This window comes from Athene noctua, chromosome 1 (genome assembly GCF_965140245.1).
Source record: "Athene noctua chromosome 1, bAthNoc1.hap1.1, whole genome shotgun sequence".
Lineage (NCBI taxonomy): Eukaryota > Metazoa > Chordata > Aves > Strigiformes > Strigidae > Athene > Athene noctua.
The window spans coordinates 47,244,952-47,314,870 of record NC_134037.1 but is presented as its reverse complement, the minus strand read 5'-3'; the positions used below and the strand labels follow the sequence as shown (position 1 = coordinate 47,314,870).

Sequence of the window (69,919 nt, the reverse complement as noted above, 5' to 3'; positions counted from 1 at the left end):
GCTGTGGTGCATTTGGTGTTTGGTGATAACCAAATATTTCTGTCCCATCTCCAAAGACTTCAGGGTGGAATAAAGAAGTCGTCATGTTTCCCACTCATATTCAGCACAGAGGGTCATTAAAGGCTGTGATGGTAACACCTGCAGGTCCCTTCAGGACAGGGCTCTCTCACATGAAGCAGCATCCATATGAAGCCTTTGAGGGAAGTGGTGAGACAACAGTTTGTCACTGTGGGCAGACAACACATGCATTTACACATTATCACTTTTATATTATGTGTTAATCACACCATTCTGCAGCTTTCTCAATACTTTGCAGGTAATTGAAAACCAAAGGACATAAATATAAGCAAGATGGAGCTGACAGTGCTAAGAAAAGAAGAGCAGTATGGAGAGCCTGTCTCGTTTGGACCGTCCATCACAGCAGTGCAATGCATCCACTAGGCAACTGGTGGGTTTCTGGAGTCCTCGAGGCTATGAAAAGTCAAACTGTGAGCCACTCAACCACTGCCTTCCAGACTGACCATTGCACACTTTTAAGAAAGAAAATCTTCTCTGTGCTAAGACTCACCATAAGACCAAACCTAGCTTCACACATATAGCTTATTCCTTCACATAAAAATTTTCTGTAATTTTCTAAATAGTGGAACTTTCAGTTAAGAGTATGAAGCTTATAGTGAAAGAGAAAGAACTTGTAGAACTCAGCACTAAAATGATAAGAATAATGCTTAAGTTTCTTGTCTTTTTCCATTAGCTTTCTCTCTTTAAGGTTCTTTACAAAAATATACACACGTACTTAACAAAAATGTCCACAAGTCCTTTAAGATAAACAAATTTTTCTGCCAAGAGGCTGAAGAGAAGCCAGAAGAAAGCAACAGAGAGTCACATCTTTCCAAGAAGAAGAGCTTAAGAAGTCACTGAACAGATAATATGCTTGGTAATATACACAGAGATGTCATAGAAGTGTCCGAATGTTCGATTTATCCAGACTGATCTTCCTGCCCCTGCTTTCACGCATGTAATTTCTCCAGTCAAATGTCTTCTTGTTCTCATAGCAAAGTATGATTACAGCAGGCACGGTAAAGCTTGTTCCACATATTGCAATATGCTATAAATCTTCCTATAGATAATAATTTTTAAAAAATACAAAAATTGATGCATGTTTCTGTGAGATAAGCTGAAATCTGTCTTATCTAAAGTGGGTGGAAAAAACTAAAAACAAATGCTGTATGATTTCCCTTAAACACATAGAAGCCTTCGTCCATAGTATTAGAAGATCACCATGGCACAACACATCTGGCAGTACTCGGTGAAGACAGTTGTCAGCTTTTCTCAAAAAAACATAAAAAATGTAACTCATCTTGGCATAAATACCCTTTAAGTTTGAGCCATTACAATGTGATTGCATCAAAAGCTTCTAAAACATTGCCAGATCTTTACAAGACTGGGCTAGAAGCAATTGGGATTACACTGAATTTTGGAACCAAGTAAATTAAAACGTTGAATTTTTTTCCAATTGAAGTTGAGTAGCATTTTTGCTGTCACAAGTTCAGTCATAGCAAAGCATTGTTTGCTCAAATAATAATCTTTACACATTTATCAAGATAATAAATGTAGTTAATTGGGAAAAAGAAAATTCTGCCAGGTGCTAGATAAATATACATTATCACTAGGAATCAATTACAACTTGTAAAACCTCTGATCATTACAAAGTCCAGTTTCTTAAGCAATAGCTGAATAAAACATGCAGATTGCTGAAAACAAGAGAGATCTTTAATTAGATATGAAGTAGGATTGTTAAAGATTTAGTGATTCTTATTATAATATCTGATATGACAGGCCATTTGCCCATACATGTTGATGAATAGGTTTTTAGCTCTAACCTGAACAAAGGCAATTTCATTAGTTGCAGAAGCAGCAACCCAGTACCATCAGCTGATGTACTTCCAGACCTTACAAATTTGATTCCACATTAAATGCCTTTGCCAAGTACATGTTAGACCCTTGCGCTAACTTTTGTTTCCTCGCTGAAGCCACTTCAGGGATAAAAGGAACTGTCTGAAGCAGGGACTGCTTTTGCAGCGAAACGCAAATGCAGACCCATGGTTATGAGGAATCACCATTCCACCCACATGGATACTGGTTTAACTTTCCGTCTGACGTTAGCTCGTTTTAACTGCCGGAAATACTCAGCTCCAGACTGAGAGACAGACATGGAGGTATCTGCACATGGGTATGTATTTATGCCATGGCTTTCACTGCCATCAGTAGGGGTTTAGGCAAGACAGGGGATACCAAAGTGCGACTCGACTCCCCCAGGACAGACATCTCTGTGTGAGCAGCTTGCCTCTGCTGAAGAAAAGGCTTCACCATGAAGGGGAATGAGGGGGAACATGCAGAAGGCATCATAAAGTTTAGGGAATAAGAGTGAAAGTAAAAATGCTGCAGGGGAATTGAGATCATGGAGATGTTCAAAGAAAGGAAGAGTGTACAAATACATGGGGAACCAGACTCTTACCCGTTGTGCTGCTCACAAAATGTTTCATTCCACCTTTCAGACCACAGTGTTTCAGATGTGGAACAAGATTTAATCTTCTGGGAAAATGCCTTGAAACAGAAGTTCGAAATCTATAAATCCATACCAGTTCAGGACCCAGAAGCAGATGTTCAGTACTACAACATTCAGAATTTATTGTTGCTTATGCAACTGAAATTCCACTTTCTTGCACCTATTCATTTCACTTGTCTGGACAGTCATAACACAAGTCACCTGCACTGACAAAGCACAGACCTATCACTGTCCAGATTGCATACTGTTCAAAAAGCACCCTGCACAGAACAAAGATTATGTATTCCAAAGGGTAATTTTCAGAGCCCAAATCTGGCAAAATTTTCATGAGAACAGCAGAAGAGCCAAGACAAGCTTCAGAATTATTCACTCACTCATGCTCCTAATTAAGAACGTGAGTTATTTAAAATAACACTGCAGCAAGACCTTTTTCTCCTCTTGGCCACCACCTTGAGAATATTTCTGTCAAAACAGAACCAAATCTGTGATAGACGCTGAAGCTTGAAAAATGTCAGTCCATTTCCCTATTTTTTGAAGAAGAACATGGGGCATTCTTGACAGTGATGTTTCTTTCAGCTCTACATATGCTAAATTCTGCAGCCACTTAATCTCATTTGTCATTAGATTCATGACAGGCCGACGGATACAGGTGTCTTTTTTTGTACCAGCCATTCACCGTACCTGTAATATCATGCCATCACAAAAGCGATGATAAAGAGACTGCTGTTTCTGAGCATTCTCACATGATATGGGTCAAGTATATTAAAATGCTATAGGCTATGAAAACGGCTGTTCAGGAACTATCCTACCTGTCATTCAGGTTCAATCACCTGAGGATCTTCCAGCTTGAGACTGTGTATCCAGGCTGCTGTCAAGCACCAGGTCTCGTGCCTCCACAAGATTTACGCCCAGCATTTTCCTTCTGTCCCATTATTATAATTACGGTCTTGGTGCAGTCCATGACTGTATCGTCTACAGCAACCACCTCTTTTCTACATTTTCCATCTCCAGCAACACTCCTCTAGTGCAAACAAAATACAAGGACCAGAAGTATCATCCTCCCCTGTCAATTAACTGACACACTTCTATCAGAAAGGTGGCTGTGGTGTTACACAGAGAGAAAACTTATTCTTTCTGTCCAAAGAACAAAGGTATATTTTATTCTGATTACAAATTCTACTGTGGCTTACAGTTAAAAATTGTAACAACTGAGGCAGCAAGAGTAGTCCTGCATCTTTTTCTGTTAGAATTTTATATATACTTACACAAAAGATGGTAAAGCATCAATTCTCCAGTGGAGCTCAAAGTAACTGGAAAAACAACATGTGTCGCTTTATGTTGTCTGCATGTTTTCTATTGTGTTACTCTTAAAACATAGCAGTTACAGGTAATTAATAATTGCTAGTTTCTATTAACATTAAAAAACAACATCAAGAACAGCTCCTTTTTAACAATGGCACATTTCAACTAGCTTGCCCAGGATTCTTGTTTCTATGGCCTGGGCTTGACAGACTAAGAATACACCCAGCTGGTTTTCAGACCAACACTTTCAATAGTCTGGGGAAGGGCTGTGTGACTTGTCATAAAAACAGCTGCCTCTGTCTCCCCAACCAGCCAGGAATAAGCTGAAGAGAACAAAACCTTGAATGAAAACACCTCGACTTTTCATGTGAGGACAAAAGGTGGTCATTATGCATACCAGGAAGGTTCTTTTATAGCTGGTAATTACATATAAATTGGAGAGTTATAATAAAAAATCATTTCTCTCTTCATTTACCTAAAATGTGATTTCTACAGCCATTATATAATTACTGGTATTTTTCAGTAACATTATTAAGAACAAATGAGCTGTGTTTCTGAAATAATCATAAAGATGCAAATACTGAAAGTTCCTTATTAGAACTGGTTGTTCAGCATGAAGCAAGTGGCAGGAAAAAAATCTTTTCCTGAAAAATGCAAACTGAACTTTTCTCAGTGTTGAAAAAGGATCAATTTCTACCTTTCTACTCTCAAGAAATAAATTATCCCTATTATCTCTGACACATTATTTCAAGCTCTCCATTTTTCTCGGTTTCTTATTTGTTCAGAAAATGTCTACCGACTACTGACCTCCAGCAGCAAGCCTAAAATAAGATGTAGCAAGATCACAAAAATTCCTAAAAGAACAGGAACAGCTCCCTGCTGTTACTATTCTTCCAGAAAATGTCGGTCCACCATGAAATTAATGTTATTCATGACACTTAGTCAAGCACTCATTCACATGTGCAAGTCTCAAATGTTTGAGTGTAAGCAACAGTAAGCAACATCTTAGTGAAAGAATATTAAAATAAAGAATAACCATCTCTTAGGAGATACCTATATCTCCATGAACTACAGCCTGGATAGATTTTAGACAGCTAAGTTAGATGATATACTTCACCACAATGAGCAATTTCAGATGTCTTGGAGGCTGAAAATCCATTATTCATCATTCATAATAATTATTAATACAGAGGAACAAAAGGAGTGATACAGAGAACAAAAAGGAGAGAAAGACTTGTCTATTTCGAGGGAGAAGGAGGATTGGAATCAGATGCATGAATACCATCATGTCATCACCCAGTCCACCAGAAACTTAATTTATCTTAAAGCAGATTATTTTTTGTTACTGGTAGTGTTTCTGTAAACAGATAAAACCAGTCAGAAAGCACAAGAAATGCAGAAGTAAATATTCAGTCCTCCAAGACGTTTTCTGTTGGCAGAAGGTAAAACAACTCTCATCTCTGCAAGAGCCCTGGGGCTTGGTGTTGGCATTTCCAGCAGATTTCTGCTGTGCTGAGCTACCCTGGGCCACAACAGCAGCAGAAGGCTCCAAACAAAAAAATAACATGACTTGAAATGTGGGAGAGCAGACAGAAACCTATTGCATGGGCCCAATGGCAGTCCGTCAGACTCGTGTGTCCCTTCTCCCAGCCCACACTCTGGCTCACCAGATGCTTCTGCCTGCTGAGGGCTCCCTCCCAGGGCTGGAAGTTCTTTCAGCAGGAAGCTGCAAATCAGATCTGAGCTCATGATAAAAAATGAAGGCTTCACTGCTGGGTTGAGGAGGTGAGCAAGATACCTGATTTTCAAGACAAGGTATTTTTTAATTTTTAAAAGAATGCAGCATGTTTTTTCATTATAATAAACGACACATTATAATTCATCTGACTCCTTGAAAGTTTCATATCTCCCACTTACTCCACTGATGATGGGAAAGAGGCTCTGTCCTTAGCTGACAGATTATTGGAGTGGCTTCTTCCTGGCTAATTGTTAAACTTCCTGTTTTAGCATAATTTTGTTACCTTGCTCTTTCTCTTGTGATTATATGATGTAGTGTTTGAATACCTTCTGTGATACTCTTGCTTATTTGTAATGTCACCAGAAAGCTTGGAGTAAAATTTTGTACATCTTAATGATTTATCAGAATATTTTTAATCTCATCTTTTTAAACTCATAGTACCAGCTTAAATTTGTCTGTGACTACATCCCCGGTATTTAGCGTTGTGCACAGAAGTCAGTCTTATGGATTTTCAGTCTGCTAGTAGGAAAAAAATCACAACTTATTGATCAAAATATGATACACATAGTAAATATGTGAGTACCTGGAAAAGTATTCACAGGTTTGTATGGTCCTCACAGGTTCTTCAGTAAGATCCTTTCACTGGCATCACATCAAACACAACATTAATTTACAAATTAATGTCTTTTTCTTTGTTCGATCACAAAATGCACCTTATTTACATGTCTGGTTTTGCATTGACATATTTACTTTAGCAGGTAGTCTTTAGCTGATATAAGCAATACTTACTATTTGACACAAGGCACTTCTCAGTAAGTATAGCCAAGAGAGAGGGGAGAGGGTGGGAAGATTATTGAAAGTGGAGCCTGGATACAATAAATAAGTCACAGAAAAAATGAAACATAAAATATGGCAACTCATAAGCAAAACAATGTGTATGTGAATATGAAGCACGAGGTTATGGCTGTCTTTGAAAAATGATAATGCTTGCTCTTGAGCCTAACTGCCAGACTGCAGTTTTCTGATGAGTGTTCAGTGTACACCTTTTCATGATGACTCCATTTTCTGTTTCAGGTTGTGCCCATTGCCTCTTGCCCTGTTACTGGGTACCACTGCAAAGAGCCTGGCTTTGCCTTCTTTACTCACTCTCATCAGGCACATGTACACATTGATCAGATCCTCCTGAGCCTTTTCTTCTCCAGGCTGAACAATGCAGCTCTTTTAGCCTCTACTCATACATTAGATGCTCCAGTTTCTTAACCATCTTCATAGCCTTTCACTGGACTCACTCCAGTAAGTCTCTGTGTCTCTTGGACTGGGAGGCCCAGACCTGAACCCAGCACACCAAATGTGTTTCACCAGGGCTGAGTAAAGAGGAAGGATCACCTCTCTGCTCGTGATGCTCTGCCTAATCCATCCCAGGAGACTGTTGGCCATCTTTGCTGTGAGGGCACACTGCTGGATCACATACAATTTGTTATCCACTGGGACTCACAAGTAATTTCTTATAAAACTGCTTTCCAGATAGTTGGTCCCCAGCATGTAGTGGTGTATAGAGTTATTCCTTCCCAGTTGCAGGACTTGCCGTTTCATTTTGTTGAACTTTATGAGACTCCTCTCAAACTGTTTTTTGAGCCTGCCAAGGTCCTTTTGAACTGCAGCACAACCATGTGGTCTATAATCGCTCCTCCCAGTTTTGTATCATCTGCAAACTTGCTGAGGGTGCACTCTACCTCATCATCTAGGGCATTAAGGAAGATGATATTGATAAACATTATTGGCCCCAGCATAGACCCCTGGGACTCACCACTAGTCACTGGCCTCCAGCTGGACTTCAAGTTGCTGATCACAACCTTTTGAAACTATCAGTACAGAAAGTTTTCCATTTATCTAGTTCATTCTTCATCAATTTGTCAATGAGAGTGTTGTAGGAGATGTTGTCAGATGTCTTGATAATGTCAAGATAAACAACTACACAAGATGTTCTGTTCTCATTCTTTTAATTATGATCAGCCACAACTCCACTGCATTTACCAAGTGTCCCAAGCCCTGAGCAACCTGGCCTGAAGGACCCTTCACTGACCCTGCTGTGAGCAGGAGATTGGGCTGGATTGCCTCATGAATGATCCTGTGATTCATTATAGCAAAAACAGCTGAATTGCTCCCCACCAGGAACTGGACCCAGGGCTAGACTCTTCCTGTTATGGAAAGGTGCTGGGATGGCACAGCCAGGGAACTGCCATGAAGGATCAACATTGCTTCTCCTGTTGGACAGAGGGACAGAGGAGATAGGGGCAGGGAATGCTGCTGCTGGGAGGGTCATTTCCCACATTCAGCACTGAGCTACTGTACCAGCTCATCTTCCCACAGCCCAGCACGCGTTACACCAAGTCTGGGAGCCCCTCCTGTCAGCCTCAGCAGTCTGCAGCTCTGGGTGAGCCCACCTGATAATTATGAGCTCTGGTTTATAGCGCTCCTTTCTGGCTACTGATGGACAGAGGATTAAAGCTAAAAGAAAAATGGCAGAAAGAGGTGAATAACAAGAAAAGAACAGCTAATCATGCAGACTTAGCAGTGTGCAAAAGGTTATTTTTTTTTTCTAATATTTTTCTATTGTTTGCTCAGACATGCTAGACTTTCAATAGCCTACAGTGCAGTGGGGAAAGAATGCAGTTATTAGATTGTGCTAAAGAAACTCGAAGAATATGAGATCCTAGAAAAAAGATACTTCTAAAAGACATGATTTTTTAAAAAAAATCTCAAACTGGTGATTTCTTTTTATTATTTAACACGCCTGAGATTGTTGAGTCAGACATGCAGTATTGTAATGCCTGTGGCAACATTAACTCAAAATCCATTTATAATAAGGATCAGAAACACAAAATTGAAAAAGTAACTCTTAGATGATTCTCATCTAGATTTCTAAAGGTTGCAGAACCATACTGTAAGTTTTAAAAGGAATATAAATAATGATACGGGGAATTCAAAGGCAAAGGCAAAGAAAAAGTTACCCTGAGGAGTCTTTGTGAAACTAGGTATCTGGTGAACAACTTAAGACAGTATCTGACATTAAGGTGAAAGCCTGTGTAAACATGACTAAGTTATGTTAAACAGACAGATAAAACTGAGATGATGGAGAAGTCAATAAATCACTCCTTACTGTGGTAAGGTAAAATAGAATCTCAAAAAGATAACATCTGTAAGAGTTTTGGGAAATGGAGTGCTTGCTTGCAGGCTGAAAGTATACAAGAAGTTAAATCGTGTTGGTCATTTTAATGTTGTTATTAGGTTGTTAATTTGAGTCATCCCTGTGAGTGCATCCAGGACTAAATCATCCTTCTCCATCCACAGTTTTAGAGGCTCCCAGTCACATCCACACTGCCCCAAACATGTCTCATCTGTCCTGCGAGGTTGGCAGGACACCTTCTCCTGGGCTCTCCATAGTCATTGCTGTACCATGTACATCCTTCACAGCCTTTAAAACAGAGATGTCATTACTTTTTGTTATAAACCAGGGGCTAAGAAAGAGGACCACTGGAAACAGGACAGTTCAGTGGGTTATGAGCCTTTTCTGTGCTCTTCCCATGCTTTGAATTATTATGTGAACATCTGCTCTGTAGGACCGGCTCACGCCGATGCAGGAGGCTCCTGCAGGGATGCGGCACACTGTCACATCTCATGGTGTTCATTTGTCAACTCCCCAGCATGTGTCCTCAAGCCTGAGCTCCCTCTCCTCGGAGAGAGCCTGTAAGCCTGGCTTAGCATCAGCACTGCTCGCTGTTACCCAGGGACATGGCCAAGGCTGGTGGGGAATCAGGGGCCTTCTCTGATTAGTGTATGTTTCGTTGAATCCTGAAGCTAAGGTCCTTCCCCAGGGCACTGATTCAAGAGACAAGACACATGTCAACAAACAAGATGTATTTTATTTTTGCCAGAAACCTCTACTACAGCCTGATACCATAATTCCTACTCGGAGAGATTATGGGCAAAGAGCAGGCCCTCTTAACACCCCCTTAATACCCCATGATTATCTAACTCATTTCATAGAGAGTGATCTGCCTCTCGGTTTCAAACACCCTGAATTTGGATACTTACAGAGTCAGGCTTAATCCACTGAGTTGAGGGCAGGAGACTTGGGGAAAGACAGCAATGTCCAGAGATGTCTCTCAAAGAAAACAGATCCCAAAAAACTCAGATCTCTCCTTCTGAGCCATTAAAACTGAGGACTAATTAACTAGGCAGCCAGGAAAAAAACAAAACAAAACCAAAAACCAAACTGTTAGAACATCCTCAGTCAAGCTGCCCTTTTACATAAAAACCCTGAAAAAATAATTTTCTTCAAACTTTTCCTAAGATCTTTAGGGGTTTTTTTTCTAACTGAATCTACAAAGGAGAATGGGCATCTCTTACAGGGAGGAGCAGGAATGGGCATAAAGCAGAGGAGCTGCCAAAGGGCAAAACTTAAAATTAATCATTCAAGCATAAAAATCTTCATTATTGTGCACACTTAAGACATCTTCCTGAGTAGGCTCATTTTGAAGGCATCTGAAAAAATCAGAATTATAACAAAATAGTGGTAACTGCAGTCATGTTTGCAGTGAATTTTTTGTGGGTGTATAACAATTCTGTAGAAACAGTGTTAAACTTGTTTAAACAATGTTTAGAAAAGCTGGAGAATCCAATGCAGGTCCCTACTCAATCCTATCCAAGGCCAAAGCAAAATGCTCAATGCTGATGTCATCAGACATTCTGGAATGTTTTGCAATATAAAATGTAGAAAGAGATCACCTGGAATGAAAAAAGATGGTTTAAGAAATGGTTTGAAACTAGACAAAAGGGGGAAGTGCATGTTGGTTTTTGTTAAGAAGGTCTATACATGTTTTAGCAATACAAAGGACTCAAATTAATATAGCCTGCTCCCCAGGACTTAAGTGAGGACTACAAACCGGCTTGGCTTCTTTGAAAGAGCTAACTCTGCTGAAGAGCTAACTCACCTTAAACTCTACTAAAGAGCTAAAACTCAGGTTGAACTCTACTAAAAAATTAGCTCAAGTTGAGAGCTCAGAAGAGCTAATTCTGCTAAGGAGCACTGAAGTAAGCTATCAGTGATTTCTGTTTAAGAAATCTTTCACGTATGACATCCAGGGTCTAATCAAATGATGCTGTAACTCCTTATCAATTTCTCCACCAACTAGCTTTAGCTCAGCATCATTACTGCTTACCATTTTTCTTGTAACTTTTGTTTCTTTCTGCTTGATTCAGTTTCTGTGAATCCCCCCTTGGTCTTCCTTGCTCCCAAAGGCCAAGCCCCTAACAAGGACTTGGTCTAGCAGGGGGTAAGATGCATTTTCATTATTAACAATATAATATGGTCTGACATGAGTAGGTTGTACAGTTAAGCATTTTTTTATTTTACCAAGTAGAGAGTCGTTACTTACATATCATACATTCTCAGTATTTGGGCAAGGTCCATACAGAGCACACAGAACTGGCACATTATTCTTGTACGATTTCCTTCTTTTTCCACTTTAATCTTCTCCACTAGGGAAAACAAGATGCTTGTGGTTCCACAAGGCTTTTAACTAGCAACTTGCAAAATTAAAAGAAGAAAAAAAAAATAAGTGCCAGAAAATAAATTGGAGGTGGGGAGTAGGAAAAGGAGTCAGCTTGAGCCAAGCAAGAAATGGGCTAGAAGATGGAAAAAGACAGACAGATGGGAGCTAATTTGCACAAGACCTTGAAGGAAAGAACATGGAGTCTGAACTGTATGTGAAAAGCTAAAATACAAGAGATTTCTCCATAAACATTCACACTGAGGGAATGTTATTTAAAAGCCTTAATAAGATATGAATTTGTGTAACACTTTGTCTTTCTGAGAGAATGACTCAGGTGATCCAAGACTCAGGACTGTTCTTCCTATTGTTTTCCCCATCTGCAGAGTCACTAAATAATGATGTTATTATTGTTATCGAGGCCTCACTTCTGAGGAATTTCAGCAACACCTGGATATACTCACATTTGACTGCAATTCGATGATTAAACTTCCTTCAGTTGCTTTAGTAACCACTTTTCCAACAATTCTGTCACCCCTTTGGAAACCTCACTAGACTCTACTAATCCACTAATTTAGTTCTTCATGCTTACCAGCGCACTGGCCACCAGAAAACAGCACTGATTGCAGGACATGCATTCTGGGGTGATATTTGAGAATGCCTTTGCAAATATAGCCTAGTTTTCCTCAGTGTTTGAACAGAATTTTTTCTTTGTTGAATCAGCACTTGACGAAGGATCCCAAAAGGGTATTTCTCCATTCCAGCAAAAGCCTCTGGAAAGGCTGCGGTGACACTGCTTCTTTCATCCTCTTGGTCTTGGGTAAGGCAAATAAACTCTAGCTTTGCACCTCTCTTGATCTATGCCTTCCTAAAAGAAGTGACTTTCCAGGACTAAGCTAACAGATTCTAACAAAGGTTCTTATCATTAAGGGACAAATCAGCCTATTTTGCAAACTATTCCATCTGGAATTTTCAAAAGAGCCCCAAAAAGTTACACATCAAATGTCCATTGTAGTTCCTCAAGAGTCAGACACTGAGCTCCTTGAGTAATGCTTCAGCCAACAAATTCCGTTATGCTGAGATGCAAGTGATGTGACTAGAGCTGACCATAGTCTAACAATGTCTCATGCTGGATGTGGGCAGGAGAGCACAAGGGCAGGATAACATTAGAAGCCATGTGGCATCCTATGCTCTGATAGTTGTGTATGGTCACTTCCACAGTTCTTTTACCTCTAACAGCTTTAGGTGCCAGGCTGCAAAAAGGCATTTTGGGTAAGCCCAAAGGCCTATTGAGAGGCAGTCTGAGTGCAGGTCTAAATGAGCATCCTTTTGTGGATGCCCAAATAGATCTTTTTTTGTGGAAACACATCATACAGCCAGTGTATGGCAGACAAATTTGTGCCACTCTAGAAAGGACCCTGTCACATGTCAAAAGGGTAGGCAGGATTTGTAGGCAGCTGGAGTCTGGCTTGTCTTTTTAGTAGCATGGCTGTACCTGCAAAGCTAAGTCCAGCAGGGTTGACAGACTTGGATCAGGAAAATTACCATGGTTTTGGGATGCTGTTGACAGAGGCTCTGGTACAAAAGATAAATTAAATTCGTGTAAACTCCTATTACTGACGCTATACATATACTTTAGATAAAAGGTACCTTTTAGAACTTACTGTAATTCTGTCACTCAATTCCTTGTTAGTTTTGGCATCTTTCATAAGCACAATAGATAGAAGCAATTCTCAAAGTCTCAGAAGGGTACAGAGTAGACATCAAGAAAAGCACGCACACCACAGAAGACTGTGCCAAAACAATGACTTTACAAAGATCACTTTGCTATGTAGTCTATTTGAACATTGTACATGCCATGTCTTTCACCATATATTCTTCAGACTATAAATAAATCAAATTGACATATATTCACAATCTAGCACCATCTGCTGCGTAAAAGTGGAAGGCATTTTAAAACAAAAAAGGATCTGTTCCTTTTCCTGCATGATACGTCTTAATCAGTGAAATGTATTCCTGTTTTTACAAATGTGTAGCTTGACTTTAAATATAACAAGCTTTTGAAAAGAACCATTTGAGGAAACCCTTCTAACTACAGATGTCGTTTACTATTAGTTTCTGCACTGCATTAAAATTAATTTATTTGCAAAACACTAAACTGAGAGCAAGAAGCAAGAAGGTCTCATTTGAAGTGTGGTGAATCAGATGTTTGTGGAAGAGATGCATATAATCAGAGATACGGGTCATGGTTTATATATAAATTCTTCTAAATTAAGATAAATATTGGATTTAATAATTGAGACAAATAATTCTCTCATCATATAGTGTTTTAATTTCCTAATTATATTTTTCTAGTGGTTTATATATGCCCTTACAACAGGTCTTTTTTTCATTAGCTATGACAAAAGCATGAGGTATTATTCCCAACAAATTTCATTCAAGAACAAAAGTTATAATTTTTTTTCCTGTTTATTATACAATTAAAATAAATATACATAACCATGACATTCCAAGTGTCTCTATCACTTTTTAAAGTTTTGGAAACATCATGGCAAAGCATAGTGGCATACTCTAAAATTAATACAGCCTGCCTCAAAAAATTAACCTGAAGCAACTTGGCTGCCCAAAATGACACTAAAATTAGCTCATACAGGAACTTAACTCTCCTTTTCTTCAAGAGCTAAGCTGTCTCATTTGACTTTAGCATACAGTCTGTTACAGAACCACTGAAATCATTTCATATAACAAGCTCGTTTACAGTTTCTTAAGTCTCTCACACTAAAGCATCAAAAAATTATTTTAATTCCTCCCTCTGCTTTGTCGAAAATGCATTATTCTTAGCAAGCTGGCTATCAGCAACACAAAACAAAGGAATGTTGGATTACGTTTCTGCAAAAACAGAAAGGAAAAAAAGAAAAATAGCCCACAAAATTTCAGTGTGTTGATGTAGTAAATTCTGGCCTTGCAAAGCTGAAGCACTTGTCCTTATGGGCACTGACCCAAAGACAACTATCACTGTGGATCACTGGGTGCTGTGAGCCCTGACCAGAATCCTACCTGAACACATACCAGAGGCTGAAGATGGTCCCCAGAGTCCTTTGTTTCTGTCAAAAAAAAAAAAAAAATCTATTTTGCTTATTTCTACAAGGAGGGGCTCTCTCAACGATAAAAAGCACAAACTGTAGGCCAACCATCAGTCACATAGCTATTTGAACACAATTTTAAGTTGCTGCTTAGCTGCAAATGTGCATTATTATCAGGATGCTTTAGCCCTGCGCTGTGGCTAGCAGGACCTTCAGTGAAATACCTCTGAAAACCCCAGAGTACCCAGCCTCTTTGATTTTTCAATAAATATACTAAAAAGTATACACTGCTTGCTTTTCTGACCATTTCTTTTGGTGAGCTGCTTCATAGATGATAGTACTGGAAAGTGGAAAAGTGGAAGTTCTACACAGATAAATAGGACTCAGAGCTGAAATGTATTTTTAGTACTTCAATTTTCTGAATAGAGCTAAAAAAAAAAAAATTGCTCATGCTATAAGAACCAGTCATATGCTCCAAAGTTAAAGACAGGCTCCAGCTGCTCTGACTCACCAGCAGGTTTTACAAACTACAAAGGAGTATAAAGGCTTCACCTCTGCCCATTCTTCCTAATGTTTTCCCCAAGTAACTGCTTATTCATCTGCAATGAGGCTGAAGTGATGCAAACAGAAAAAAAAAAAAAAAAAAAAAAGTTATGAATTATTCCTTAGCACTCTGAACCTTAGTTTACTGATGTTGTCTTCCTAAATCACATTTTCTCCATATCAGATCAGGACTTCAAAATACTTGGTGCCAAATCACTGTCCTCAGAAGCAAGCAGTCTACAATTTCTACAGAAAAGCCTTGTGAACTTTGCTCATGGTTTCCATAATATTTCAGAATATCAATTCTAAACATAGCTGAATATTTGCCTCAGATGTAGTGATCTATTTCTTCAACTATGTTTTTTCAGTTGATAAGAAACTTCCTTCTCCTGTTTCTTGTAAAATACAAATTTATAACATCCCACATGCTGTCATCATTCCTCATTGGATTGACTTTGAATATACCTGAAAGCATTTCATTGCTTCTAGATTTTATCTGCTATGGTCCAATGAACTCCAGTGAGCTTGAACCCGACCTTGACATATTGCTCTTTACCTTCAGGTGATAATTCAGAAAGTAACCACTCACAGTCAAGTTTAAAATCATTCTTTTCAGTCAGTTTTGGGGAAAACAAAAAGATCAAAAACAAACCTTGACCTTCAGTGTTCTCTGACCTGAAGCCAAGTGCAGTCAGATTTTCTCCCATCCTCATGGCTCCCTGTCATATATGAAGTCTGAATCTAAGGCTTGCTGCTCACTTCATCAGGTGCAGGTCTGGAGATTCTTTTTTGTATTGAAAATACAGCTTACAAATACGGCAACTATTTCAAAATGTACTTCCAAGCACATAACTTCTAGTCAAAATAGGAAAACTGTTCCCTGAATAGATTTTCGGCATGAATGCAGCCAAATGAATTCATAGGCTTTTCTGAATCAATAAATAATTTCTTTTCCACATCAGAGTTGCGGCCAGAGAAAGGGAGCCTTAAGAACATGCACATTTTCATACCTGTAGCAGAGCCTTCTGATCAAATCACATCTGTGCATGTGTGAATTTAAAATATGAGCTTAATACAAAAAGCTTTGAAACTATATCCTTTTAAGTATATAGAGCCATTGCCTTGCTCAGAAGTGATCAAGTCCTCCCTGAGTATTATGCTAGCAATCAGCCCAAAACCTGAACTCATTTGCATTACAGCACACTACATCTATCTCACCTATACGCCAATGCTAAATCAGTCCCACTGGCTTCACTGGGATGAGCAGGTATCCAACACACTTGCAAAATCAGGTAATTTGATGGATTGTTTAAAGCTGTAAACTCAAGTCTTGTGTTTAAACCCATTCAGCAAGGTCAGAGGAGTAAGACCTCAATCCTTGGTCTGTAAATCCCTGTACTACAGCTTGGTCATTCACAGTGACACTGATGTCCCATGTGCATCCTCGGACCATGGACATAACAGTAATTGCAGCATTAACTAGTAAGATGTATGGCAGACTTTCACACTGAAATCAAGATCAGTTGGAAACCAGAATTACTCCCAAGATCCTTACAACCCGCTTCATGGCAATGCTTTGCACCTCCTGCCAGATACAACCAGACTTCTTGATGCTGTTTCTATGAACAGGCTAACAGGGCAAGTCAAAAATCACCAAAACTGTTTCTCAAATTTAAAAAATGGGAGTTTATTCAAATCAATTCTTTTTACAAGAATACCTGAGTCTGAGCAGGAATTTTTGGAAACTGAAAGACCAGTTTCCAAAATGTTTAGACTAGTTTCTAATAATGTCTAAAAGCCATCCCGGTGCATGTATTCTTCTTTGCTCTTGACTTCCATCAAGCAAATCATGTTCTATTCTTCACTCACAAAATGCAGCTTTTCATTATTCTCCATTCAACTTTACTCAGAAAATCTGAGTTCTCCCATAGAAAATAAAATAGGGAAATCTTGTCATTTAATCTCTATGGCCCTTGAGCAAACAAGCCTCTCAATGAGTAATATTTAAAGGAGATAATTTTTCTTCAGCCTCACCACCATCCTTTCTGTCTATGCTTTCCACTTCACACGATCAAACCGGTACGTTTTTCTCATCTAGGAAGCTCTTTGTTGCTGTAAATGCGGTTAGTTATTTTCTCTATATTATAAAATGCAGAGGACATACTTGCTTTACTGCAGCTATCAATAATTACAAAATCAGAAACTAAAACCAGTTGTTGCTTTTTTTTTTTTTTTTTTACTTAGTTGCAAAAGGCAGCCACCGTGGCAGCCAGCCAGCAGCACTGGTAGGCCCAGCCAGGGATGCTCAGAAGGCAGAACCCAGCCCATACCGCGCCCAGCCTGCGTCTGCGCTCAGCTCCGCGCGTCACCGCCGACCTGCGGGGGCTTCACCTCCCTTCGCTCCCGGATTTCCCTCCAGGGAAGCGCAAGGCCGCAGGACCCGCCACGGCTGGCTCAGACTGCGCCACCCCGCTCCCCACTTGCGGCGGCCCCGCCGGCCGCAGCCAAACCGGCCCCGCCCCCGGCCCCGCCCTCACCCGCATGGCCAATGGGAGCGCGCGCCGCGGGAGAGCTCAGCCAATCAGCGCCCGGGGCGGTGCTGGGGGCGGCCGCGAGGGCGCCCGGCGGCGGCCGGCGGCGACTGGGACCCGCCGCTCCGGGGCCGCCGCCCGGCCGGGGCCCGCGGCCGGGCCAAGGGCGAGCCACGCGGGGCGAGGGGCGTGCCGGAGCGCGGGGCTGCCGCCGCGGATCCGCGCCTGCTTTTCCCCCCAGCTGCTTCTTTCCCGGGCCCTGGGTGCAGCCCGGGCTTCCGAAGCTGCCCAGATCCCTGGGGTGCCGGGTGAGCATTGTCACCTCGTCCCTGGCCCGAACGGGGCAGTAGAACAGAATAGAATAGAATAGAATAGAATAGAATAGAATAGAATAGAATAGAATAGAATAGAATTAAAATAAAATAAAATAAAATAAAATAAAATAAAATAAAATAAAATAAAATAAAATAAAATAAAATAAAATAAAATAAAATAAAATAAAATAAAAAAACCAGCTCTCCCCAGCGAAGGCTGTCACAGTGCACCGCACAGTTGACGGATTGGAAGCCGCACCCGAGCGCGGTGGACCCGTGCGGGGCAGAGGGCGGCGCCGGCGGGATTACACCGCGGGGCTTGCGCAGCGGCGGCGGTGCGCATCCCGGACGGACACCCGCGCTCGCCCCCTGTCCCCTCCCGGGGACCCGGTGGACCCGGTGCTGGAGTGAGCATCTCCGCGAGGGACGTCGCAGGGATGGGGCCCTAAATATGAAATGAGGCAGAAGTGCTGCCTGTTGTCACCTCCTGCGTTTTGTATTTCGTTTTAGCTGCTGCATAGCAATTTAAAAAAAAAGAGGCAAAACAAGTTTTGTTCTTTTTTTTTTTTTTTTCTCCACTTCGGTCCTTTGCGGCTGTTTATATTCGGTTCGGCTCGTGTTTTGTTTCTTAACTCAAAAACTACGTTAATTTTTAGATATATAGACCATTAACTCACACAAATCGACTGTCCAGAGTGAGTTTTTTGGTAAAGGTAGCCTAAGTATTATAATTTGATGGGACGCTTCTATTAAAACACAAATTCCACTGATAACGTAAACAATTTCCGGATCACAGTTTTATTATACTACCCTTTCCACAACCTCATAATGTACATGACGCATCTCTCCCCGGCAGCAGCTCCATGGCAGGTGCCATCCTTTGGGAAGACAACAGATAAATATTGAAATGAAGAACTGGCCGGCTAAATTCCGGGTCCCGCTGCCGGTGCTAGAAATGACAACAGGATTTTCGACTCCACCGACAGACGAACAAAATCCCTCTCTCCGCAGGAGAGACCTTTTCCATTTACTTTCATGACAGAAAGGCAACTTGCATCCTGGGATAAAAGCGAATCGAGTAGGTGGGTACTTAGCACTAGCCCAGGAAAAAAAAAAAATAAAAAAAATAAAAAATCTAAATCCTGCAGCTTTTGATTCTAAGTCAAACCTTTAAAGGAAATATAAGCGTGGCATTTGAATTCTCTTTTCCTCTTACTGTCAAGCACGTTTAGCCTTCAGTAAGCAAACGGAGGATCAGTTTTGTATCTGAGATTCTTTCAGATGCTGGAAGTAATTTGTTTGTATTTTACATTGCGTCACCTACACCCTGGACTGGAATGGGGCCTGATCCTGGAAACTCACAGCAGCCTTCAATCTCTCCGTATCAATCGAAGAGATTTACCATCTGCTTCAGAGTTGTGAACTACGCAAAATCAAAAAGCGGGGCTCCCTCCCGTCTTCTCTGCCTGATCGAGTGCAAAGTGACACCCAAGGCACCAGCTCGGCCGCAGTGACAGGGAGACCTGCACAGCCGGCCGGTCACTATCGGCAGCGTTGCATGGCTTCCCGCGGTGACCTGGAGGATTTTCCAGGGGTAGCAGGTATTTTTCTGACAGTTTATTAAGTTGAACGCGTTTGAGGTTTTTCATGCCAACGGTATAAGGAGATTTTTCCCTCGGATAAAAGTAACAACGATTCTAAAGAAGAGCGTTTGCAAAAGGGGCACGTGTGACAGAACACAAACAGATAAAGCAGACTAATAATGTTCAGCTTTTAACATCTCTGTGCTGGCCCTGTGGGGGGAGGAAAAAAAAATATTTCCAAAAGTCGTAGGCATAGGAAAGAATGGATTTGGGGTTTGTTGGTTTGTTTTACTGAGCGAGAGAAGGAAAACACCCAGACGAAATATTCAGGGGCAAATCCTTTAGAACTTGGTCCAAAGACGCTGCATACAGCAGGATCTCCCGATCGCAGATGCTATCAGCACTATATGCTATAGCAGTGCTCGGAGAAACATGAGATCCTGCTGACAGCACTTCAGTGAACAACTAGACAGTGAACAACTAGACAAACAGTAGTTTGTCAGTAACTTTATTTTTTTTAAAAAAAATGGCATGACAAACTGGAACCAAGACCAAAATACTGTATCCACTGTACATCATTCATTAGAAAACAAACATACACCACATTTGTATTCTACCAAACAGAGAGCGTATTTCCTTTAAAATTATATAGTGCGTGCTTTTAGATTCATGCTTTTCAATATTTATTTTACATTTGTTACTCAAATATTATCTGTTATAAATAATTGCAACTTGATCAAATGGTGCACCTGTTAGCATATGCGACCCTCTTCAGCGCTGTGTGTCTTTTTGTTGCCTTTTTTTTTTTTTCTTCTTCTTTCCAAAAAGCTGTTGGTATTGCTTTATTAGGCCCCGAGAAAGCACGTCTGAGGTGTCAAATAAAGTGTACAGATGCTAGAGGCGTTTGCAGAGCCGGGACTGCTGCTGAGCCCCACGGCCGGGGCCGCTGGGACAAGTGACGGGAGAGCACATAGAAAAAAATCGTTTCCAAAAGGCACAAGTTCCTCGACACATAGGTACAATAAAAATACATGGCCACTGAAATCCAGGCTCCTGTGCGGAAGCGGTGCCTCTCCGGTGGGATCCCGGGCCCGCCAGGGTTTCGCCCCTCCCCGCCCCGCCCCGGCCCTCTCCCGGCACCTCGGTGGCACCGCGCACTCCTGCCCGCCCCGCCGGTAGCGGGGCCCCGCCAGCCCGCGCCCCGCCGAGACACGGCCTCCCGTGGGACCGCCCCGGGAGCTCAGAGTAAGCGGAGGAGGGGGGGGAGGGGGGCTGCGGGGCGGCCCCCCCGTCCCCTCCCCGCCCCGCCCCGCCCCGGCCGCCCCCCGCATCACTGCTCGCGGTTCCTGCTGCCGCTCTCCGGGTCGCTCTGGTCGTCGGTGAAGCAGACATCCACGTCGCTCTCGTTGTCAGTCTTTTGCTCCTGCTCGGGGTGCGCGTAGCCAGAGTCACTCTTGTCCTCGGCCGCCTTGCCGAGGCTCTGCCCCGGGTGCCGGGACTTGACGTGCCGCTCGAGGTCGCGGCGCCGCACCAGCACCTTGCCGCAGTACTCGCAGCGGTAGGGCGTGTTGCCCTCGGCGTGCAGGCGGATGTGCTTGTTGAGGTTGCTGGGGTCCCCGAAGGGCCGCAGGCAGACCTTGCACTTGAGCGGCTTGTAGCCGGTGTGAGTCCGCATGTGGATTTTCAGCCCGTACTTGCGGGAGTACAGCTTCCCGCAGTAGAGGCACAGGTGCCCGGTTTTGGGCTTCCCGCCGGCCGGCCCCGCCGCCCCCGCCGGCAGCGCCTCCAGCCGCCCGCGGCCCTTCTCGGCCGCCAGCTCGGAGAGCTGCTGGGTGTGCATGGCGATCTCCCGGTCGATGCTGGCCAGCGAGCCCAGCTCGGCGGCGTGCAGCCCCGCCGCCGGCCCCCCGAAGTACGACACGGACTCGGGGTACTTGAGGAGCCCGCCGAGGTGCAGCTTCAGCGGGTAGTAGGGCGCGGCCCCGTAGAGCAGCTCCCCGTTGTAGACGGTGAGAGGCATCACCGGCAGCCCGCACTCCCCCGCGTACGCCTTCAGCCCCTCGAAGGGCGGCAGCGCGAACCGTTCCAGCGCGCCGCCGGGCAGCGGCGGGTAGCGGGCGGGCGGCAGCGCGGCGGCCGGCGGGCCCCGTTCCACCTGCCGGAAGGCCGAGGCCTCCTCCAGCGGCGAGAGCAGCGGGAAGGCGCGCAGCCCGCCGCCGCACGCCAGCCCCGCCGCCGCCGCCGCCGCCGCCGCCGCCGCCGCCGCGGCCGCCGCCGCCGGAGGGGCGGCCTCGCCCGGCAGAGCCCCGCACTTGGGAGGCGCCTCGGCGGCGGCGCGTCCCGCCTTCAGCCCCCCCAGCAGCTTGGAGAAGCCGAGGCCCCTCGCCTCCTCCCGCAGCGGCCCGGCGGGGCGGAAGGCCGAGCGCGCCCCGGGGCAGAGCGCCAGCCCGTTGCCGCCCGCCGGCCCCAGCAGCGGCCCCGGCCCGCGGGCGGCCCCCACGCTCATGTCCAGGGCGCGCTCCTGCTCCTCCTTGCCCCCCGCCGCCCGCTTGGGCAGCCCTGGCTTGGCGAGCGGCGGGGAGGCGGCGGCTGCCTCCCTCTTGACGGCCTCCCGCGGGCCGCAGCCGGGGGGCGGGTGGCCGCGCAGTGCGGTGGCCGGCGGCTCTTTGGCGGGGAGCCCGAAGGCGGCGGGCCTGCCGTGGTCGTGGTGGAGGAAGGGCCGGCCGTGGCTCAGGGCGCAGTGGAAGTGGACGTGGGCCTTGAGGCTGTTGGGGTACTTGAAGGTCCTCCAGCAGTACCAGCAGATGTACCGCTCCTCCCCTGCGGAGGCAAGCGGAGGGGCCCGTCAGCAGCGGCCGCGCATTCCCGTGCCTCCCCGCACCTCGCCTCTCCGCGCCCCGGCCCGCCCTCGCCGTGCCGCCGTGCCGTGCCGTGCGGGAGCTCCGCGGTCGGGCCTGCGCTCCCGCGGACGGGGCGCCGGGGGGGAGCAGCTGCTGCCGCGAGTCGTCTGTCGGGGAGCCCATCTGTTGGCGTTTGCAGAGGAGGTAGCGTATGTCAGGGAGTCGGCTGCACCGAACAAAGGCCAATCTAATGATCGTGAGCCCCTCATTACGAGGCGAGACAATATCCGATATGTATGGGCCATATGTAATCGTTCCCTTTCAGAGGACAATGCCCTTTGTGCCCCGTCCCCTAAACATTTCGGCTTCTCTCAAGCGGAACAGACCTCGGTGGCCGCGGCCGTGGTGACTGCCCGGCACCGCGGAGACACGGGCTTCGTTTTCCTCCTCCCGGCCCGGCTTGCCAGCAGTGTCCTCCCGCGGAGGAGCATCTCCCCAGACCCGACCGTGAAACGCGGCCTCTGCGGGCAACCTGTCTGTCTGGGTTTCTTTCTTTCCTTCTTTCTTTCTTTCTTTCTTTCTTTCTTTCTTTCTTTCTTTCTTTCTTTCTTTCTTTCTTTCTTTCTTTCCTTCTTTTCTTTCTTTTCTTTCTTCTTTCTTTCTTTCTTTCTTTCTTTCTTTCTTTCTTTCTCTTTCTCTCTTTCTCTCTCTCTCTTTCTCTCTCTTTCTCTCTTTCTTTCTCTTTCTTTCCCTCTTTCTTTCATTCTCACTTTCTCTCTCTTTCTCTCTCTTTCTCTCTCTTTCTTTCTATCTCTCTTTCTTCTCTTTATTCATTTTTTCTCTCTCTCTTTCTCTCTTTCCTTTCTTCCTTCTCTCATTCCTTCCTTCTTTCTTCTTCTCTGTGTGTCTCTTTCTCTTTCTCTTTCTCTTTCTCTTTCTCTTTCTCTTTCTCTTTCTCTCTTTCTCTTTTCCTTCCTTCCTTCCTTCCTTCCTTCCTTCCTTCCTTCCTTCCTTCCTTCCTTCCTTCCCTCCTTTCTCTTTCTAACTCTGTCTCCCCCTCCCTCCCTCCCTCTCCTCTCCTCTCCTCTCCTCTCCTCTCCTCTCCTCTCCTCTCCTCTCCTCTCCTCTCCTCTCCTCTCCTCTTTTTCTGTCTGTATGTATCCACCTCTCTCTCATGTCCCTCCCCGTCACTACAGCATACCGACAGGACGTTTCAGAAGCCCCCGGATCTCCCTCGCACACTGCCCACCCTGCCCGCCCCCCGCTCCTCTGCACTCCTGAGCTGATGCACCCAAACGCCGAAGGCCGGGCCAAGCGCCACACAGGAACGAGAGGCCGCTCCGGGCCTGGGGCCAGCTCCTCACCTTTCGGGGGGTCCCTTGGGGGGCGATGAGGGGGTGAGGTGGAGCACAAGTGACCGGGGATGCCGGGGGCCTCGGCTCAGCCCTGCGCTGCGCTCCGCGACAGCCGGGGGGCACCCGGGGGGGCGGCGGGTGACCCAGGTGGGCACGCTGGCCGCGACCAGCCTCCCGAGAGGGCTTTTACTGCAGCGTTTGGGCCGGGGATCAGCCGGTGGCCACTGCGGGTGAAACACCCGTCTTTGCTCTCCGCGGGAAGCTCGGGCGCGAACTCGCGTGAAAGGATCCAGCGCTGTGGCGTGTCTCGTCGCCCGTGTCCTTGCCGTGGTGTGCAGCCCTTCCCCGCTTGCCGTGGAGCGGCGGTCCGCGGGCTGTGCAGCGATATGCCTGTCGGCGGACGTGGGCTTTTCGCCCCATCGAAGGAAGGAGGGAGGCGGGAGCGTGTCTGCCCGGGCCTGGGTGAGGCAGCGGCCGCGGGAGGCGAAACAGTGGCCTCAGTCCCACAGCCCTGCATTGTAAAACGCGTTAGGGAGCGGAACGGACCGAGAGGCCACGGACCTCCGCGGGCTCCCTCCCACTGCCTGCGTTTGCCTTCGCGGGTCTCTCGCTCGGCGCGGTTTGGCCCCGGTGGTTCTGAGCAAAAGCGTGACGGGACCGGCTGCCTCCCGAGCGCCACCGAGCCCGGCCCGGCGCGTTCCCGGGCTCAGCTCCAGTCCAGCAACCATTGATCGAGTTAAAAAATAAAAGGAGGGAGGGAGAAAAAAAAAAAAAAAAAAAAAACAAAAAACGAAAAACACCCCTTTGTTGTCATGGTAAACCCAAATGTATGGGGTCAAACAGAGATGATTTCCAAAGTTTTGTTTTCGGTTAAAAAAAAAAAAAAAAAACACACACAAAAAACCTCTCTTAATTTCTTCTGCCCTGGGTTGGTTTTGGTTTTTTTTCAGCGTACTATCCTTAAAAGAAGAGCGATTCAGCATTTTGATATACCTATTCTGAGTCCATATTAATTAGTCTAGAAACTGTGGGGCCGGAGACACAGCAGATCCGCGGGGTGAGTTTGCAACTAAGCCTCGCTTCGAAGGGACGAGGCAGATGCCACATGCTGGGTGCCTCTGGCAGAGCTGAGCTTTCTTTCCTTTATTTCCTTCGAGCAGCGCTGGTACCCATCCGCGGGCAGGGCTGCTGGGTGAGGGGAGAGGGGTGCAGAACCCAGCACCGTGTCTTCCTGCCTGCAGCCCAAAATTTCGCCAGAGGCCAGGCTCTTCGAGGAGGTGACCGTCCCCAGACCCTCACTGCCCTTGGTGGGGAGGATAGAGACGTGACCGAGAGTTTCTTTTCCGGGTACAAGTTTAGTAGGAGGAATTTGAGGGTTTGCACATCGCACGAGCCGGAGGGGACGTGAGCAGCCGGCGTCCGGCTTCTGGGCAGTCACCCCTCCAGGCCGGACCCTGATGACCCTGCGGAGCGGCCAACCTTGGGGGTCGCTTCGGGGGGCTCAACCCCTCGCCGGATCGTGCCCTCGCTCCCTTCTCAGGGGCACCGTCAGGATGAAGGATCTTCTGAGTAGGGCCGGAGCAGGGGCGTCCCCGGTCGCCAGCTGAGTTTAGGTTTAGCCCGAGGTGAGCGAGCGCCCGCCGGTCGCGCCGAGCCCCCGCCGCCTCTGGGAGCGGCCGGACCACCGGGATTAGCGGGAGGGTGCGCCCGCCGCCAGAGCGGACCGACTGGTGAACGCTGCGGGGTGTCGTTTTCTTTTTCCCATTTTAATGTGTTGCCACCTCATCGTTTTTGTTAACGTCGGTGTATTTCCAGATAAGAATCAGCTTGCAGACTGAAACAAGCGGCCCCCGGCGGGCGTCGTCCCCTTCCCGATATCCTCGGGTATCCTTATCTGAATGTCATCAGACGCCGACTTAATTTTTTTACCTAATGCATCCTACTTTACAGGGACTACCCAGTACCGTTTTGACTTGACTACATGAATCTGCCCCCAGAATAACCTGAAAGGAGGGTCTGAAGCTCTGACCGAGGAACGTGCAAGGTGAAAGGGATGTTTTTAGAAACTACCAAGCCAAATTGCTGTCTCGCATAACAACACCAGCGCTGTTTCATAGAAATCCCATTTGCCTATCAAAAGATCATTAAATTGTGCCGATGACGGAACGGCTCGAGGCATGGGGGGCTTTCCATACGCCACTGAGTTAATAGATCACCCTTTAAACATAAGCAGATGGAGTCTTAGTTTAAAGGGTGGCAGGTTAAAAGTCACTGCAGCTGTGCTGGCATTAATTTTTCTGAGGGCGCGGATTTGAAGGGCCCACGTTTGCCTACCCCAGTTCGAGCTCCCGTCAAAGGTGTCAGTTAAAGAGTGTTTGTTTTGTTTCATTTAATTTGGTTGCTCTGAAACGAATTGCCCGCATCTGTACCTTTCTCGTCGTGCGTCGGGGTGGCCGTGACGGGGATGTCAAACCACTGCGCCAGGGGGTTGGAGTACCAGACGGTGAGCTCCTCTCCCGGCTGGACATCTCGCAGCGCCCGGTAGAAAATCTGGGAGGGGAAGAAAGGAAACTTCTTCAGGAGGCTTGAGAGGGGAGGCAGGTGGCGGAGAGCGGCGGCAGGCCGGCCCGGAGCCGCGTGTGGGGTACCTGTCCTCCTGGCAGATCCGCAACAGCCTCCAGTGTCTGCTCTTGGGAGTTTCGGGCAGCCCGGATTAACCCTATCCACTCCAAAGCGGAGCTCCCGGCTTCATCCACTAATTCCCCTCTCACCATCCGCACCTGGAAGACAGGCGGCACCGCTGTCACTTCCACGCGAGACGAAACAGAAAGAAAGCGAAAAGCTTACCCGTCCCCCTGCCTGCCTGCCTGTCTGCCCGCTCTGCCTTGCCCGGCGAGCCTGCTTTCCCACGCCGGGCAGGCGTCTGGGCATCGCAGCTCGGGAGCAGCGGCAAGAGCATCCTTGACCCTTCCATCCTCGCCCACCCTCGGGGTGGACCTTCTTCGCCTCGCAGGTGCCTTGGGAGAGCCGCGGCTGGCCTGGAGGGGGTGAGGGGGTTGCTGCTCTGCGGGGGTAGGGATGGAAGAGCCCGGAACCGGCAGCATTGCGAGGAGAAACGAGATTTTTCCCTTGGGTCGCACTGGCCCAAAAGCACCTTGTTCAGTCGCAGCTGCTGATTTTAGCTTAAAGCTATAGTAAATGCCTAGGTAAGACTTTTTTTTTTTAAAAAAAAAAAAAAAAAAGGGTTTGTGCGGTGTCTGAGTTCGCGCAAAACAATTGCGACCTACAAGATACAAGACTTGTTAGGATACGGGGAAAGGGGAGAGGATTCTGCTTAGCTACAAAGTCTCTGTAGCCCCATACTTCATAATCTGCTTGCCCATACAAAGAGAAAATGAAGTGCCCGTTCCCTGAATGACCGTGCAATAAAAGTCATCGGAACAAAGCCGTCTAAAGCGAGAAACCAAGGGAGCCAGATGAGAAATAAATTTGAGTGGGCTGGCAGAGCGTTTAAAAACAATTAAAGGACATTAAAAATCCGAGCGGAACGCGTGAGCCACGGCTGCCCGGGGGGTGGAAAGAGGGCTCTGATCCGCAGCCCCCCGAATAGCGTGCTGGACGGGGCGAGTACCCTCCACCGCCTCCTCCTCGCTCCTTCCCAGCTCGGACATCGACTGAGCCCGGCGCCGGTAGCCGGGCGGCCGTCACCCCCTCCCGCCCCGGCTGCGCGGGTCGTTTTCGGCTCCGGGAGTAGGAGCCGGCCCCCGGCTTTGCGAGGAGGCCAGGCTGTGCTCTGCCGGGCGCGGGGCTGCCCCGGCACCGGCGACTCGCACCCCGCCGCCGCCCCCGGGGGAGCCTCGGCCCGCTCGTCTCGCGCTCCCCTCCGGCCCCAGCCAAAGGATTGGCGGCCGGGGAGAGGGACTGGGGAGGGGTGGGGGACACAAGCCCGAGCCAAACGCAGAAATAAATCGGTGCGTCTGCCTCTCTCCCTGCTCCTTCCCCGGACGAAAACCGGGGGCTGCGAATGCCGCACGCCCCCGTCTCGCCGAGGCTCCGGGGTCGAGGAGCCAGCCGAGGCGCGCCCGGGCCCTGCCCGGGAAGGGGCAATGCCCCAGTGAGCGAAGCCCCGCGGGGCGGGGGCCGGGCGGCGGAACCGGCACCCTCCGGCACCGGGCACCGGGCACAGGGCACCGGGCTGCGGCGGCGGTTTCAGCACGTCTATGTCCAAGGCGGGGGCGCGTCCGCTCCTCCGGGAGAGCCCCCCCGGTGCCCCGGCTTCGCCGCGGAGGCCGGCGGGGCTAGCGGGGCCCCGGCGCTGGGGAGGAGGGAGAGAGAGCACGGGCGGGCGGGCTTTCCTGGCAAAGACGCGAGGAGACATCTCGGGACGCTCTGGAAACGCTCCCCTTTCCTTTCCTGGCTCGCTCTGGGAAGGGAGGATCGAAGAGAGCGGGGGCGAAGAGCAGCCTCTTCTCCCAAGCTGGCTTCCCCCGAGTCAGCGAAAGAGCGAGGTCCAGCGGTGCAGGAGAGAGCGTAGGAAAATACCTTTTTCTTGGGTCCTGGCTCCCTGCGGTCTGACAGGTACTTGCCCAGTTTGAAGATGCCCGGGACAGGACCCAGGCGCAGCCCGGCCGGGATGCAGCTCTCGGCGCTCACGCTGATGGCCGGAGCCCTGCTGGTTTGCATCGCTGCCTCTGGGTGGGAGCGCTCGGGAACCCCAACTACTTAAGGGGGCCGGAGTGACAGCGGCGAGCGGCGGGGAGGATGAGCACAGGCGTATCTCCGCCCGCAGAGTGACGCGGCGGTGTGCGGCCGCCGGCTTTTCAACGGGAGCAGGAGGGGTACCCCTTGGCAGGGGGATGCTCTGGGGCGCAGAGTTTGGTGAGAGAGTTTGGCTCCTCGAGCAGCTGCGGAGTCCCATCCAAGAGGGTCACATGGAGCCTTTCCCTAACCCTCCTGCATAATCAGGCGGAGTGAATGGCTGGCAGACAATGGGCCAGGCGACCTTCCCATTCCTAAAAATCCAATTTGTCAAGGGCAAAGAAAAGGCGCTGGTGAATCAAAGGTCTGGAGGGACCATTAATCCTCAGCATGGGGTATTGTCCCCGAGACAGTTACGATATTTTAAGTGACAAATCCACTGTATAATTTCTCCATAAATTTTACTTCCTTTTATTGTTCCTCGACAAACCAGTTTTGGAAAATAAGTGACTATTTTAAGTCTACTTGGCTGAGCCTTTTGAGGTTTAATATACTTCAAAGATTTTTAATTCTCTTCCCTCGGCTTTATTGTAAAAGAGATTAAACAAAGAGATGGGGAATGTTTTGAGGACTTGTTAACTTCTATTGATTCCCGGCGTGTGCCATACAGAAATTGGGCAGGTACTTGATGGGAAAACACCAGAAAATACCTACACATTTTTTTTCTTTTTTTTAAAAGAACGACCATATTACCATTTCAGTGGGTTGGTTTCAGGCCAGTAATCTGTTCAGAAGAACTTTGATCCTTAAGGAGGATGAATAGCACAAAATATGAGCCGCCGTAGCCCTTGTAAAACACAAACCGCTGCATCTGCGAGCGCTGGGGAAGCTGTGCCTATAGCTCGTGCGATTAAGAAATAGAGACAGGAGGAAATAGAGACATACAACCACCATGAAACTGAGGGGCACGGCCAGCAGATAATACAGATGTCTAGCGAACAGTCTGCAGCTGGATTCCTCGTTTAATACATCCACAGGTTCCTCTCCCACACGCAAAACCGCTTGCACCGAGACTGCTGTCGGAGGTGGAACCTGCAAAAAGCCACAGTCAATAAAGCCAGAACGAAGAGACTCGAACTGAGTGCGTCAGCGTCCCTCCTTTGCGCATAAATATTTTAATTAAGACACGAAGCGCTAGGATTAAGTCGGTTTATAATTCAGGCTAGATAAATGTCCCAAGAATTTTCCAAGAACTGAAAAGGCAAAGTCTGTGCCTTTTTTCTTACGGACATGCAACAGTCCAGATGTGCCCGCCAGACCAAAGTGTGCAGCAACAAATTCCACTTTCAACTTCCGCTTTTATAGTCCTGCCTAATTCCCGCTAACAGGTTTTCTCTGCTCCATGCCTCATAAGTCACCAAAAATAAGATTTCTGAACTTTTCTCCTGCGCAGAAGTTGCACACGAAGATTTTACCCATTGCTTTCAGAAGCAATGCCAGACATGGAGCTTCACACACACACACCCACCCCCCACCCTTTCTAATAGTGAGACCTAATCAATTTCAGAATTAAAACCAAAAAGCTAAGCTTAGAGCTGTATCTGCCGATAGGTGCCAGGTAACTGAGGAGGCTCTTCTCAAGTAACCCCGCTTTCTGCAAGCTACACCTTGGCACGTCGCTTTCGATGTGACCGTGAGCGTGGGCTTTACTCCGGATTTGTTTGCCGCCGTCAGGAGCGGCCCCGTGGCAGCAAGGGCCACCCAGGTGGGCGCGGGGGACGGCACCGATTTTGAACGGGCGCGTTTCACCAGTTGGCGGCCGCAAAGATGCTCTTTCTCCTCTCCCACCGCGCCGGGAGAGCAACTGAAAGCTCAGCCTGGCGAGTTGCCGCTGCGATGACATTTGCCCGGGCCGGTCGCCGCTCGCCCGGGCCCCACCGCGTCAGCGCGCTGCCAGCCCGCCCGCGGACACCGGCCCCCGCTCACGGAGCCGGGCCGACCCCTGAAATGTCACCACCCCTGACGAGGCCGGCGGGCAGGCAAGGGTCCCCCGAGACGCCCGGGACGCCCCCGGCCCTGCCCGCGGGCGGCAGGAGGGAGAGCGGGGCTCCTCCGGCCTGGCGGGACCGGGAGGGGACGGGACGGGACGGGACGGGACGGGACGGGTGCTGCCGCCGCCTGCTCCGGGGGCTGCTGGCCGGCACTGAGTCGGTGTATTTTTTGTAATGATACGTACTGGCGCGCACGCGAGATAAACGTCGCGCCTGCCCCCCCGCAGCACCGATGACCATCGATCACATCTCTCCGGGGTGCGATGGCAGGGACCGACCCGGGAGCGCGGAGGGGGGGGGTTCCTTTTCACTTCGGCAGGGACGGGAATGGAGGGGGGGGAGAGGATGTGGGGAACTGAAGATGACCCCTTTGATCAGCGGCCTGAATGGGGAAAAAAGGATAAACAAGAAGTTGAGGGCAATAAATTTAAGCCATGAACATGTCCCTGTAACCTCTGGCCCGGCCGCTTGAGGATGAGACCGGGTTGAAATTCCGAGAGCCACAGAGGTGGAGAGAGGGCTTTTAAGGCGACCAAGGTACCCTACTGCTCCGCCTCGGGAGCCGCTCCCTCCCAGGCCTTAATGAGTCAAAAAGCGTGAACGACACGCGAACAATTTTATCAATAGGACCATGTAAAGGCCGACTGTGAGGAAAGTTATTTATTAATATAGCCGATTGTGGCTGGTTCCCATCCACTCAGAAAAGAAAAGCCCTTGCTCTGGAAGCATTCACACCAGTTCTCCAATTTTTATTCTGTCCTGTGGCTCAAAGTTGAAGTTCCCCAAGTGAAATAAATTGTCCACAAAAGAGGAAAGGAACCACATTTTCTTTTATTTTTCCTTGCCTAAAAAGGAAGGGTGAAACCGATCTAATGTGCCCACTGGAGCAAGATGCAGCATGAAAGGCCGGGTGTTAAAAGTAAAAGCAGCCTTTGGAGCAAATGGGATGGAAAATTAAATGAAATTAAATAGCTTGAACGACCGTATTGTCCCTTATTAAAAAGACACATTAATTACATGGTTTCAGCTTTATTCAAAGACAATGTTTAGACTCAATCAAAACATTCCACTATCGCTCTTTATATACTTAAACCGGGCTACTAGAGGCACCATTAAAGAGAGATCACTTTTGCCCAGAGATGCGATGAAAGTTATTTTCCTCGGCGGCCCTTATTTATGCCCAGTGCTGAACTGCCGGTGCCCCTGAGTAACACTTTGGCACACTGTTCTCCCTGATTTAACAGGTTGCCCCATAATGAGGCATGAATGTTAAGGAACAACAGTCATCCAAAGAGGCACAGTTGCAGAGAGCAATGTCCCACCAGGGAGCTCCATTCAAACCATCAAACCGCTCCGGCACAGAGAAGGTTCAACACCACATTCAGACCAGCATGAATGCCTGTATACAGGGCCCGGCTCATTATGCCGCCGAGCACCGCGGCGAAGGCTGGAACAAAATGCTGCAAGTTCATTCAGCAGGCCATACTCTGGCGGGACAGCCCAGCCGGCGGCTCCCGGAGTGACCTTTTTCCCAAATGGGAAGGCCTTTCCCCGGCCTGCGGACTGGGCCGGGCCCGTGTCCCCGTCCGGCCCGAGACGGACCCGGGGCTCCGGGCCGGGGCTCCGCCGCCAGAGCCGCGCCGCAAGGGGATGGAGATGGAAAGAAGCGGGCGGGGGAGGGAGGTTGCTGAGACCCTGAAACACGGAAATCCCCTTTAAACCAGCCGAAGAGATCAACACGGTCTGAACGTCTCTTTTCTTTTCTTTTCTTTTCTTTTCTTTTCTTTTCTTTTCTTTTCTTTTCTTTTCTTTTCTTTTCTTTTCTTTTCTTTTCTTTTCTTTTCTTTTCTTTTCTTTTCTTTTCTTTTCTTTTCTTTTCTTTTCTTTTCTTTTCTTTTCTTTTCTTTTCTTTTCTTTTCTTTTCTTTTCTTCTCTTCTCTTCTCTTCTCTTCTCTTCTCTTCTCTTCTCTTCTCTTCTCTTCTCTTCTCTTCTCTTCTCTTCTCTTCTCTTCTCTTCTCTTCTCTTCTCTTCTCTTCTCTTCTCTTCTCTTCTCTTCTCTTCCCTTCCCTTCCCTTCCCTTCCCTTCCCTTCCCTTCCCTTCCCTTCCCTTCCCTTCCCTCCCCTCTCCCTCTCCCTCTCCCTCTCCCTCTCCTCTCTCCATTCCCTTCTTCCCTGCTTTCCCTCCCGCCTTCCCCTGTCTTTTCGCAATTTCTTTACAACTCTTCCTCGACGTCTCTGACTTTCGCTCTTTCAGCCGCTCTCTCTCAACCTCCCTTCCCTTCGCCGCCCTTTCCTCCTTTTTTTTTCCTCCCCACCACATCCATTGCTCCCCCGTGACGCCGCCCGCCCCGCCGCCTCCCCACAGCGGCGCTGCCGATGCCCGGTGCCCGGTCCTGCGGGCGGGTGGGGCCGATCGGCGGGGCCGGGCGGTCGCGGCCCGGCCCGGCGGCCCCCAACCAGCTGTGCGGTGCAGACGAGATGCGGGTGGGATATTAAAGCAGCTTTTGAATAGTAATTCAGGTTCTATGGGAACCCGGGCAGATGACAGGAGCTCGATTTGGTATTCGTATTGTTAATCGCGAGCGTCAACCCAGATCGGATTCAAACACGTTCTGTGCTCGTTAAAAATTCCAGTGTAGGGGCTGAGGTTTTTTTTCTTTGAGCTCAGCTTCAATTGGAGGCGAAACTTGCCGCATAAAGTATTCAAAGTCTGTCTAAAGTTGCCTTTTAACCGGATTCTCCCCCTCCCGCAGCCCCCACCGTATCTCTTGGTTCTTTCGGTTGACATGGTGCAAATAAAAGTCAGTAAACTTGTTGCTGAATTGCAATGTTTCGGTGTACCTTATAAATTCATACCTTTTCTCCCTCTATCGCCTCAGAATGAGCCCCTGCCTCAATTCGATTTTCCTTGCTGTTGGGCACATTTAGGAGAGAGTCTATTTGTGAAGTTCATTTCTAGGCAAATGTATTCAAGAGCTGATTGGGATGAATAGGACCGTGTGTCAACCGCCCCTAATTGGGATTAAAGCACTTCGGACCATATGCAAAGAGTGACAGAAATTCTCAGGTTTCATTGTGCTCAGACTTCCACCCGCCTGGACACTCCCCCTGGAAAAGGGGGGATTTATAAAGATTTCAGGGATAAACTGAGGAAATAAAGGAGACGCCGAAAATGACCGGGCTAATGTCCCTCTGCGGGGCTGCCAGCGTGGCGACTGCCGGGGACAACGACGGGCAGCGGCGGGACCCGGCGAGGCGGCGGGGCCGGGGCCAGGCGGGGCCGGGAGTGGACCTGGAGACGGGTTTCCCTTAGGAGGGAGGGGAAGCAAACCGAGGTTTGTATTCGGGCTTGGAAACGTACTGCAAAAACATAACCCCGGGTTTGGAAGTTACATGGGATGGGAATTAAATACCCCATGGGGAAACTTTCCCCGCGAGTTTCTAGCCTAAGGAGAATGCTCCCAGGGGAAGAGGCAGGGAAGAGGGAGAGGAGGGAGGGAGGGAGGGAGGGAGGGAGGGAGGGAGGGAGGGGGGGGAGATGTGAGACGCTGCTCCCTGCCCAGTCCAGCCCCGGTATCAGGGAAATGAAGTTTTTGGAAAGGCGAGCCTGCTGCCGCGGGGGCTGACGGGGGTTGCACTCCCTGCGCCGGGCCTGCCTGACCTAGCGGAAGATGCCCCCGGCAGAGGCTTGGTCTAGATGATCTTTAAAGGCCCTTTCCAACTCAAACCACTCTGTGAGTCTATGAAGTTTTTAACCCAAAGCGGCTCCCAGTCCATATCCCCACCCCCCTGCCTCTGTCCGTCTGTCCATCTGCGCGCCAGCTGTGCACAGACGGCGCTGGGGGGGCGAAACACCCTGCGGCTGCCAGGGAGAAGCGCCCCGCCGCTGTAGGCTCTGCCCGCGCTGAGCTGTAGCGAGAGGCACATCCAAAGCTCAGGCCTGGCCTTCACACTGTGGCTAATCCGGGTGTCAGGTCGTCTGGATGGGGCAACGCAAAACGTGGTGAGAAAAATATCGAAGTTAGTGATTTTCAACCTCTGTGGTCGGTTCTCGGAAAGCCGATGTTTAATCCCACCATCATCAGCCGGAGAAGAGCCTGCGCCGCTATCAGGGCCTTTGCCGAGGCTACCGTGTCCCAGCGAAGCGACCGAGAGCTGGTGATGGTCTGCGGCTTCTGCCCTCCCTACGCTCCTCTGCAAAGCACCCATCGCCCCGACGGGGCGGGTTAGTGCCGGTGTCCCCGGCAAGCCCCTGTGGCGCTGGAGGCACAGCCCGTCTCCAGGGACGGGACGCCGTTCCCGGGCCGCTCCCCGCTGCCGTCCCCGCGGGATCGGGGACCCTCAGCCCCGGAGGGGCCTCCGGGAGGGCTCGGCAACCCCGAGGCGGTACGGACACAGCTCTCCTCGTCGACGCAGAGCCGTGTGTCCCCTCCGCACGGGAAATCCCCTGGCAGTGCCTGCAGGCGGGCCCGCAGCCGTAGGGAGCGTCCTGCCCGCGCCCCACGATTAGGCAGTAACCCGGGTGGGGAGAGGAAACGGGGCTGACCCAAGGCGAAGCGCGCCCGGTGTCCTGAGTACATCCCGCGCTCAACTAGCCTCGGGATGAGACATTGCAAAGTCCGACGGGCCCGGGAAGAAGAAGCAGTGTGACTCTTATCAGGCAAATGCTGCTGAAGTCTCAGATCAAGGACTGAAGCCCGTTCCCTGGGGTGGGTTTGCCCCTGCAACCCGTCCCGGGTGAGTGGAAGGTCTGGTCTGGAGGAGACTGGCAGGGGGTAAGCGGAGCCCTGCGCGTCCCCTCCCGCAACGCCGGGCAGGCGGCACTGCCGGTGGCATCTCCGCGGGACCCGACCCTCATCTTTCTGCAAGACAAAGAGCGGGAGGGAGCGGCGGCGAGAGGAGCGGCGGGCACGGTCGCCCGTGGCCGTGTGCGGGGCTCGGGGAGCGGCGGGCGCGCCGGGTGGCCGCCGCTGAGCCTGGGAGAAGCCCCTGACACAATTTCGCCTCAAGCGCGCTGGCTACGGGCCGGGGGAAACGCGCAGCCCTGACATGCCCCCGCCCCCAGACGGCTGCGATATTTAAATAAGAAAGGGAAGAGCATCCCCGCGCCAGTCGGCAGCGTTGGCCGAGCTTTCAGGGGAGGCGGGGGGGAACGCGGAGGGCTTGCCAGCGCAGCCCAAGCCCAGCCGGGGCCACCCGTGTTTGCTACCGCCCCACCCACCGGGGAGCCAAACTTCTGTCCCCGGCCCAGCCCGAGGAGGGAAGCGCGGCCCCGGGTCAGGGCGAGGGAACAGGTGCCCGGGGTGCCCGCGAAGGGATGCCCGGGACTCCTCGCTGCCCCTTCAGCTACAGCATCCATACGTTATTACGCGTATATCCACCGGCACCTCGGAGGCAGGAGGGATGGGGGTTAGTCTGTGTGCCCGTACGTATGCACCCGTGTACACAACATACAGAATTATTTTTAAGTCGGTATGCTGGAGTCACCGCGATCTTTTTTTTAAACACGCGTTTCGCGACAGAAGCGCAGGGAGGAAGGCCCTTTCTCTCCCTCCCGGCCGTCCCTGAGAGACAGGTCTGTGATTTATGGAGAAGCATACTGTACATACAGCGCCAGAGGTTACCGAACATTGACCGACCGACGCGCTAGGAAGCATCTGCAAAGGTCTGCGTGGCGCTGGGGAACCGAGTTGTTCTTGTGCTACAGCGAGCAGCGGGGTAAAGTAGCAGAGGGTGCTCCCCCCCCTCGTCTTCCATCATCAAAAATATCCCCGGGAATGCAATTCATAGGGTTGTATTCTGATCTGAGCTCCCCCTGAGTCGGGCTTTGTAAAGACAGTGGTTGTACCACTTAAATCACATGGTCCTTCCACCTCTAGGCAGGCAAGCTATCACTGACTTTTTACCTCAGCCTGGGCTTTAATTGTTCGGTTTTTTTTTTTTAAATACAGTGGGAGTCCCCTTCCCTGAGCATTTACACAGACTGTCTCTCTCTGTCCTGACAGCTTGATAGACCCGAGTCCGACCCTGAATCTCTTCCAGAGATGAAATTGTGCAGCGACAGAGGAAGCCAAAGCAGGCGGGCAGAGCGCGCATCCTCCGGAGCTCCCCTGATCCTCCTCCTCGGACCCCTCTGTCGTGCTCAGCTCGGCTAAGGAGAAAAAAATTCTTTATACACAGCGTAAATTTTTTGGTTTTTTTTCCTCAAGAGCTTACAGGGGAGCTCACCTCTTAAAATCAGTTCTATGTTTCAGAAAAAGTTGCATCTGTAAAACGAGACACTTAATGTAAATCTCCCCGAGGAGGCAGCGTTACAATACAGTAAGAGCAACGACATAGCCGGAGCTTCTGGAGGGGTGATTCGTAGGTAGATGCCAAGCACCTCGGGACTTAGGACCAGCTTAAGTGCCATCAGTGCCGGGACAGGAGTGGGGAGCCGGGGGCAGGGCGGAGGGAAGGCGCCAACCCGTTCTGGCTGCACCTGCCCTCAGTTCAGGAGCCGGGAGGTGAAAACGATGGTGATTTCCCTTGTTAGGCTCCCACTGAATCCAGCACTTGATCTGAGGAGAGGCAGGGATATAAATCATTGGCACGGAAGAGAGAAAGGGATGCAAAAATGGTAGCTGCTGGAAGGAAGAGCTCTCTCTGCAGTGGCACCAGAGAGCAGGGCAGAGCTTTCTGCCTGGCTGGTAATAGTGTAAATGGAGAAAGAGATAGGTTTTGCCAGCAAGGAGAAAGGGCTGTAAGAGAGATGACTTCCTAATGAGCGCATATAATGTTGTAAAGGGTTTCAGCATTTTATGCTTTTCAAGATACGACTATCAGCAAGAAGGAAAAACAGAACTTCAGCAAAAACGCGGCCATCAGAAACTGTTCGTTACACTCTGATAAACATCCCCTCACGGTGAAATTGTTGGTGGGGGCGGAAGGCAGGGCAAGAAAACGCATCTTCTTCTAGTATGTGCAGCTCTCTAATTAATTAATTTGACAAACTGAAAGGTCTTCGTCTGGTTCTTGTGACTTGACTTTTTAAATTTTTTTTTTTTTTTCCCTCTTAACCCAGTAAAGGTATTCGAAATAAGAAGGTATTTGTTTTAGATATTCAGAATAATGGAGGTTAAACCCATGTTATCTAGGACTTATCTTAAAGTACACCACGAAGTACATCCCTTTTCCTTCTCTTTATTTAGGCATCGCCTATTTTGATTGTGAAATATGCATCATTTTTGACAGCTTCGGAGTTACGAAACCAAAGAAACTTGTAGGTGTCATCTGTTGGAAATCATTTTTCGTTACAGCCTGTAGATTTAATGTCATTCTTTCTATTCATTGTTTGTGCTATTAAAATAAAATCTAAATAAAATTATTCAATATTTTTGCCCGATTGCCTGTGGACCGCTGCCCTCAGCTTCCCCAGTGTCATCATCTTTCAGCCTAAATATTCAAATATGCATTTAGAAGAATAAGACAGATTAATCTCAAAGTTTCTGTTTCACTCTGTGTGTCTCATACGGACAAATAAGGGCACACTTCAGGCACACACATACATCAGGGTTAGCTCTTCCAAAACCAGCAGGAAAAATCTTGTTTATCTTTGAATATTTCCATCACAGCTTGGTATTTGGTGGGGGCGTCTTTTTAAAATTATTTGTGGAATGAAACCTTCTTAAAATCGGGGTTGAATTAAGCCGCGCTCAGAATATGTGTCAAACTAACTCCCGCTTTTGACTTATTGGTTTTAAAGTCAAATTATGATGCCCACCGTATAGGTATTTCTGCCTGAGAAGGGTGACATTGTGTTTAAACCCGTGTCCCGAGGTATTTGAAGAAAAAATTGAGTGTGCACATTCAGCTACCGCTGAGAAGAGGTTTTCAAAAGCCCGCGTTAGCCACAGCAGTCCCCCGGGCTTTAGGAGGGGCTCACCCCCAGATACAGAAACTGCTCTCGGGTGGGTACAGGACCCTTTGCAAACGCAACCCCATACGAAGGGAATACTTGAGTTTCAGCCATCTTTTGTGAGCCTTCCAGGCAACTTTTCCTCGGGAATTTGAGACCCTGGCCAGTCCCCGAGTGCCCGCACCCCCAGGTACCGGGCGCCCAACGCTGCACCAAGTCGTCCGCACCTTCCCCCCAGGGCTTGCGGCTGAGCGCCCGCTCCCTAGGAAAAAACCGCAACCTTGAACGGCCTTTTTTTGAGAAATAGCGGCCCCGTCCTACAGCCTGGGTGTCCTGTAGCGGCTGCGCTGGGATTTTCCACTAGTGCTTTACCTTGAAAAGAAAAAAAACAATTTTTTTTTTTTTTTTTTAAATTCCGGAACAGCAAAAATACGCCATCCCTTGGGGTGAGTTTCCAGGAGGGGAAATACCTGGATTTTCATCACAGCACACCTGAAACTGTCACCACCACCACCACCACCCCGCTGTGCCAGTGGTCACAGCGAGCCCCGCTCTCCGTGTCCCTCAATTCCTGTTAAATATCAACCTAACAGGCGCCCCCCCCCCCGCTTTGTCCGGCCCAGACCGGCGGGGTTCGCAGCGCGGCCGCGCAGGCTTGCGCGGAGCGGCTGAGGGGTGCTGTCGGGGGGCGGGCTGCGGCACCCCCGCCCCGCTGCTCCGCCGAGCCGGCCCCAGGGGCGAGTTGCATTGGAGGCGGTTGAAACCCGGGGCGGGAAGACGGCAGTTTCCCAAACTCCCGTGAGGACTCCGCAAAACTGGGAGGAAAAGATGTGCATACACATAAAACCTGTCCAGGGGAATGCAGACACGGAAATATATAACGCGGCAGTGATATGGTTTCTCTCCTCGGTTATATAGCTTTTCCTCACTTACATTTCTTACATAGAAACCCCCTCTGAGCTTCTGGCTTGGAGAGAAACCGTTCACTACCAGATAGAGCGAGACAGTGAAGCCTCCCCTTGGAAAAGCGTCTCTCAAGCGTGATCCGGCGAAGATTCAACTAATTAATTCGTTTCTCTATTTTCCGCTCATTTCTTTCCGGTAATGTCGGGGGCTTGTCAGGGAAGGAGGTGTGTGTGCGGGGGGGTTTTCCTCGGGCCAGGCTCCGCCGTGCGTGCCGTGGAACAGCAGCCATGGCAGCCAGCCATCCCCCCAACCCCGCCTGCCGGGTTGCTTCACGGTTACCCGACACCTTCGGGAAATCGTGCAGAAAACCCGGCTCCCGGGCTCCGACGGGACGGGTCAAGCAAGAAACTACTTGTTCCTAATTTTATCCGAGTTAATAAAAGCGACACAACAGGTTTGCAAACGCGGGAGGCTCGGGCTGAAGGTGGAGGAGCTGCTCCCCGGGGGGGGGTGGGGGGGTGGTGTGCGAGGGAAACGCAGGTTTTTGAGTGAAAACCTGGAGGAGTAGCGACAAGGGAAGGAGAGGTCCTGAGGAGGTGGGGACAGCCCCTGTGCAAGCCAAGGGTGGCACCGAAGCATCCCCGACGTCCTGCGGGGGGGCCCGCGGGCCGTTTCCATTTTATGGCAGCCCCCTTTCCTCCGCAGAGGCCAAGGTCTCAGCTCAAAAACCTACACCCTCAGGGCAGACTCGCTTTCTCCAGAAGGTGTTTAAGGTGCGGAGGGTTTGCCCGAGGCACCCAGGAGTGCGGGTGCTGGTAGAGGGCTCCTGTCCTGGGGTGGGCGGCAGCCTTGGGCAGCCTCCTGACTTCTCAGGACGCCTTTCACACAATGGCCTAACGCTTGTTTAACTGAACGTTTGCGAAGAGGTAAGGGAGAAGTAAACTCTCCCTGCGAGGTGCAGGCCACCTTAGGGACCTTCAGCCCTCTCCTCGTGTCCTCGCAAAGGTCCCCAGCGGAGCCACCCCATATGCAGCACCATCACAAGGAAAGGAGAAGCCGTGACTCTGCTCAGCACTGGGATTTGTGAGGGAAGAAGGGGGGGCAATCCGCAAGATACCGTTTCAGGAGGGCTGCATTTCACGCTGGGAACTTGGTCTTCCCAGGAGGGAAAGCCCTCCCTGCTGGGACGCACGGCCCTTGTGAGTGAGGGGCTGCCCGGTGTCGGGGCTGCAGGGGGACCGACACGGCTCCCACGGCTGGAAGGACAGTTTAACCCTCGACTCAGCCTGGACAGGGTGTGCTGCTCAGGTTCCGGCCCCACACACCGGGGAACCCCTGAGACACCAGGGCGGAGGGTGCATTTCCAGGTGACCAGAGAAAAAAACCCCAAAACCTCAAACCAACATGATACTGATTTGATATTCTGTCCTGTATATGTTCCTGCTGTGTATGTTTTACTGAGAGAAGGTGGGGTTAAATGCCACAATGGCTGTGACCCAGAAAGGAAAACCCTTTGATATAACAGGCTACTGTGTGGGAATGTTGGAGATTTAAAAAAATTATTTAAAGTGCAGGTTGGTAGGAGGTGGCTGAGAGCATCTTTCTGAACCAGCTACCCCCATCAAGGGGTTCTCACAACAGAGCTGATGGTTTTAATAACGTTCTCATCTCTTGTAATTTATCCTCATGCTGTACACTGGACACTCATTATACTAAAGTCTTTTCCTCATCTAATGGAAATTATCCTGAATGTCTTCTACATAACGTATTAAATGGTTGCCTTTGCAAGAGTCTTTTTGTATGTGTGTGCATTGCGGGTGCGTGTTGTGAGGGTGCTTCAAACAAAAAATTCTCCAACATAAATCCTTTGCCCCTGAAATTGTCAATCAAGAACAACAGGATCCTTATGTTCAGATATGTGCCTTACTGAGCAGCTGAAGTTTTATTTCATACGTATAAACATTATTTGTGGATACTTCCTACTGGTTTGACATGGGGTCACATCCAGAGTCACCACTGCTCCAATCCACCTTCCTCGTTGCAAAATACAGCCTAAAAGACCTCCATTATTGGAAAAAATATCAGACAACTGTCACATTACCTAACTTAGTGAAATCATAACAAAGGCTTCCATTAGATGTGACATAACATGAGCTGGAAGGGGTTTTCAATTCCACTTACACTTCTTTTCCCCGTTCCTTCCCTGAAATGTCTCACATTCTCGGCATGTTTTGTGGAAGCTTGATTAAAGTCAGGAAATCTGGTTTTGTACCACTCATTCATTTCCTGAGGGGATATTAAACAGAAGAGGGCAAACAGGAATGCTTATTGTCAGATCTGTGAGAAGATTGTATTGTCTTCAGTTAATAGTTGAATATGTAAACATGTAAAAATCCTGAGAGTATTAGTAGAGATTATTTTTTGTGCACATCTAAGGGAAAGGGCTAAAGGAAATATTGGATTTGGAATTGTGGAGGAGGAGCCATGAATAAAAAACTGAATGTGCATCATCCTTACATGATCTAAAATGCTATTTATAATACGTGGATTGGAAGAATTTTGTGAGAAAAAAAAAGAGATTCTATCCAACTCTCCTGTGTATATTTATATCTAGCAATGGACTACTAAGTATATTCAATGTGTTTGTGACGGGTTTTATTAGGGGGGCAGAGGGGGAAGAGATCAGCGAGAGCTGACAGATAATTTCATCTCACAAATACGACAAAGTATAATTTTACCTGCAGGTTCTTGGCTGCAATTTTTTCTTCCTATATCTGGATGTCCCTCAGAGCAGCAGACAGGTCCAAGGCTGAGCAGGAGACATCGGCACACACAGCAGCACTGCACATCTGTTTCATGAAATATACGTTTGCCTGTTTTGACAGAAACACACAGAGAGGGCATGGTAAATAAAGCGATCTCTGCACAGCTCCTAGAAAAGAAAGGCTGCAAAGCAATGTCAAGAGGAAAAAGCTCTGCCCCGTCTGTCCCCTGCCATGCCCCTACCCAGGGAAGCACCTCCCAGCTGGGCCTCCAGGGAGATGGAGCCGCAGCGTGTCCACATCCTCCAAGAAACATGGGAAAGCACACGTGGCCATCAATCCGCCCTGCGCTGTGTATGGGGGCCCCATGGCTCCACACCAGCCGCAGGACTCCTGGCCTGGCAATGGGCATCCCCAGCACGCCCCCACCAGGAGAAGCCTTTGTCCCTATGCTCAAGGGATGCTGGGAAGGACCCCCAAAGCACTGTGAGCCCCCAGGTGCCACGCTGCAGGGAGGATCTCCAGCATGGCAGGACATCCCTTTGTAGGACCCTAGGAGGGTGGCTGAGCAGAGCAATATGTGTCCCAGAGGGTCTCTGTCTCTGTCCCTGGGTCTGTGGGGCAGGGAGGGCTTGTTCTTCCATAGCTCTGGTAGTGGTGTGGTCTGCGGCTGTGCTGTGAAATGGGGTCATGCAATATGAGGCCTGTCCTGCCAGGAAAAGGACAGTCTGGGAGCGGGGCTGGCAAGCCCCTGCAGTGCCAAGTGCTTCCATTCCAGCAGCATTAGACAGCCCCTGCAGTGCCAGGTGCAAGGCAAGCAGAGCTGTGCCCCATGCCCAGTGTGCAGCAGAACAACGGTATTTATCATGGCTATGGTAAATCTCCTGCCCAAACCCTACTAATTATTCCCTGCCACACTGCAGCATGCAGAAGACCAAATTGCCAGCATGAGGTAACAAAATTCAGGTACCAAAGCAGAACAAGAAAAAGACAAGAGGACAGGTAGGGAAGAATGGTGAAACAGAGATGCCTGCTTAATGTGATAAGCAGCAGCATGAGGTCTGCTGATTTTTGATTGCTCTAGTATGTTCAGTGAGGCAATGACAGGCTTCTGTTGTACAGCAGCTTCTCTCTCTGCTGGCTCCTGGGTGCTGTGCTAGGCTGGGTGTGATGCAGTTGTGGGTGGCTGTGATCCAGAGGCATATGCTGGCAATCTCGTTCCTCTCTTTGTAGCTGTGACATCGAAATAGTGGAATAAGGACTTTCTCCTTTGAGTTTTCACATGCTCATCAAGTTCTGCAAGGTCTGGATGGCTTTTTGGAGAAAGGTATCAGGTCAGAGGGCCTCCACAGAAATCCCACAGAATTCAACCTGTGGTCTCCATCATGTCTCCTTGCATTGAAAAGGGAGAAGTAAAGGAAACCACAGCCAAGGTATGCAAATTCTTTCTTCCCTACCTTGCCCCTCACATTCCTACTTATACACACACAGTCTGAAACCTAGACCTTCTCTGACATGTCAGGAAAGGTTTCTCACTCCACCAGCAAAGCCATTTAGAAACACCACTGCCTCCATCTTACCCCGTGCATCTTTCCTCTCCATTTCATAGTTCCTCATGCATGTTCAGCATCTTAGCTACACCATCAGCAATGGATCACTGCAGAGTCCTGTGGGACTGGATCTCCAATGCCTTTCAAGGGTACTTGGTCAATCTAAGGACAACCATTGGGTGCTTCTCACTCCTCCTGCCACCCAGAAATTCTTGGTTTATTGCTTTCAGTCCCCAGTCCCTGCCAGTTTCAAGGCAAAGTCCAAACAAAGCACCACTTGTATGCTGCAGGAACAGGGAGGGACATTCACAGATCATCTCTGTCATGACAAAATCAAGATAGCATTCAGGTTCATCTACACAAACACATATATGTATATGCATATGTATGCACACCTGCATACCTCTAGACTCATCTTCGCCTAACACAAAGTCAAATATATTCATATCTGAATATCCCAAAGGATACCCAGAACTACATTAATTATATTCTCAATTATTTGATCATTGAATATGTATAAAGTTCTTATGTTAATTTCTGCTGAATGGAGACGTTTCTTTGTTTATTGGTGACAGTGGTGCTGGCTGCCTTGCAGGATATTTACTTCTGGCTCTGCAGCCAGCCTCTTAGTTTAGGCTGATGAAGCTGAGGGAGATGTTTGAAGTGGTGGATATAGATAGAGTTTGCCCACTGTGAGGAGAACCCCTAGGGAACAAGCAGGCTGTTCTTTGCACAGTACACTGCATGCAGGCAGACAAGGCATACTTCAGTTTCAGAACAAATAGGTTTTGTCAGACCATGCAGAAAATAGTCCTCATGTACTTGCAGGTCTTGCCAACCATTAGTAACAAGCACAACCTTCCCAGTAGGATAAACCAGGAGTTACTTCACCTTGCTGAGGATCTGCCCTGTGGGAGCGCTTCTTGCTGCCACCATGATTGCTGACAGAAACTCTGCTGACTTTTGTGGGTGCAGGGATGTGTTTCAATCCCATCCTGGGTTCATGGTGGAATGGGGAGGCTGTGAGGGCTGCAGCTTTCCTATAGCTGCTGCCAGCTGCTGTCTGTCTGTCTTGTGTGCATGCAGCCTTCCCCTTCCTGCCCACATTCAGCATTGACAACTGGGCTTGCAGGAGGGATGAGTATGCACATTCATCTGGGTATAAGACCACACATGTATGTCTCTACACTGGGTAGGGAAGAAAATAACCCCCTGGTCTAGGTACTGCCACAGTAGAGTCCAGATTAGAAGTAACCAGTTCAGATTTTGCAGTAGAAAGTGTGGAAATGGGCAGTGAACCCCGGACCAACTTACTGAATCCACTAATTTTATATACAGTTCACGTGGAGGACAGGGGAGAGAAAGAGGTGAATGTAACTTCTGGCACCAGTGAACATGGGTAGAGCATGCCTCCAAGACCCCAAGAGTTTCCTCTGTTTTAACATTATTAATTAGCAGATTAGGAAACTGTTCTGAAAAGCTGAGGAAGCAAAGTGCAAAATGTAATGGTTTAGATAGCAGTTTTAGCACAAACATGTTTGGATGGCATATTAAATCTCACAAAACAAAGAGGACCCTTTTACTGCATCCATGCTAGCACACCACACACCAGCACCACGTGTCAGGGCTCTGAGGGTACCCACAGCCCTGGCTGTCCCTGCCCACTCCCTGGGGCTCCCCCCATGCTGTCCACAGCTGAGGACCTCATCTCAGCCCCCTGGGGCCATCAGGTACTGCTACATACTGCCAAATGGCATTAACGACCCCCTTCCCCAAACGTGGAGTGGGGTTTTAGCAGCATGTGATAGGAGTGTGGATACTTGGCCTCTAACTGCATCAGTCCCAGCAGCCTTGCTCAGGGTCCCTTGTTGGTGGCCATGCACACCTAGCCCTGCCAAATGCCAGGCAGGCTTACCTTGTTTGGGAGGTGATGGCTAGTATTCAGCTAGACTCACTCAGACTTTTAAAATACATCCTTTTTTACTGATCTTGCTGCAAAACTCAGGAGTACTTCCCCTAGCAACAGTGTTGCTTGAAGAAACCAAGGCACCATCCCTCCCTCCCTCCCTGCTCACCCTGATGGGAGCGCTGCATCCCTGTGACTGTGCAGCTACAGGCACCACAGCTCCGGCCTTGATCCACCCTTCCCAGCAGTACGTGGGTTATAATACATCTCAGATCCCACTCAGAAGTTGAGAGCTGTGAGTTTCATGTGCCACCACAGGAAAGTTTCAGAGGACTTAGGCCTAGGATCTTCCAGTTAAACTTAAAAGAATATTGCCTCCAGAGTCTCTCTGCAACGAGGAAAAGTCCAGCATGGAGCACGCTGAGCCCTGAAACCTTGGGAATTTAGGTGAGGTGAAGACAGTGCAAGACAAGTGGTCTTACAGTTGAGACCTTATTGGGAGCAGACTGCTACTAAATTTGGACAGTAGTGGTTCTACACTGAAAGAGGGCAGGTTTAGATTGGACTTAAGGTAGAAATTTTTTACAGCGAGGGTGGTGAGGCACTGGGACAGGTTGCCCAGAGAATCCGTAGATGCCACATCACTGGCAGTGTTCAAGGCCAGGTTGGACGGGGCTTTGAGCAACCTGGTCCAGTAGAAAGTGTCCCTGCTCATGGCAGGGGGGGTTGAAGGTCCAGGCTGAACGTTGAAGGGGGTCTTTGAAGGTCCAAGCCCAAACCTCTCTGTGTCTCTAAGCAGAGAGCACCACGCAGGGAAGCCTGGAAAAGCCGGCGGGATCTCACAGGGCTCCTGCCACTCGCGGCAGCCAGCGCTTGCTGTGCGTACGCGGGGCCGCGGCCCCTCAGCCCCACCGTGGCGGGCTGCGCTCCGGCAGCAGCGCCAGGCCCTCGGGCGGCTGATGGCTGCCGCCAGCCTGGCCTGCCGGAGCCCTGCGGGGCCTGCCGGGGGCTGCCGGGCCTGCCGAGGCCCTGTGGGCCCTGCGGGGGGCACCCGGGGACGGGCGGAACCCGGGCGCAGCGGAACGGTTCCCAGTGCCGCGTGTTGCCGGCCGGCGGCGGCGGCGGCGGCGGCGGGCGCGGGGCGGGGGCGGCGGCCGCCTCCTTCCTGCTGCCGGCGCGGGGGCGGCGGCGCTGGCGCGGCGGGGCCGGGACGTCGCGGGCCCGGGCGCCTCCTCCCCTCTCCTCTCCTCTCCTCCCCATGGCCGGGAACTTCTGGCAGAGCTCGCACTAGTGGGTGCCGCGGCCGCGGGGCGGGGGGCGAAGGGGCTGCGGGCCGCTGCCGTGCTTTGTCCATTCATTGCCGGGGCGGCGGGGCCGGGCCGGGCCGGGGGCGCGGGGCACGGCTCTGTCGGGAGGCCCGGCGGGGGCGACGGGAGTGCCGGGGCGCTGGGCCGCGTCTCCCGGCGGCGGCGGGGCCTGCTCGCCGCGGAGCCCTGGCGGGAACCGGGCTGGAGTGCGAGAGCAGCCGGAGCCGCCCTGGCTCCCGCCGCCACCGCCACGCCAGCCGGCCTCGCCTCGCCGTGACTTTCAAAGTGTTGGGGCTCTCCGGGCCGGGAGCCCCGTCCCGGTGACAGAGCCCGCGCTGCCGTGGTCTCAAGGGGCCGAGTGCGGGCAGTTGCGATCCCTGGGGTGCGATATATTTATCCCCAGCGGTAGGGCAGCCAGTGCTGAGCTGCCTTCAAATACCTCGTGCGTCGAGGTTTAAATGTGTGCCCGTGATGTGCTAAATATAACGCAAAACTTGCCAGGCACTGACAGTGGGTGCGAGCTGCACAGCCAGTTCAGTTTGCTATAGGAAAAGGCCGATCTTAGTCCCTGCTATAATAGTTAGGCTTTTTTTCAGAGGTCTAACTTTGAAGACTAGTGAACATTTGCTTGGTAAGATTGTGTGTGGTTTGATTAAAGGTCGTTAGTCCTCTAGCCCTGACCTGCAACCTGTAGTCTGTACAGGAGTCACTCGGCATGATGTTGACAAAGAGATGCTGAAGTAATTTTCCCTTCCTTTAGTTTACAATGGATTTTGGATAAACAAGATCTGTTGAAGGAACGCCAGAAAGACTTGAAATTTCTGACTGAAGAAGAATATTGGAAGCTACAGATATTTTTTACTAATGGTAAAACTGTTTTATTTTTATTTCTGCCATAAAATATGTACAGTATCTGCCGTGTCTAAATGCAAGTATGAATTGCTTAGAAAATGTAATGTTTTCATTGTGATACTACATATACTTTCACAGCCTGTTTTAACAAAGAACTGGAGTATCAGTAACATTGTTGTTTGTTAGTTATATTAACAATTTTAGGAGAACTTACAGGCAAATTAGCTCCATATATACCTGTGATGGGATGAAACGGTATGTTTTCTTATTTTCAAGAGGTTCTTATCAAAAACAAAAGGAGGAAAAGCAAGCAGAAACTGTTGAGCTAGCATATTAAAGGCTCAGTGTCAAGCATTAGTATTCAGACTGGGCGTCTGATGGGCTTTTAGGCTGTGGTAAGTATTTTAGCTGATCTGTGCAGTCCAGTTAAACTGCAAAGCTTGGAAATTTGTTATTTGTGTTCAGTTAACGTTCTTTGAAACCTGCACAACAGCCTGTGTCTTGCCTTGTGACTGGTTCCCCAGCACCCGGTGGCTCTCAAAATGTCCACAAGTTTCTGAGAGCTGCTGGCAGACAACCTGTTCTCCCAAAGGGTATGGGGCTTGTCTATGAAGTTATCTGAGACTTACTTGATTCTGCAAAGCATTTAACCATATGAATGGCTGCACTGGAGCACATGAGGTTACGCAAGCATTTAAACTCTTTTCTGTGCAGTTGTTCAGCATTTAAAAAAACTCCCTAAGCAAAGGATGTTGCTAAGTAGTACTTTGTTTGCAGACAGCTCTTTAAATATTTTTCACAGCAGTCCTTTAAAGCACAGAATGTTTATTTTTTCAGCTATCTGGCCAGACTTGAGACAGAGACGTTAAGTGACTTTCCCAAAGCCACTGGAAGATCTTATGTCAGTGCTGGAGTGATACCTGTGAAAGCTACTTATCCCAGCTTCTCTCTTAGCCTAGCTATTTTTATAATAATTGCATATGCTGCAGATCTGATTGCTGTGGATACATCTGTGTTATCGCTTAGACGGCACCAGGAAATCAAGCTAGCAATGATTTACCTATTTGATCAGATCTCAAATTCCTTGAGATTAAAACAAAGTGTCATAGCTTCATAATTCAAACAGGAAAAAATGGAGTACTGATACACCTAAAACTGGATTTCTGTGCTCGTTTTTGCTCGTATTAATTTGAATTTTTTAAATGTTTTAAATGTTTCACTTAAGTATTTTTCTTGAGTTAACAAAAGATTTACCAAGTAGGCAAGGTGGTTTCAGTTTGTGGTTTTCAGGGTCCTTTTCCTTGGCACTCCCTGCCTCCTCTGAAGGTACAGTGTGTGACCCGCGGCAGCTGGAGAACAGCTCTGCCAGCATCTCCCTCCCTCATGGGCTACAAACACAGCCTAGCCTGGAGGAGGGAGTGGCGCTGGGCTTTCACCCCTTCTGTGGCAAAGAGAGACACCTTCATGGGGAGGACAGTCAGGCACTGCTCAGGCAGAGCTCCAAGCCCATGATATGTGTTGTATCATCACCTGCCTCTGAATAGGGACCCTGCTTTGGGTTTTAGAGCGTCCCCCTCTTCTCTCCCATCTCCTGCATTACCGGGGTGGGGATATGAGTCTTGGCTGTGGCTTGTCACATTCAGCATGTGTCTGTTGGAAAACAACTGCAGTAGATCAACTAATTGTATGGCTATGTGCAACTATGCAGAATGTTAATACTGTAGAGAAAGAAAAATGGCATCTTTTACAACAGTTTGAAAAAGGAAATGGATGTTGATTTTTCTCTTTGGATCACCAAGTCTTAATAGAGTTTTTGGTTGAAAAGTGCATGAATTGATTTCCCTTTCTGGTTTAGGGCAGAAGCTGTAATGTTTATGTTACAGGCTACTCAAGATATTCAGGTTTAAAACAATTTTAATTTAAAAAAAACTACTGAAACCACTTATTTTGTAAACAAAAGGGAATAAATAATCCAATAGCTTATTTTAAAATATTTAAAAAATTAATTACAAGTACTGGATGTTTTCCCAGCATATACAAGCTTCCATTTCATTAAGTCTCTCTAGGCTCTTGTCCATTTTTTTCTCTAAACCACACTTGAATTTTCTCTGACAGCAGATGGCCTAACTGTTCCTGAAAATCCCATGGGAGTGAGAAACATATTTGGAGAATTCTGTTTAGCTTAATATTTGAATTTTTTTGATGTCCTAGTAGTAGGACAGCTTTGTAGCCCCATGATCAAATCAGAGGGAAAAATCTTGTCAAACCTCCCAAGATATGCTGATAAATATTTTAATATTTGTACAGACTGGGCTTAACCTTCTTTGTGGCAGTATTGCTTGTCCTACTGTCACTGTCAAGCTAGTCTCAGTTTGGCATTCTTCTCTTTAGGAAAAGAGTGGTATGACATGGACAGGGACTTCATGTTGCTTTGGGTAAACATAATAGGTAACAAATTAGTTACCCTTTCCTGTGGCGGAAAAAAAATGTTGCCAAGCATCAGTGCTGTGCAGTATAGTTTTCTCCTTTTCTCCTATGTTCTGCCCTTTTCTTGCCAACAGTGTCCTTGATATTTGTGTTTTATAATCCTGTGATGCTCATTAAAAGTGAGAGTAGGGTGTACCCTGGCTACTCCCAAGGGATACAGGTTAAGACCATGGGGGGGAAAAAAAGATATGCACTTCTGTGCTTAAGTAGAGACTAAGAATTTAGTGATGACTGATAACGGAATTGTTTGCTTTTTCCATCAGCAGTCGCTGTCTTGACCTTACTGTACATATTTTAAATATATACCTAAGTTTATTTTAAATTACGGTTTTGGACATTTCTGGTGAGGGAGGAAAAAAAGAAGAAGGAGTCTTAACACAGCCAAGCCTTGCTCAGAATAATGGCTGTGAAGAAGTATGGGAAAAATAACAAGTAACAACCTTATGTTTCACTGTGCCATTCTCTATATCCAACCCCTGCTCTTAATCCCAGCTCGATGCATCTAATTTGCTTGGCACCTTTCCTTTGCCTGGGAGGCCAAACAAGAGCTACCTGCACAGATGACACCAGGGTTGTTTCTTGGCCAACTGGCAGAGGACCACAGTGATGGAGCAGCTGACTGCATCCTCTGGTCTCCCACCCCTTCTCCCTAGACTAAATATGTCATTTTTTTTAACACCTGCTGCCTCTGCCAAATTTAATGACCATGTTTGTGTTGGCAGCTTTAGCTGTTTGAAAAAAAAAAAAACATTTTGCATGGCACTGAAAAGCCATAGACTTATATTTTAAGTGTTTGAATTTGTTCTGCTCTAAAACGGAATACCCAAGGTTTACCCTTCTGAGATTTGTGTTGTCATCTTCTTAAAGGTCATACTCACATTGTACACAGTGAAGTCAAGTTTCCTTTCCCTTTTTGAAGGTGTCCACAAGCTTCAGGATGCAGTGCTTCTTCACGTGCAGGTCTGTAGGTTTACAGCAACATGTTGTCTCACCAGAACAACGTATCTGAACTGAGAGAGAAGACAGTGCTGCTGCTCCTTAGAATCCCCAGCACTAGTCATGTTTTGAGATCCTTTGCTATTTGGTGTCAAATTGTTGTAAAAACTCAACTCAAGCTTTTGTTCATTTTTTTTAAGTTATCCAGGCTTTAGGTGAACATCTTAAATTAAGACAACAAGTTATTGCCACTGCTACAGTCTACTTCAAGAGATTCTATGCCAGGTAGGACTGTTTACTATGATGGTACAAGAATAAAACATTTGCTAGGCACATTTTGGTAGCCCTTTTAAAATGCAGTTCTGTATTAAAAACAGTGCCACTTTTGTTTTCTGGATGGTGTAAAGCTTTTATGCTAATAAAGTTAACTTAAGCTTTGCTTTTTCAAAAGGAAGTGTGGTGCTCTTAATAGATTAATCGTTCTACGTGTATGAAACAACATATTATAATTTTGTTATAACATTTCAGATATTCCCTAAAAAGTATAGATCCAGTATTAATGGCTCCTACGTGTGTGTTTTTGGCATCCAAAGTAGAGGTATGAAGTATTACAATTTTTTAATGTAAAATTATGTGATGTATGAGAGAGAGAAAACGTTTAGGACTTTTAAATTTTTTGTCATTCTTCATGCTTTGGGGGTTGAAACCTTCTCTTTTTTGTATAGATTTCTGTAGCACTTAAGAAAAGGAGATGGAGAACGCCTTCAAACATGTTATTTAGTATTTGATCTTTCTCAATGTTACTAACCCTGAAGGGCCTCTGAAAATTGGAAAGAGTATTTTAAATGGCTGTCTCACTGTGAAACAGTGTTTACATATTTACATACACTATATCTTAAATTGTGCAGCGTCTCCTTTCTGGTGTGTTTTTCCTTATTCATGTTTACTCAAACTTTAAAGCATAATTTGAAATTTTTTCCTAATTATCCTTTTCCCTTTCATATAGTGAGGGATTCTCAGAGTTTACCACACTTTCATTACTTGAATTAAAAGTATGTTGTAGCTCATACTCTGTCTTTGAGAAATTATCATAAGGAATTGACTCATTAGGGATAGTGGTGAGAAGGCTCCATGCCTCCATTAGTAGTCTACTTTGAATGTGGCCAAGAGTTAGCATCAGCTGGGCACTGCTCTTAGTCCTCTGTAATGCAAGAAGTTTTTTGGCTGTTTGAGAAGTGTCTGTGTAATGGAAAAAAAAAAAACAAACAAATTGGCCAATTTGTGATATGTCAGCACTAATGAATTTTACAGGAGGAACTCAAATACCTAGCGGATGGTAGAAACAGTCCTATTAATCCAGTGTCTACATGTAATACTGTTGTCTGTACAAATAGTGTGATACCTTTCAGTGTTTGGAAGAGATGAAAGAAAGGAGAAAGATGCAGAGTATTGGAAAGAGTATTTTTTTATCAGCCTGTTAATTAAGCCTTTAAGAAAGTACAGACATAGAGTGTATATATAAACAGCTGTACCTTGCATTTTAGAACAAATACTAGAAGTCTGTGCAGCCTTCCTTAACAGTAAAGCTTCTGCAACTTTAGAGGGCAGCTATAGCAGTAATGAATCAACTGTGCACTTCTCTGAAAGAACGCTGTATACAGAAAAAGTTCAGCATGCTGACTGTCTCAGCAGAGGAGCTAAGGCTTCATGGAAACAAAAAAGGTAGTGAATGACAGGTTTCTAAAGGCAGTTTTCTCTCCAAGTGGGTTAAGAAAAACCAACATACCTTCTTGAAGCCCTCTTGTCTATTTTATATGTAGAGTGTTAGCCAACTGAGCTTTTGTGGCTTTAGTACCTTTCATAAATGTTTACTTGTTCCTCACAACTCAAACAACAAAGTAATTAATGAAAAAACTCTTCACCTAAGAGTTTACCCTGTTTACCTAAAAAAAAAAAAGAAAAAAGGGGTGGGGGATAAGAAAGAAATACTGCATAAAGAAGCCCAGTTTAGTAAGAAGCTGTTATTTTAGTTTGATAACACTATGAGTATATGGTATTTCAGGTAGTTCACCTCATTTACCATTCTTTTTCTTCAGGAATTTGGTGTTGTTTCAAATACAAGGTTGATTTCTGCTGCTACTTCTGTATGTAAGTATCGGTGATTTTCATTATACTGTAGTTTGCTATCTCTATAGGGAGATCAAACATTTTCTTTGTGGGTTTTGTTATTTGCTTGGTTTTAAAAGGTAGCTTTTTATCAATTCATGGAGGGGTTTGCATGTTGACTGCCAGGAGCCAGTTAAAGCCATTTAGAATAAATAATTTCCATTTCTAAATACAGAAACAGAAGGGTCCTTTCTGTATTATTTTTTGTTGATTCTGGTTGGAATTTATGCCAAGTATAAATAAAAACAAGTTAATAAAATTAAACTATCAAGGTTTATAAGCAGTATCGAGTAGTAAATTAACTTCTGAACTCCTCAAAGATGGAATTGGAAACGTAGGGCTTTATGTGTCTGTTTTATAAAAGGTATGGCTCCACAGAAGTGCCTGTTTTCAGAACTTTTGGTAGGCTGTATATCTTCTATTTTTTTCCCCCATCATAAAATTAGTCTTTACACAATATTTATTTCTGAAAATACATTTTATAACCTAGTCACAAATAAATGCAATAAAATCACACTGTAGTTACTTAATTCTCTATCTGTCCCACTTGCCTTGTATTTCCCAGTTCCTGTAACTTGCATCTCATCCTCCAAGTGATGGCTTCCTTAACTGAATGCTGGACCCAGAAGGTCCAGCTGCTCTCAATAGGCAGTTGCTGGCTATGCTCTTCAAAATGTAGGTCATTGCTTTCAAAATCCCTCTTGGCTGTTGAGGGAACAGGTGACTGGCTGCATCTGTACCCTCCACATGCAGTCAGTATATCAGTCCACAGGGCTGGCTGTGTGTGACAGTTCCACCACCAAGAACTGAAATACATCTTGAGCATCAGCATGACCAAGACCAGTACTGGATTTAGCAATAAGAGTTGCTCTTTTTACAGCAGTAGCATCGCAAAGCACAGGTCTATGTGACAGTTTTGATGCATCAGTAAGTTAGATGGATTTTGGTAAATACGCAGTAGCTGATTTTACTTAGACTTCTAGTCCTGAGCTGTGCCATTTCTGAAAATCTCAAGTCTCAGAATCCTGCAGATGATTTCCTCCACAGTTCTCCCTTCAGACCTAGAACCCCTGCCTGCCCTGATAAGCGCTCTGTATTCCATGGAAGTGGGAACAAAAAGCAACAGGCTTTTTGTTAATGTTAATGTCTTTTATTCCACCTGGTCTTCTTTTACCAGAGTTGCTTCAGTAGCACACAGCAGGTTTTTTGGAGGCCGTCATATCAAAGGAGAAAAAAGATGAATTCAGACAAGTGAAAGAAAGATAACAAAAGGCATGACTGCTGTAATGTTGGCTGAAAAGGTTTGTTTGCTTTTTGTTAGGTAGAAACATGAAGTTATTAACACATGCTTCCTTTGTAAGGAAGATAATCTCAGCCTGGTTTCTGGCAACTTCAAAAGCTTTTCTCTCCATTTCCACAGCTCACTGAAAGGACGGTTGCATATGGTTGTGTCTGCAGCTTGCTTTGTGGGAAAAAAGTTTTGTTCCCCTATCTTCCTCCTCAAAATGATTTATTTTTTTTACTATGGATCTCTTCAGTTTGCATGCTTCTTGAGAAACCTGCTTTATTCATTCTTTTCTTTCTTGAAGTAATTAAAATTTCCAACCAGTAGCCTAGTCTTACTGTCCTACAGCAAATTTTCTAGCAAAGTCCACTGTAGGTCTAAGTGTTGAATTCTTTAGTCCACAAGACTGACCCTATCTTTTCATCAAAGTGAATGGCATACTGAGTTTCTGGAAGTAGTATCATTTCATACTATACCGTCTGTGATTAATATAAGGAATATTGTTCACTTCTAGGATGTTAAATGTTACCTGTTTTCCTTGGAGACCAGCGACTTAAAATAGATTTTTAAATGTTTCACTTGCAGAAATCTCAAATCCACATCCTTAAGTTTTTCTTTGCTCAGCATTCTAATACAAGATCACTCTGGTTTTGGAACTTAACAGAATTTTTAACAGTGCGCTATTTGTCCCTGTTCTTGCATTAGGATAATTAAGTATCTAAATCGGGGATCATCATAAGCTAGAAAACAGGTTATATTTGAACATTCTCGTGGAGACAAGTGTCTTGAATCCTGTCATATGCCTAAGCAGATGTTCAGGTGTCTCTCTCTTGGAGAGAAACAGCCTTGAAATGTTTGATAATGCAATGTGGTGAATTAACTTCTTGCTTTGAATTTGAGCCTGTTTTTCACATGTCCAAAATCTTTACATCATGGAAATACAGTATCTGTTGGCTGAGCTCCCTCACCCTGCCTTTGGTCTTGTTTTTCTAAGACTCCATTACGTGCTTTAAAATCTTGCATGACGAAGGATCAAGCCTGTGTAAAAAATCCCATGTAAAAATTCCATTTGGATTTAGTGTTGGAACTGAGATCTTGAAGAGATCATCAGATTTGGAGCGACATCAGTAGGTAGATAGCTCTGTGACTGATAACTTGTGGAAAGTCAGGTGCCAAAAGCTGGTTGGTGGTTAACCGGAAGATTTAATAGTGTCCAAAGCAGCAGACAAGTATCTGGCTGAGTATCTCTGCAAATCTGGATTTCAGCTGTATTTCTCTTTCCCTTTCAGGATCTTAAATCTCATAACTTTTCTCTTTCAAATACAAACCTTCTGGACTGCAAGCAGTTGTGCTGCCAAATGGATTTGAAGGCCTATATACAGATTAATTAATAGAAAGTAAAAGAAGTAAAAGTATTAATTACAGAATTTTTAACATACTGATTTCTCTTTACTGTAGTGAAAACTAGGTTTTCGTATGCCTTTCCGAAGGAGTTTCCTTATAGGATGAATCATGTAAGTATGCTGTTTGAAATACAACTTGAGCAAATAATTTTTTGCAAGAAATTCTGTCTTTTAAATTCTGAGAAATATTTTTATACTCATATGTCAGGTTGCTCATAACTAGTTTTGGATAGATTATTGGGAAAGTTAACTTTCAAAAGTAATAAATCTTGAATAACCTCCTTTCTTTAAATTGTTGACAGGAATGCTATAAAGAGAAGTGATGTGAGTGGGGACTGAAATAGTAATTTTTATGTAGTATGAGAAAAAGGATTAGCTTTTTTTGAATGTTCTTGTTTACAAATATGTTGCTCCAGGGAAGGTAAATAGCCCTTGCACCTGGGATGCTTCAAAGCTTGTACACAGGAGCAGTTGGCTTACAGAAAGCAGTTTTATTTTTGCCTGTAAAATGTAATGGCTTTTGAAAAATAATTTTAATTTATTATTTAAAATATGGATTTACCAGTGGTTTTTCAAGGCATTCTCAGTCACAATGCTGAGATACTTTGTAGTTTTTATTGAAACCAGTTTTGACCTGTGCTGTACTATTTTGAAAGTTAAACATTATTTTTAGATTGACTGTGACAAATACTACTTTTTTGTTGGTTTGCTTTTCACCCAATCTAGAAAGCCAAATGATACATCAGAATATAAAATATCTAAGACCTTGCATAAAATGGCACTGCTATTTTACAGATAAAAGCAAATGGAAACTTATTTTGGGGTACTGCTTTCCTATAGCCAAAGAGTCTGGTCTTTTCCTTGATATCACTAATACATCACTGTCTCTATGGAACATGAGAACTGACTTAATTGCTACAATTGGACAGAATATTTCACATGAAATTAAATCTGAAAATGCTTTAAAAGGCCATTTGGCATGTTAGTGGCCTGATGAAGAGGCTCTAATTCTACAAAAGGACTTATTTATTCCAATGTATAAATACCGTGGAAACAGTTTGCTGCTGCCAGGTGTTGAAACAAATCAGACAAGTACTGCCAATGAAGTAGTTTTACATAGTAAACTTGATCCAAGATGTTTAAATGCGTTGTTTGCGTTTAATAATGTTTAATTTTTGCTTGGTTTTGTAGTTTCAGATTAAATGCTTTTAAGACTGTTGCAAGTATGGGTTGAAAATTCCTGTGCATTCATGGATGCCAGTTAATTCTTTCTGCTGTCTGAAACATGCTGCTGTTTAACTGTGATTTTACTTCTTTGCAGATACTAGAATGTGAATTCTATCTCTTAGAATTAATGGTAGGTGGGGTTTTTTGGTGGTTTGCTTTTTTTTTTTTTCCCTCCACTCCAATTTTTGAATGATGTCCATGCAGGTCTAACATTAACATTTTCAGCAGAATGTCATAATTAATGTGCTGTCATCTAGGCTGAGTGAGGGCATTCTCACCTCCTTGTGTGGAAGCTGGACTTCTCAACAGAAAGGGCAGATTGTGGGAGTGGTGGGGACAGGAGGAGTGTGTATGGCTCTGCATCCTAGTGGTTATAGCACTTTTGGGATGGGTAAAACCTAAGTTCTGTTTCCAGAACTGCTTCTGTTTTTAAAAGAAAGGTAACTGTATATAAGTCCTGATGCAGAGACTAGGACGTCAGTATTCCAATTTCCCCAGCTGAATGGCCAGTCAAGAGCATAAAGAGTTGTCTTCTTTCTATGCCCTCTTCTTCTTTCCTGGAAGAATCTGGAGCTATGTATACATTCTAGCTTCAGCAGAAGGTGTGGGTAGTATCCCACTCATGCTAGTCTATAACCTGATAATGAGAGTATCTTCTAGGAAGTGAGATGTGAGTTTGAATCCTGTGACAAAGAAGCTGAAATCAGGGCCTCCCATTTTCTAAGATGGTGCTGTAACTGTTAGGCTGGTGGATGAAGGGAGCACAACGTGATGTTTTCTTCCAGGCACATTGAAAGAAAGGAGCTGTTCCTGCTTTTTGTAAAAGCTGCTATCCCATTGCTGTGTTCTCTAGGGCAGCTGAAAGGATGCAGCCCAGGCTTCTTAGGGGGCTTTGGGAAAGTGGTGCCTAATTTCTGCATATTGTTTGGACTTGGATGGGTTAGACACTGGGCTCGCTGTACTCGGGTAGTTCTGCTCAAGCACGGAGAAGAGAGAGAAACCAAGGAGGAGCCTAGTGAGTTAGGCAGCAACTGAGAAAGGATGTTTTGGGAACAGGACACAGAGGAGATCAAAGTTTTTGTTTGTGCCTACAGTTGTTATAACTCCTTTCTAGATAACCTGTTTAGATTTAGTCATTGATACCTCTGCTATCCATGGCAGTAATTCCTGGGGTTTGTATACAGGAGTTTTATCACAAATAATTGCATTTACAAGAAGTTCCATTTTAGGGATTAACTTACTTTTCTAGTACGCTATGCAGTATATAGTACGCATAATAACCGTGGCTCACTTCAGTGTTCAGAGCATGTAACTTAATGCAGCTTTTCTATGTAGTATCCTTACAGTTGGCTGCTTTCAGCGAGGTTATTCCTTCTTGTTTACACCAACCTGGGCCTGATAAAAGGGGATTTGAGAGCAGTGGATTTTTTTCTTTTTCTTTGTTTCTTTCCAAACCAGTGTCAATTATTTTGGCATGTTTCCATGTATGGTATTTAGTGACAGACTGTTTTCTGGCAGCGTTCTGTATTTCCAAGTGGGAATTACGGGTTTGTAAGCAAATGAGGTTTCAGTGTGCTGCAGATGTGGCTTTCTATGTCTCTTAAGGGAAGGACATTGGCAGACTGGCAACCATGCTATGTAATGGTATTCTAGAGAGAGCACTGCCCTCGTTAGAGTAGGGTTAGGTGTCAGAATGCTACTTCAAAAAAATAGTCAGTCATTGACTTGTAAACCAAATGTTTTTAATATGAACTGACAACACATTCTGCATTGTAATCTAACTTTTATCCCGTTGACACTTTTCCTAGGACTGCTGTTTGATAGTATATCATCCTTACAGACCTTTGCTCCAATATGTGCAAGATATGGGCCAAGAAGACATGCTGCTACCTCTCGCATGGTAATGAAGACAATGATTAGCAATAGTGCCTCCTTTCAACAAGAAAGCATTTAACGGTTATGCTTCAAAGGTGCTTAATCAAAAGCAGGCTTAGCCATATTTGAATACAAAGGGTGCCCTAGTTAACCTGTGCAGGTATATATTCTAACTCAGATAATTCTGTCTTTAATCCTGTAATGATTTTATTTAGCAATGATCTAATTTTTATTTTTAGACTAGCTCTAATAGCAGTTTTTTCACTACTGAATGGTGACTGTCAGTAGCGGTTATGTTTTTCTGTCAACGTTGGCTTTCTGCTGTATCTTGTCATAGGAGGTAGAAGCAGTATATAGAGGTTTTTAGCTGTGTAAGCAGAACTTCTGTTCTTGAACTGTTTCTCAAGTACAGAAAGACAGTAAAAATGCTACTTGTATGCTTGCCCTTACTTACTTGTGAAACAGGGATAATTATTATATTGTGTACATCAACACCCTCTGCAGAAAGACATTTATGGCACTGTAATAGTGCTTCCAAATAAACTTCTGCTGTGACTACAAACGAAAAAATGAAAGGTGTTAAAGAGATTTTTACAAGGAAAGAGATCTCCTCCTTTGCTGTTTCGCCCTGCAGTCTCACTGCTTCTACCATCTGTAAAACTGACAAAATATTTATAAACTGATGGCAGTTTTTGAATTCATATAGTCTAAAGGTGAACAAAATGATGCTTACAAATTCTTTTTTGCACAGGAGGATAGTGAATGACACATATAGAACTGATCTTTGTCTGCTGTACCCTCCTTTCATGATAGCTCTAGGTAAGTAACACAAGCAATGTCTCTTTAACTGGATGTATTCTGTGCACTGTCCCATCAACAGGCATTCTTTAGAGTGCCCTCATAAGGTGCTTCAGTTTGTGTTTCATACAGTACTGACAGTGTAGTCTTGCAACTTAAAAAGTCTTGAAGAAAAATCAGATAATTAATCCCAAGCTTTCTCTGTTCAACTGTATAGTGTTTATAAAAAATAGAATGTTTCTGACTGTATCGAGTGGATCTTTGTTCAGTACCCGTGTCACCTGATCTTTGCAGCTTGCCTACACGTGGCCTGTGTTGTCCAGCAGAAGGATGCAAGGCAATGGTTTGCTGAGCTATCTGTTGATATGGAAAAGGTACTCTGTTTTTAATTCCCGACACCTGTTACGGACTGACCGGAAACGGTAGTTATGGTTATAAAACTACTGTCTTATATGTCTGTGGTACTGATTTGATCTTCATTCTGTGATCATGTTAGGTGCTGTCGCAATTAGGTAGATTTCTCGGGCAGGGAGACAATGTCAGGTCATTCCGGTTATCACCCTGCTCTGAACGTCAAGACAGAACCATTGCATAATGGCAAAGTGTTTCTGGTGTTGCCATTTTTCAGATGGAAGTATAAAACAAATATCCTTTGAAATTTTTTTGCCAGGAAAAGACTTACCTGTGTTGTTCGTCATTTAAGATTGCCAGCACGTGTTTGACTTAAATTCCAGTGTGTGTGATTTTCTGATTTGCCTTTCAGCATCATGCCTACACACTGTTCTCATTTTCTCCCTATGAATGTACATAGTAAGCAGAGTGTAAAACATTCTTGACACTTTCAGGATAATCAGGACTGTGACTTCAGTCAGTGTTAAACAGGGGGACTCCAAGATCATTCACTTGAGTTCCCTGCTATTGCAAATTCTATGTCAAATAATCCCCTTCATAAATTTATCAGGTTCCAAGGTGCAGTTGTTCTCATACCAATAAAGTTTTTCATCTTCCCTAGTTCCTTTTACTGTTTAGTTTCTTTAACCTTTAGTTAAGATTGACTCCTTTAACCTCCAGCAAGTGAGCCAAACTAATAATCATATTCCCAATCACACTGTTTCACTCTGCACATATTTTTCAGACTATCTTTTTCAAAACTGAGTGTCTGGAATTAAATAGCATATTATGGATGAGATGTAACATTGCCCTCTGTGCCATTGGTATTGTCTTTTATGCCACTGATGATACCCTGGCCCTGTATTTGTATTCCAGGATTCATCTTTTTTAAGCACAGTGTGGATGCTATGCTGCATCAAGAGCTCTGAATTATGCATGTAAAATCAGGGTGATAATAAATTGGCAGCAGAGGAGTACCAACGTATATTTGACAGATAAGGTTACCATAAGCTTGATACTGAACGTGTTTGAATGTTTACATGTCTTGGTTCTCATAACAGTGGTACAATCTAAGCTTGATTTTTTTAATATCAGCACCATGGACCTCTTACCCAACTGTGACATTTGTTTCAAGGATATATATTGTTGTAGCACTTAACCAAAGTCCACATGTTAAAAAGAAAAAAGAGGGCTACTTTATTAATTTAGAGAATGATGAAACAAATCATAAACCAAACATTATGCACCTTTCATATAGAATATTGAACTAGAAATTTAATAGGAAATTAGGGTAGTTGAGGTGCAGTAGATAGAACATGTCCAAACTGGTAGAGAATGCTTACGCTTCCAGAAGTGGAATATGAAATTTTAACAATTCTTATTACATGTATATAAGAATATAATAAGAAGTATTTAGACATTCCTTGGCTCTTTATATCTTGACATGAAAGAATTCAGACCAATATTGGTGGTTTGGGGCTTTTTTTTCCTATGCTGTGCCTCTGATGTGTATAGGACATTGATAATCATCAGTTACTACATCTAGCTGTAGTCATGCTGTCAGGTGTCCATATTTTCCCAGTAGCATAGTTATAAGCTGTGGCAGTAGTTGCAAATAAATAAATAAAAAGCTATTTAGCTTGCAGGGGAGGAGAAATGGTATATACAGTTGAATTGGAGGGAAAGTATTCTGTTGAGGCTTCCATTCACAATTAAATAAAAAAGCTAATTATAGAAATGGTTGGTTGCCAGACCAGATTAAATGTGAGACAGCTCAGTTTATAATATGAAGATTGTGCTGCTTAAATTCCTTTCAGGGCATGTTTAATTAATTACACACTTAAACCAACTATGACAAAGATAAAATCACTGTTGTGTCTGACCTTAGGATCTCTTTTCTTTTTAATCAGATTTTAGAAATAATCAGGGTTATTCTGAAACTGTATGAGCAGTGGAAGAACTTTGATGAGAGGAAAGAGATGGCTACTATTCTTAGTAAAATGCCTAAACCAAAACCACCTCCAAACAGGTACTGTACTTCCTTAATATGCCTTTCATATGGAAAAACTGAACTACTATCTTAAGAATGAGTAAATGTTTAATTTGAGATATAGCCTATGTTTTTCCAGTGCAGATCTCTCTATTACAAACAGTCTTACTGTTCAGGAGCTACTGAGAAGCAAAACGTTCATTGTTTTATGGAGAGCGTTAATGTGATTAGAATGTGATCAGTACAGCTCAGCAAATGTAAGGAACCGCACTGTGAGGCTCCGTGGCTGGACCGGAGTCATTGGAACTGGGCCTGCTTGATGTCGTACTTAATTACTGTGATTCAGTATCACTGTTGGGAATCTGCACATGGAAATTCCTGAGCACACACTTCTGTAATGTGAACTTTAGAATGTTGACTTCAGAAGTAGATTCAGCAGGCAGCTGCATGGGGATATACTGAAATCATTATTAAAACAAACACACTGAAGTTATTTATGCATGCTAAGAATAACAACCTTTGCATTTTTTATTAAACTATTTGTGTATGTGTCGAGGTATTTTCTTTCAAAAGGTTTTTACTACTTTCAGAATACCATATTTTTTAATTTAAAAAAATGTAACATGATGCTTCTTTTTTGAAGACACGTTTTTGTTTTGTTTTGTTTTTTTCTTCCAAACAGTGAAGGAGAACAGGGTCCAAATGGTAGCCAGAACTCTAGTTATAGCCAATCTTAAGACATTCCAAAGAATTTCTCTATGGACCACTTTGACTCAAGACATCCTGGGATCTTTCCTGTGTTCATGAAATGGACAGAAGGTTTTCATAACATCTTTGACAAAGAACTTGAAGAATAAATAGCTTGTTTGTGTCAAGCATTTTGAAAGCTTTTCCTCTAAAACCGCATCATTTTCTCTGACGCTGGAGCAAATGTACTAAGATTTTTCAGTGTAAGGAATCAAACGTTAAACCAAGCTGCAAAAGATTAACACTATCCACTCAAAACAAAAGTTCATTATTGGTTTTGTTTGCTTTGAGAAAATTGTAACTTGCCATTGAAGTGAACTATTTTAAAAGCAACAGTAACCTGAAGCCTGAGTGTAACTGTATTAATGACTTGTCTTAATTTTGTTTGTGACTGAAGGAAGATAGTGCACTGTATGTTAAATCTATTCATTACCTTGAGTTCTGTTAATTTTTTTAACATAAATATGGATTCTGTAACAAGTAACAGCAATCCATCAGAAATAAAGCCTAGAAGAGCCTGCAAAGAATATTGTTACAGTTTGAATGAAAGCTGCAGGAAAGAAATTCAGTTCCTTTTTTGGATTAGAAAAATGCTGTTTTACTCAGTAGATGTACTTGGATGTTTTTGCCATGAAGCATAGTAGCCCAGCTTGCCAGAGAAGTGCAATATGTATAGTGATTCTGCAGTTTTCTTAAACATTTCAAGTGTTAGGAATTTTAAAAACCCAACATACTATAATTTTTTTTTTTTTTTTCAAGTAAATGTACTGTGTAGTACAATTGGAATATTTCACAGTCAAGTACAAATCTGGATATGATTGCTGTTTTTTATGGTGGATTTTTTGTTTGTACAAAAGATATACACTGTTAGTCTGCCTTCACTGTTAGTGTGAATTTGTGTGGTTCATTAGAGAGTTTATTTAAGAGGATCAAGCTTTTGGTGAGCTTCATACTGGCTAATTTTAATTGTGATATTAGGAGCAACTCTTTAGAATAACTGAAATGGGATTCCTTGGTTAACTATGTGCTGGAGAAAATGAGATTCCTTCAAACAGAAGGCCATATCCTGTGTTCCTTACTCAGGCAGATATCCCATTGAAGTCAGGAAGTGGCCTAAATTGAATTTCTTGATTTTTAGATAACTTTGTTTCTAAGTGAGTTCTGTACACCTTCATTTTGAATGATAATGCCAACTTGCCCAAGTATAAAAATTGAATGATAAAATGAAGTGCAGTAACATTGTTCATTTTTTTTTTTCCTGAAGCAACACATTTCACTGGTTTGAAATATTGGAGGGAAATTCTTGAAAACCCTTGCTCTATGATGCGTCTTTGTTCAAAAAACTGGCCCCTTACAAACCCCCTGTTTTTGCAAATACCTGTCTTTGTAATTGGCTGGTTATTCAGTGAAATATAACTGAAGTGTGTTTCTATGTAGCCCATTAGGCTACTAGCATTTATTTCTGTTCAGGTTATTTTTGTAAAACATTACATCAACAAGCCCAAACCACTTTGGTGAGATAGATAGATAGATTGAAAATATATACATTTTGGTCTTTACTACTTTTGTTGCCATTTGATCCCTACCTTTTATAGACACTTGATCGAAGGAGTGGAATTTGGCCATTTGCCCTTGTTTTTTGAAGTCTAAAACGTGCTATTTGTAATGTGGACTTGGGGAATAGAAATAAATCAATGCAACTTGAACACTGTGTGGAGTTCTTAAACAGGAACTGTTCTTTAGGTAAAACATCAGTCTTCTCACACCATATAATGTGCTAAAAAAGCTAATGTTTTGAAATTAGGGATTTCGCACACTTAATGAAGAGTTCTGGCTGGAGTGATTAAAAGTTTTCTTGCTGCTCAGGAGTCCTTGCAGACTTTACTTCACACCTAAATTACCTATGTGACCTAAACCTCACAGCTAAAATATCAGGCATTTCTTGGTGGTAAATAGAAGTATCTTAAGTCATTTCTCTACTGTGGAGGTGAGGGTAGTTTTACCAGCTCTGATTCTGATGTAAATGGTAAAAGGCAATAAAGTGCGGTTGAAGGAAACTGATTCAGTGATGACAGTTATAAAGAGAAGGATGTAAACTGGAACAGGAAATGGAACATAATGTGATTCGAACAGCTTTGCTATCAACCATACAGAAAAAGTCACCTTTACTGTGCTTCATCTCAGGAGAGAAATACATAAAAATAAGGTATTTCATTAAAAGATAATTAGCTGAAAGTCTTCACAGATTATATAGTTACAGGTGACAGCAGAGTGTCAAAGCAAGCACAGTCCATCTATGTCAAAAAGACTTAAGGAAAAATCTAAAAGGATGTAGACAAGTTACTTAACTCAAAAAACATGATTTGAAAAGCAAGTTATAACCATATAATGAAGATAGAGAGGAAGACACAGAAAGAATTATCAACTTTGACAAACTACAAATAGTTTGACAAACACCTTGCAAAAAACTATCAAGACTAACAAAAACTAATGAAAATAAAAAAGAGGTATACAGTGGCTCTCCTATTAAAAAAATCCACAGCTCTTCAGCTCAGAATCGCAGAGGTCTAGAAAAATCATGAGTGGTGTAAAGATTGATGAGGTGACAACTCTTCATCACTTCTGACAGAAGAAGCAGGAGCATCAATGAGAATAATACATGGCAAGCAGAGAAGCAGCAAAGGGAGAGAGAACCCAGTGCAGCCTGCTGTGACTGCTGGGAGTGTGTGTTGAAAATTTACAAATACACCAAGATATGCAAAGAACTCAGAGTTGTAAATGAGAATAATCTGGGGATTGTATCACTACATACTTGCCCTGTTCTATGCTCTTCCCCAGATGTTTATTTCTGGTTGCTGCCAAACAAAATAATGGACTAGACAGATCTTGGTGTGACCCAGTGTAACTGTTGTTCATTTTTTGTGTAGTTTTAGACTACAGGCTGTGTAGTTTTAGACATTCCCAACAACCTCTGAATCGCGATTAAGTTTAGCTGATTGGATCTCCTTGCTTTGTTCATTTGCATACTGGCTTGGTCAGTACAGCTAGGCATGATTAGTTACACATTAAATATTTTCAGCATGTCTCAAATTTTCCATACAATCTGACCTTAATGGTCTAGATCAGAAAGCATCGTTGAGGCCTGGCACAACAGAGCCAACAGTGGGCTTCAGTTGCCCCTTTTGAGTGTGTGCCCACAGCACTGTGAAACTGACAGTCTAGATCATGTTAAACAGACAAAACTAAGAGATCATAGGATTTGGCTAAAGCCAACAAAACCAATGGCATCTGTTACTCCTCCTGATCTGGTCGGAAAAAGACCTTTCAAAAGTAAGATAGTGAGAATTGCAGAGTAACTGATTACAAGGTAACACCCATACTCATCCTGGCATTTTCATTTCATCTTCCTCCCATTAGTTCATCAGTTAAACTAAACCAGAATTTTGGAAATTAATCTAAGTTCTGGGTCTTAAATTGTTCGGGATTTTTATGGATTGGAAATAAAGTATAGCAGTAAGACCACAAAAAAATCAATGATATTTTGGAGGAAAATGCACTCATTACTCATTATTATGACCACTACACTAAAGGGTCTCTGATTATTAGCAAAGACGAGACCAGAAACCCCTGTAAGATACGCTGTCAGGGCAGCTAACACAGCCAGCTGTACCAACTACAGGAGTTCTCTAGAAATAAAATTCTAGTAAGATTTGTTAATTTTTCTTCTCTGTTCTCTAAACTCGAGGGGGTATATTTTTTAGATCCTCTTCTCACCATGCATACTGCTCTGTCAGAATGAAAGAGCTGGAGGATAAGTGCACATCACCTGCAATACTGATTAAAGCAGAAATTTTAATTCCTTTTACAGATGTCCTGCAGAGTTCTGAACTTCAGTGCTAGGACTTAGCAAATTTTCTGGAGGTGAAAGCAGTTGACCTTTGCTAGTTCTAAACTGCTAATAGCATTAAAAGAACAAACAAAAAAATCCTTAAAATTATGACTGTGCAAATTTATAGGTGGGGATGGGATGGGTCAGTTTAAAGTTTAAGACACGCAAATTAACCTACATAAATAGTTTAGTAGCTTTCTTAGCCACCACAAATTTTCCAGCATAAAATGATTACATCTCTGTATAATAGTAACTTCAAATATAGGCAAGTTACCACTTGATACTGAGGTGCTGAGGGAGCAGAAGTTGACCGAATGCCGTAGCGTTTTCTGCTCAGAAGCGGATCTGCATGTAAAAATGGATATACTTGTAAAATAGGGAATCGCATAAACAATTTGAACACCGAGTATTCTAGCATCAGGTCAGTTTTCCTTTTCTGACCAGTAGTGAACTTTTGGCCTTACAATCAGATAGTACAAATCTAAAACTTTGTATTTGTACTCTTTAGTAACACAGCAACTATTTTAAAACTTCAGCTACACATGAAGTATAATAAATCCATGCGTAAGGCAGTTACCCCAATTCCATGAGGATATCTGCAGTTTAACCATTCTAAACAAACTACCCAACACGGTTATTTGGGAAAGGATAATTTTATTTGTCCTATCATTATTAGTTTCATCATAAACTACCTCATACAAAAATCTTTGTAAAACATAATAAGCACTTAGGTTCTCTTCACATATTTTCACCAAACAACACAGCCCAAAGTAAAGGTTGAACAATTTTAACATCCTCTGTTCATGTCGTAATCTTTAGATACAATATAAACCAAGCAGTTGATAAGGGCGGCTATTTGAAGGTGAATGTCGGTTTACACAAGAAAACAGGAGTGGGCTGTATTCTGAAAGTGGAATGCACATTGTCTGAATGCTAAAACCTACAAAACATCCCGAACCCTTGATGGGGCAAGGGCTGGGGTAGTCATCTTCATTTTTCCTCTGGAGGTTCATGTTTTACCCAATCCTCAAAGCCACCAGCATATTGCTGAACTCTGAAAATATACAGAAGATAGAATGTCAAGAAGGGCTCTTGAAAAAGGTGTGTGTCTAAGAGCACATGGCAAAAAACCTCCAAACCAAACCAAAAAAATCTGAGAAAAAAACCCATACAGAAATTCTCTGCAATCAAATACATTTGTACCTAGCTTCAATGAACCAGATCAACATTCCTTGTACTCTAATACTGCTTGCTTCCATGCTGTGTGTTCTGTAACTCTTTTCTTCCAAATGACACCATGCTGGAGATCAAATATCAAGCAAGTAGTATCAGCTGGATCAATGAAACATTTTGCTACTTCTTTATTTAAAAAGAAAAACCAGACTTACTGCAGTGGGAGATTTACATCTTACTATGTCTAATACTTCAGACGTCATCGACTAAATGCAGCACACAGATCTTTACTTCCTTGCAAATCTGCATGATCTGACATAAGCCTGCACAAAACTAAACTCTGGAAAACAAAAACCCACCATGCAAAATAATACTGACTCCTTCAATTAGGCAGCATGGAAAACAGGTAATGGAGGATATTTCACACTTAGTAAAACAACATATTTATAAAACAAGAACGTGGTTCCATACTTTTGACTAGAATTAGAGGGATATTCCAGTTCATGAATTGCAGTTCAGCAAAAACATGAGCAACCAACCAATTTTTAAAATACTATCTGCAGTCTTCAAGCCAGCGAGTTACCTTCTGGCATGTGTGAAACAATTCTGCTAACCAAATGCTGGTTTTGCTTTCACTCTATCAATCTCATTGTCTTTTTAGCTATTGCCTTCACTGCTTTGATCCTGGCAAACCCAATGCTTTACTGAAAGTGAAGGTGTACTTTGTCAACAGTGAACTGTACAGCTAGAACTGTAATTTAACAAAGGGTGTGGTTTTGTAAACTACTTAAGAACCTACTTCTACCAAAGCAAGCAGTTCTCCACCTTTCCAATCATCCTGTGTGTCAGCACTAGAGCTTATGAAGCTGTACAAGGAAGCAACGTCTTGGCGAGGGAGCCCTAGGATGCAGAAGGACCCTCCAGTGGCAGCATGTGTCACCTGTGCAGAGCTGCTGAAAGGTTGTTTCGCAGAGCTATACACCTCACTTTGCTGTAACACCCAATGGTGTCTTTCAAGGTTCAGTGGAGACAAGAGGACGTGTCTAACTCAAATACCAGTCATTTTGCTCATACTCCACATTAAATTTTTACCCTTGCCCACAAGAAGCTGAGCATGAGTTCCGCTTCGCGGTGGGAGGCTGCCTGAATCCCACCCTTATACACACAAGTCATACCTGCTGAAACCCAAGGACGTGGCAAAAGCAAGTGCTTGTTTACTTCTTTTTCCAGCCAAACAGGAAAAAACCACAGGGTCTGATTTGGATGGCATCTTTTGGTTGTACTGCTCCTTGAACTCCGCTGGGTCCATCTGTAGAGCTTCCACTAATTCACCCACTGGGAAATACATAAAAGCCTCATTTATTCTCCATCCACAGACAAGTTTACACTGTAAGGCTTCCAGTTCCTCTTGGAGGAAAAGTTTAGCCTCACAGCATACTAACAGAGCTGTCTAGCACAGCTCTAGTATTTTTTGCTCAGTCACTGCCACTTGTTCACAGACTTGACCATCAAGCAAAGGGGAACACCCAACGTCTCCACGTTAACAACTTACGCGGTATGTTGACAGACGCCGGGATTTTTCCAAATCTGTCGATCTCCCACCTCTCCCGCACGTCTATGTGGAGGACGTTGGTCTTCTTCAAGTCTTTGAGCTCTCGGTAGGAAAGGCTCGGCACTTCGCCGGCGCAGAGGCCGCGGCTGCTGGCACCCGCCGCCCCGGGACCTGACAGGAGGCGCAGCCCATGAGCCCGGAGCCGGCCGCCGCTCTCCCGGCCTCTCGGGGAGCGCCAGCGCCCCCAGTAACGTTTAATATACTCACACGGGGCTCCCCCCGGGAGCCAGCAAACCCCATCCCGCCGCCCCCCGCGTCCCCCCTCACCCGGCGCTGCCGCCCGCCACCAGCCGCCGCTGGCCGCCCGCAGGGCCCGCGCCGCCCGCCACCAGCCCCAGCCCCCGGCCCCCATCAGCCCGCCTCCCAAGATGGCGGCCGCCCGCGCCCTCCCTGCCGCCAGCCGTCCGTCCCCGCGGCGGGGGAGGAGACGGCTCCCCGGGCGGCTCCGCCTGCTCCTCGGCGGCTCGGGAAGCACGGCCGGAGTAGCGAGGCTGGGTTAAAAATAGTTTGGGGGCTTTTTTTCTCTTGTGAACCCCTCAGATTTTTGGCCATTTATGACTTGACGTCGATAAAATATTCGCATGCTCGCATCCGATGAATGTAC

The 69,919-nt window shown here is 45.8% G+C and overlaps 3 protein-coding genes across 6 annotated transcripts; 1 reads left to right on the top strand and 2 right to left on the bottom strand.

The window, feature by feature from the left end:
• Nucleotides 1-18,777: 18,777 nt before the first annotated feature.
• Nucleotides 18,778-28,419, bottom strand: PRDM13 (PR/SET domain 13). 2 transcript variants are annotated; one of them, XM_074896091.1, is made up of 4 exons: nt 27,950-28,419; nt 26,056-26,187; nt 25,837-25,981; nt 18,778-22,032 (listed from the first exon to the last, which is right to left on the bottom strand). In XM_074896091.1, exons 1-4 carry the CDS (start codon nt 28,088-28,090, stop codon nt 20,543-20,545), a joined length of 1,908 nt encoding a protein of 635 aa, XP_074752192.1. In that variant the 5' UTR covers nt 28,091-28,419; the 3' UTR covers nt 18,778-20,542. The 2 variants fall into 2 exon arrangements, with proteins under 2 accessions (XP_074752192.1, XP_074752193.1); XM_074896092.1 differs by having other exon boundaries at nt 25,837-25,957; nt 27,950-28,410.
• Nucleotides 28,420-46,345: 17,926 nt separating this feature from the next.
• On the top strand, nt 46,346-64,640 carry CCNC (cyclin C). Of its 3 annotated transcripts, XM_074896087.1 has the most exons (12): nt 46,346-46,468; nt 47,246-47,352; nt 50,961-51,045; nt 51,289-51,358; nt 52,857-52,908; nt 55,670-55,725; nt 56,936-56,971; nt 58,650-58,741; nt 59,468-59,535; nt 59,809-59,888; nt 61,815-61,933; nt 62,577-64,639. In XM_074896087.1, exons 1-12 carry the CDS (start codon nt 46,437-46,439, stop codon nt 62,629-62,631), a joined length of 852 nt encoding a protein of 283 aa, XP_074752188.1. In that variant the 5' UTR covers nt 46,346-46,436; the 3' UTR covers nt 62,632-64,639. The 3 variants fall into 3 exon arrangements, with proteins under 3 accessions (XP_074752188.1, XP_074752190.1, XP_074752191.1); XM_074896089.1 differs by lacking the exon at nt 62,577-64,639 and having other exon boundaries at nt 59,809-59,936; nt 61,815-61,926; XM_074896090.1 differs by lacking the exons at nt 46,346-46,468; nt 50,961-51,045 and having other exon boundaries at nt 62,577-64,640.
• Nucleotides 64,641-67,164: 2,524 nt separating this feature from the next.
• Nucleotides 67,165-69,696, bottom strand: TSTD1 (thiosulfate sulfurtransferase like domain containing 1). Its single transcript, XM_074923145.1, has 4 exons — nt 69,583-69,696; nt 69,256-69,426; nt 68,879-69,038; nt 67,165-67,584 (listed from the first exon to the last, which is right to left on the bottom strand). The coding sequence occupies exons 1-4, from the start codon at nt 69,665-69,667 to the stop codon at nt 67,521-67,523; spliced, it is 480 nt and encodes a 159-aa protein (XP_074779246.1). The 5' UTR covers nt 69,668-69,696; the 3' UTR covers nt 67,165-67,520.
• Between the last annotated feature and the right edge of the window lie 223 nt (nt 69,697-69,919).

Bases quoted from the DNA above. Each gene is read 5' to 3' on its own strand.
- TSTD1 (XM_074923145.1), bottom strand. From the start codon at position 69,667: ATGGGGGCCGGGGGCTGGGGCTGGTGGCGGGCGGCGCGGGCCCTGCGG. The intron at 69,427-69,582 runs GTGAGGGGGGAC...GCCTCCTGTCAG, and splicing joins GTGGCGGGCGGCAGCGCCGG to GTCCCGGGGCGGCGGGTGCC. The intron at 69,039-69,255 runs GTAAGTTGTTAA...TGTATTTCCCAG, and splicing joins GGCGTCTGTCAACATACCGC to TGGGTGAATTAGTGGAAGCT.
- PRDM13 (XM_074896091.1), bottom strand. From the start codon at position 28,090: ATGCAAACCAGCAGGGCTCCGGCCATCAGCGTGAGCGCCGAGAGCTGC. The intron at 25,982-26,055 runs GTACCCCACACG...AGCCTCCTGAAG, and splicing joins CGGATCTGCCAGGAGGACAG to AAGTTTCCTTTCTTCCCCTC. The intron at 22,033-25,836 runs GTACAGATGCGG...TTGCCTCCGCAG, and splicing joins CCCGACGCACGACGAGAAAG to GGGAGGAGCGGTACATCTGC.
- CCNC (XM_074896087.1), top strand. From the start codon at position 46,437: ATGGCCGGGAACTTCTGGCAGAGCTCGCACTA. The intron at 46,469-47,245 runs GTGGGTGCCGCG...CCCTTCCTTTAG, and splicing joins TTCTGGCAGAGCTCGCACTA to TTTACAATGGATTTTGGATA. The intron at 61,934-62,576 runs GTACTGTACTTC...TCTTCCAAACAG, and splicing joins CCAAAACCACCTCCAAACAG to TGAAGGAGAACAGGGTCCAA.